This window comes from Myotis myotis, unplaced genomic scaffold, assembly GCF_014108235.1.
Source record: "Myotis myotis isolate mMyoMyo1 unplaced genomic scaffold, mMyoMyo1.p scaffold_m19_p_6, whole genome shotgun sequence".
Lineage (NCBI taxonomy): Eukaryota > Metazoa > Chordata > Mammalia > Chiroptera > Vespertilionidae > Myotis > Myotis myotis.
The window spans coordinates 86,489,209-86,557,541 of NW_023416368.1; the positions used below are offsets into that span (position 1 = coordinate 86,489,209).

The following is a 68,333-nucleotide window of genomic DNA, read 5'->3' on the forward strand; positions in this document are numbered from 1 at the left end:
CCATGGGGCTGCTCGGTCTTCCTGTCTTCCTCCTCCTCCAGGATCGGCACTGTGTGTCCTATGGGAGCTCTGCAGACCGTCCTGTATAGACAGGGGGATACCATGAGGGAGCTACAGGCCCCAGGACAGCAGTGGACGGGGGCGGGATTTGGGGGTAGCCAAGAATAGAGCTGCTCGAGCCATTGATCCCTGATGCTATCATCCTCATACCAGCCGCTCCAACCTTACCCTCTCAGATCTCCTCGTGAGAAAGGAATTGGGGGGGAGGGAGGACAGGGAATAGTATGGGGGAAGTCAGATAGAGCCTTAAGAGTACAGTGTCCAGTGGAAGAAGGTGGGGCCTCCAGGGAGGTGGCCTGGCATGAGGTGGGTATATGGAGGGACTCACTGAGGAGCCTGAGGAAGGAAACAGGGCTACACTGGATGGACGATGCCACCAACCTTAAGTTTCCTTAAAACTTTCAAGGTGATCCAGACCTCATATCTGCTGTAAAGGCCATTGCCGTCTGGGAGGTGTTTGCACCCCGTCCTTCTGGGGCCCTGCCTCCTATCCCTCTGTCTCGTCCTTACAGGTCAAGGGGGAAAGAAAGGCAGCCACCGCCCCCCACCAGCCAAGTGTAACCCAGCAGTCCCTTTGGTGGTGGCTCGTCCGGAAGATCCCTACACCCCAGGGTGAGTGGATCCCTTTGGGGGTGGGGGTGGTCCAGAGATTGGACAGAAAACTGATGACTTAAGAAAAAGTGCCAACCTTTGAAATAATAGTAACAGTATAATGATGATGATGATGATGATGATGATGATGACTGTGTTCTCTAGAGCCCCTCTGAGCATCACGGTCCACTTTCTCTGATCACTTGTGGTGGAGAGCCTGTGCAGAGAGGCTAGGTGACCTACCCGGTGTCACACAGCGGAAGGAGGAAGCTGACCCCGGTTGGCAAGGCCTGACTCCCTACCAGATCTTCACCACCAGGTTTCTGTGGCCTCAGTCTCTGGAGACAGCCCTTAGGGAGCCACTCTTTGCCCTTCCTTTTCCTGAATGGACAAGGCAGCTCAGGGCGGGGCCCATGGATACGGCAGGGGGCTCCTGGACCTCAGCAACTTTGAGGGGACTCTGTGCTTATGACCGAGGTGGTTTCCTGCCTTCCTGTCACCCCCAGGTTCTCACCGCCTCCTCCAGAGCAGGGACTGAGGGCCCGGTGGACTGCCCAGTGGAGAGAACCAGGGGGTGCCAGGTGCAGCTCCTTCCCATCCCTCCTTCGCCTCATTTCCTCCGTGTATCTTCTGCAGGAATCAGTTGTATTTATTTATTTATTTATTTACAACTTATCTTTATAGTTGAAAGTATTACGAATGTCCCCCTTTCCTCCCCATTGACCACCCCTCACCCACCCTGTATTTATTTATTTATGTATAATCCTCACCTGAGGATATTTTTTTCATTGCTTTTCAAAGAGAGTGGAAGGGCGGAAGGGAAGGAGGGAGGGAGCATGTCTCACTCACACAATGGGAGGGAATGCGCTCCCAATGCCCGCCCCCACCCCACACCCCACCCCAGGTTCCAGTCCTTCAGCCCCACCTTCACCAAGGAATCCTGGCCTTGGAATCCCAGCCTCAGGACCTGGCCCCGGGATCACATTGTCTTTCAGGAGATGCTGAAAGAGAGAAAGAGGGAAACATTGATGTGAGAGAGACACATGGACTGGTTGCCTCTGCAGTGCCCTGACCCAGGGCGGGGAGTGAACCCACAACGCAGGTACGTGCCCTTGACCAGGAATTGAACCTGAGACCCTTCAGTGTGCAGGGCCCACGCTCTAACCACTGACATACACAGGCCAGGGCTGTATTTATTTATTTATCAAGATCTTATCTCGCCCACTGGCCTGAAACCATAAGTTTGGTTTTTTTGTGTGCTTTTGTCACCACAGGATCCCCATTTCAGGGTATAAGCCTTGCATACAGAAGGTGCTCAATATATGCTGATAGAACAAAGGAAGCTTCTCCAAGTCTCTGAATTTGGAGACCCTAGGAATAAGCCCTCCAGGATGCTTGCCCCTGTTCCTCATCCTGCCCCAACAATTTCCAGGACCCTAGGGGGCTTAACCCTCCATGACTTTTGCTCTGCTCAGAGTCCCCCCACACACAGCCCTGCTGGTGTGACCCCTACCCCCACTCCCTGACTTGCCCCACCCTGTTTGTCTCTTCCCTCTAACCCCGCTGGTCTCCCAAATGCCCTTGGTCCTACCTCAGGGCCTATGCCCTTGAAGTGGGCTTTGCCAGGTGCACCCTTCTCCCAGCTCGTCCAGTGCAGCTCCTGGGCCCATTTGAATGCTCCCCTTCTGAGAGGCTTCTCCTGATCACCCCAGTTAAAGTCTCCCCATCCCTTTTCCCAATACTTTTATCTAGAATTCTTATTGGTTCTTAATTTGGAGAGGATTGTTCCCCTCTTCTAGAACTTCAGCTCCAAGATGGGCAGGTTTGTATCTATCTCAGACTAGATGTCCCCAGCACCAGTCAGAGAAGGGGCTTGGTGGATATGTGAGTAAATGAATGAGTGAGTGAATACCTTTCCCACTCTTCCATCCCACCCTACTCACAGGGGACCAGCATCCAGCCTCACCTCTGTCCAGATAGCCATCAGTTAGACCTAGGATAGGGCTGAGATTTCTGTGGATGCACAGCTGGGAGCTTTGGGGGGTAGCCAGGACATCCCTGCTCAGGCGGCTCCCTCTGGGTCCCTCAGCTCCTATGAGGTTCTCCCAGCTCTCCTGTACCTACATCCTGGAGGAGAGGCTTCCTATTCAGCCACCAGCCTCTCCCTTGCCCCGTCTGTAGGCCATTTCCTGGGGGAATGGGTCCTGGGACACCCAGCCATACTCCAGTCCCTCCTGGCCAACCATGGGCTGAGAGGTTCTGTCTGGAATGGAGACCCAAGTGGACCCCACCTATTGCCCTACCACCATCCATCCCCCCAACTCCTGTCTACCACCAGCCTTGTCTTTGAGAGGTGAGGTCCAAGCAGGCAGCAGGCAGACTTGGGCAGGAGGTGATCAGTCACCAGGTTGACCATCCTAAGTTCAGCCCCTTGAAGGGAGTCCCTGATCCCTCAGCACAGGTGAGCTCAAAGGAGAAAAAGGGTTTTTCCAGGGGAGGCCTCTGGTGGGGGTGGAGGTGGCTGGTGCTTTTGTAAGTTTCTGGATGGTTACGTGTTGGACTTGAATTTAGAAAGTGTCAGATGTTGCACGGCCCTTGCAGCAGCCTGTGTATCCAGGGTCAGCCTGTGGGCATGATATGAATGCTTGTTGTGGGGCAGGGACCCGTATGTGGGCCGGGACGATGAATGTGGTGCAGGGATGTGTGCCAGACCCCAAGGGAGGTGTGGTTGGCTTCATCAGTAGTTTAGAGAGTCCCCGGCAGCCCAGGCGGGGGAAGAGCCAGTGCAAAGGCCTGGAGGTGGGAACAGCTGAGGGGAGATGGGAGACCTGGTGGGAGTGGTGGGTAAATGGGGGGATGCAGGAGGGATGTTGCGCGCAGGGAATGACCCCTTTAGAGTCACCACACCCCCATTCCCGGTGCCCTGTGGACATGGCAGGGGATGGGTGCTCCCCAAGCCTCCCCTTCTCCACCATCACAGCACCGGGCACTGCCACCTGGAAGGACACAACCAGGCCTCCCTTGGGGTGTCCCCATCCGGCTGGAACGAAGAACAGCTCTCGGGAGGAGGGGACAGGAGTCACCAGCCCGAGGCTGTCACTTGTCCCTGCTCAGCCTCCCTGCCCTTACCCACCCATGGGACCACCCCTGCCCAAGCTGTCGGGTCCACTCATTCATTCATTCCATACAGCTATTTTCTGGGCCTCAGAGGAAACAAAACAGGTCCTGACCAGGTACAAAGCTGAGGCCAGGAAGAAAACAGGTGTGGGGCTGGGGAGCAGCTGGAGGAGCTGCTGTGTCAAAGAGTCATTTTAGGGGTGGGGACAGGTGTCCAGTCGCTTTGCAAAGTTGTCCCGGAGCACAGAGGTTGAGGGGTAGCTGGAGTTTGGGGGACCTGATTTTGGGAAGGGGTGGCTAGGAGTTCCTGAGGACTGTCAGCGCCGGTGTAGTCGTTTGGCTGAGGTCCCCTCTGTCGCGCGATGCAAGAGGGCGAGTTTGAGGAGCCGCGGAGCGCTGGGGGGTGGAGGGGAGACCGAGCACCCGGAATAAGGGATCTTTAAATGTAGGCGGGGCTTGCGGGGTCGCTGGGGGCGGGGCCAATAGGGCTTAGCCAATTGGCTGCACCGCCCGCGTCGCGCCGCCCCCTCCTCTCCCGGCCCCGGCGGGCGCTCACCGCCCCCCGGCCCCGCCGGTGCACCGGGCGGCGGGGGATGCTCCCGCTGTCGCCGCCGCCGCCACCGCCTCCCCCCGCCCCGCCGCCGTCGGGCCCACCGTCCCGCCGCCGCTGCCCGGCCCCGCCGAGACCCCGGCCCCGGCCCCGGCCCCGTCCTGTGGGTCCTTGTCCGCGCGGGACCCTGTCTCCTCCAGCCTCGTCCGCCCGCCTGAGCCGAGCCCCGCAGGTATGGGGTAGGGTGGGCAGGGCTGCCGGGGAGGGAGGCACGTCCGGGAGGGCGACGCGGTTTGGGGCTGGGGACACGGGGAAGGGCATGTGTGTCTGTGCACTGCCAGGTTGAGCGACGAGTCTCGGACCCCCATCCCGGATGGGGCGGGTGCTGGGTTCTCTTTGGGGGGAGAGTCTCCGAACTCCATAGGTACGGTGGGGGGTGTTCTCAGGCTGGAGGCAGTGATCCGAGACTGACTTGGGAACGGGAGCAAGGAGACCCTCGATGCTGGCCCTGGATCCGGCAGGCAGGGGTCAGCAAGCCCAGCTCACCTTGGACAGAGGTTGGGGCACCCCGCACAGGGCACTGCCCGCTCTCCTGGAGGGTGGCCCATAGATGTGAGCGCTGATGGAGATGGAGCAGTGTGGAGGGCGCTGGGGGAGGCAGCCTGGGGAGGGCAGGGCAGGCTAATTACACCCTGCTGGCTGCTGGCAGGTCCCTGATGGTGGTGATGGGGGGAATGCCTGAGGGACCGGGCAGCCAGCCAGCACCTCACTGCACCGGTGCTGGGCAGTCCATGGGGAGGGAGAGCGAGTGAATCCTGTCCACCCTACAGAGTTAGGGCCCCAGGGTGCTGGGATGGGAGGAGGGGTCCCGGGGTCCGTCCCCACCCTCCACAGGGACACACAACCCACAACTTGTCCACACATCCCAGAAGGTTCCACCATGTGCTGCTCTGGCCGTGGCTTCTGGAGACAGTGTGGTGGGCATTTTGCCTCACGGGGGCTCTGCCTTGGGCACCTCCGGGTCCATCTGTGAAGGACCGAGCTTGGTGCTGAGCAGCACTGTGGCAGGGGAATTCATGGCCACATGCTAAGAGTTTCCACATGAGACCTGGCCTCCCACCCTGATGGGTGGACACCAAGATGTGGCTTCACCGAAGAGGCAGCTGAGGAGGTGACTTCACCCCGGCTGGGATGCTGGGGGGTCCCTCGGCAGCTACTGCAACCAGCCTGTCATTTGTAAAAAGGCTCACTGGAGTGTCTTTGGGGTCTGTTGGGTTTCTTTGTCTTCCTTTTCCGGTTGCCTGCCCACCTTCTTCAGTCCCACAAAAGCCCTCCTGAGGGCCCCGGTCCCACTGGCTCACAAGGTTCCCACGGTGTCTTCTGGGATGGCGTGGAAGGGAGCTCTGCTCACCCTCCGACCCTGGCCTTCAGCGAATGGAGGGCTCAAGCCCCAGATGCATTTGACAGTTTGGGCCATTCCAGGACCCTGCAAAACCGAATGCAACCCATAGGGTGTTACTCACCATTTAGGGGCGCTCCTTGGAGAACTTGAGAGACTTCACTAAAAAAAACAACACAGCCTTTAATGGATACCCCAACCTTGCCCAGGGTCTCAGAGGGGCTCGTGGGTCTTTGGGAATCCCTGAGGGTCCTAGGGACCCCAGCTTTAGGTCCAGGTTGCAGTGGGGGTGCGGGAGGTCTACCTGGGAAGGGGAGGGGCCTCTTGTCCCCAGGTCCCTCTGGTCCCACGCAGCCTTTAGAAAAGGACTGCTCTCCTCCTGTGGGTGCTCAGGCAAACCACTTTGTCGTTCTGTTTTCTCGGAGGTCACGGTAGGGCACGGGCACCCATCAAACCTGTGCCCTGAGCTTTGGGGGCCCTCAAGGATAGGGCCGGGCTGGCTCCCTCTCCAGATGGTAGCTCATCAAGAGGGAGTCAGGCAGATCTAGCCACCCACCACCCTCCCTCCCCGCAGTTGGCATTTAGTTCCTGCCCTTCCTGGCTGTGTGACCTTGGGCAGGGTACTGAAACTCTCTGAGCCTTGTCTCCTGTCTATAAAATGGGGTCAGGGATACCACCTGCCTTGCCGAGTGGCGATGGCGATTAAATGTGATCATTCTGATAAAGGGCTCAGCCCTCAGTAGGCACCAGGGGCATGTCAACATGATGGGATGCCTCCACCCTCTACTCGCATGGAGCCCACTCGCCCACTCTCACGCTGCCCAGGGCACCTTAGGACTCAGCTGTCAGGCCACGGGCAGCATGGCCGACTAACAGCTGAATTTGGCCTGTGTATTGGGTGGCTGAGTCACATCCCCAAATTGCATCTTCATTGGTGCATTTCCGAAGGTCGTCTGCGGGCCCCCGCCCCCTCCTGGTCCTGTCTGCCAGGCCACCCAACTCTCCTGCCTGTGCCCCCAGAACCCCCAGCAAGGATTTGCGCTTTCAGGAAGAATGGTGAGAGGGATGCCTGGGGTTTCCTATTCTCCCAGGCAAGGGCAGGGTCTGGGGCTGCTGTGCTGACAAGCTCCCAGACCCGCCTAGCAGCCAAAAGCCCGTAGGGTGGCAGGCAGGAGGAGCGTAGCACCCCAGTGTTTGTGAGACACACACAGAGAGATCAGGGCCAAGGTCAGCCTATGAACTATGAAATGCAAAGCTTGCAGAAGGCCAGGCTTATAAACTGTGATATATCGGGCCCACGTGAGAGGCCAGGCCTTATAAATTGCGGAGTGTCCGGCCAAAGGTGGCCACAGCCCGGTTGATGTGATGGGTGGTAGTGGTGAGGGAGGAACATGTTCTAAGACCCATGAGGTCACTCGCCGTGGAAGGAATGTTTCTTGCACTTCTGTGTGCTGGTACCAGCATCTGGGGACACCCAGTGAGCAGGACATACCCAGTCTGGGGGCACCGGACAAGGACACAGTGGCCCTGTGATGCTTGGGCTCTGGTGAAGGTCGCCTCTGCCCTGCCCAGCAGCATGGCTTATCTTGGCGAGTCCTGACATGACAGTTTCTGCACCTGTCACCCCCGGAGCATGGTTTCAGGGCCCGGGAGATGTCCTGTCTGTGCCCACAGTCCCTCTCCCAGTCCCCCAGTGCATGCTGGCTTAGCCTTTTCAAAGGGGACCACACTTGGCACACGGCTGCCAGGCTTGTTGGGAGAATTTCAACCAGGCAGCGTGGTCCAGAATCTGCCCTTAAGGAGATAGTCCCATCACAGCATAGTGCCTCAGTTTCCCCATCTATAAAACTGGCCAAATCCCGGGACCCCCTTCTTGGGGATATTTCGAAGATTTAAGAGAAAATTTGTGTGAAATACAGAGACTAGTATGTAATAGATCGGGGGTGGGGAATGTCCGGGGTAGGGAACAGCCTTATACACTGTGAAGTGCTGGGCCTGCAGGAGACCAGCCCATATAAACTGTGCAGATGGTTAAGGAACATCGGCCGGGTGACAGCAGGGGGCGTGCAAGGTTTAGAGAGTCGGCTGGGGTGGGTCTGCCAAGTCAGAACCCAGCAGACAGGATTGTCGAGGTCCCTGCTGTTGCACATGGCACCCACAATACTGCCCTATGCTGCGGCAGTATCTGACGATGTTGTGCAAGCAACTGCTCCTCAGCCTGGCGGGGAAACTGAGGCTGGCCCAGGGTCACAGGGCCAGGCTGAGCATGTCCCGCAGGCCCTATAGATTCAATTCTGGGATCTTCGAGTTAAGTCCCAGATCGCCATGTTGGTCCTGGAATCTGTTTGGAGACCACTGACCTCCCTCCACCCAGGCAGGAGGGAGCTGGGGGTCTCTATCTGGCCCCAGCCTCAGTCCCTAATGTTACCCTACCATATCCTGTATCTGCCTACATGTGTTAAGGCTTTGGAACAGCTTGAGGGGAGGAACTGGCGGCTCAGCAAAGTGAGGTTAAATTGTCCAAGAGCCTGAAGGTCAGTGGGAGACTAGCCCCGGTTGGAATCGCCTCCCGACTGTGCCCCTGCATGACCGCTGCTCCTCCCAGGAAAACTGCCAGTTCAACCCCAGGGCATACAGAAGTGTTTCCTGGGAATTGGCTGTGTGCTAGGCATTGTCAAGGTACTTGGAGACCCAGAAAGTCAGTGGGCAAAGGTCAGATAGAGGGTTTTCCAGGTGGAGGGCACAGCACATTTTAAGGCCTGAGGCAGGGCCAAGCTGGTTGGGATAGGTGAGAGGGAGGCCAGTGTTTCTGGAAGAGGGTGATTCTGGGGAGACTGAGAAGGGTGAATGGTGTGGAACTCGGACCCCAGAGGGCCTCCTGGCCACGGTGGGGAGTTTGGTTTTTACGCAATGACACTGGGGAGCCACGGGCGGGTTTGAGGGTTCTAGCAGGGGAGGGAAATAGGTTGACTTGGATGTTTCTAGAAAGGCAAACCCATGTGTCAGCTGCTCTGAGTTCATGGCCTCCCGGGTCTCAGAGTGGAGTGGCAGCAGTGGTCCCGGCCCTCTGATCAGCTGGCATGACCATGTCCCTCACGCCCCTGCAGGTCAGCGTGGGAGCCCAGCCGCTGAGCCATGCCGGGCCCCAGGCAGCCTGCCGTGAGTCCAGCCCCGGCACCCACATAGTCATGAACAACCACAGCCACAATGGCTGTGGGGGGCGGCCGCTGGGAGGCGGACTGGGGGCCCTGACCCGAGACCCTCCGGACGCCGAGGCCAGCTGCCCCCTGCAGCCCCCACATAGTTCAGGCCTCCAAGTCGTGGTGGCCAAGAACGAGCTGGGCGGGCTCTCACCCGGCAGCCCCCGAGGGCATCCCCAGGACCAGGAGGAGGAGGAAGACGATGAGGAGGATGAGGTGGTTGGGCAGAGGGGCTCCAAGAGGCCCCCCAGCGTGGGCCACCGCCTGGGCCACCGGCGGGTGCTCTTCGAGAAGCGGAAGCGCCTTAGTGACTACGCCCTCATCTTTGGCATGTTTGGCATCGTTGTCATGGTGACAGAGACGGAGCTGTCCTGGGGGGTCTACACGAAGGTAGGCATGGCCCTTGCCCCTGGCACCTCAGGGAAACCCTACCCAGCACCCCACAGAGGCCCTGCCGGGCACACCTGGCTCCCTGTCATCCCTGGGGAATGGAATCAGGGCACATCGGCCCCAGGAGAGGGGGGGGGGTACAGGGGATCCTGGAGATGGGAGATGGGGGGCTCCTGGGGATCCTGCTGTGCCCACTTCCTGGGGTGGTAGGGAGACCGCAGATGGGGGCGGAGACTCCAGTCCATTCCCCTGCTTGCACCAAGGGCCATACCCTGGCTCAAGGTGGGGTAGGGTTGTCCCCCAGGATATGCCTGGGCTGGGGGAGCTCCAGACAAGGCCTGGGTGGAGAGCAGGGAAAGAGCGTCCCCCTGCCCCCCAGCAGTTGGGGCCAGGTTATGAGCCTAGCTGTGGGCCCCTGAGTGCTGCCTGCGAGTGTGTGAGGACAGAGAGAGATCAGGCTGTCTGCCTGTAAACTGTGAAATGCTGTGCCTGTGCGAGAACAGGCCTGATAAACTCTGAAGTGCTATGTCCGTATGAGGCTAGGCCTTATAACCCGTGACGTACTGAGCCTACAGGAGGCCAGGCCTTACACATTCGGAAGTCCTATACCCACATGAAGCCAGGCCTTACAAACTGTAAAGCACTGACCCATCTTACTTTAAGCCCAGGCCTAAGAGTAAGGGCAGGAGTGTCACCTTCCGAGTGAAGTGCCCAGGTATGAGGGTCAGAGGGCTGCCCCGCCCCCTCAGCATGGTCCTGCTATCTGCTCTCTCTCTGCCCAGGAGTCCCTGTACTCATTTGCACTCAAATGCCTCATCAGCCTCTCCACAGTCATCCTGCTGGGTCTGGTTATCCTCTACCATGCCCGGGAAATCCAGGTCAGTGCCCAGCTGGGCTGGGGTACCCCTCTCCCTCCACACCAGCCACCTGGAAGCCCCGCCCCCTAAACATAAGAGGACGGGTAGCTTCCTCATAGAAAAGGATCTCTGTGAAGACACACCCTTTCGGCCACTAAAGTTTCCTGAACGTGTGTCTGCGTTTTAATTTGTATTGATTATTTGAGAAAGGGTCCGTCAGAGCGCAGGGTGGGGGGGTGGGGGGTGAGCTAGGGCCTGGCACACACGGCCCATGTGGAGCCCTGGGGTCTTCCGAGGGCTGACAGTGGTGGAAACCAGTGTTATTAGCACCAGACTCCTTTTGTGTTCAATAGGACCCCACATTTAGAAGACTTATCCCAGGCCAGGGGGTTTGTTCTTCTGTTGGGGGATTAATCAAAACCAGGCCAGGCTTGAGTCTAGCTCAGGGCATGCCAGGCAGGCGTGCCCACAGAGGTGCCAGGTCCCAGGGACACCAAAGGTTGTCAGATCTGGCTCCTCACCTCTGGCCTCTGACCCCTGACAGTCTGGCAGGAAGTGGGCGGAGGAAAATTCTACCTGGGTCGCACCCATGTGTAGATGTCTGTGAAGACACCAGGTCGGGCACACGGGAAGGGCCCTGGATGTGGCTGAGGGCAGCAGAGAAGGGGCAGTGAGAACCGAGCTGAAAGGAAGCAGTTCTGAGGGTACAGCCATTGGGAACAACAGTCTGGCAGCTCCTCAAACAGTTACTCACAGAGTTAGTTACCAAATGATCCAGCAAATCCACTCCTAGGTATAGATCCAAGAGAAACAAAAACATCCATGCAAAAACTTGCACACAGATGTGCATAACAGCCCTCTTCACAATAGCCAGAAAGTGGAAAGAAGTCAGATTTCTGTTAACAGGCTTATGGATAAGCCAAATGTGGTCTATTCATACAGTGGAGTTGCTATTCATTGTATTATTATTTTGTTGTTGTTAATCCTCACCTAAGGATATTTTCCCATTGATTTTTTAGAGAGAGTGCAGGGGAGGGGAGAGACAGAGGGAACCATCAGAGTGACAGAGACACATTGATTGGTTGCCTCCCTCATGAGCCCTGACCAGGGCCAGGAATCAAGCCTGCAACTGAGGTACATGCCCTTGACTGGAATCGAACCTGAACCCTTTAGTCCACAGGCCGACGCTCTATCCACTGAGCCAAACCGTCCAGGGCTCATTGTATTATTCATATATTTATATATTATTCATTTATTTACTATTCAACCTAAAAAGAAAGAAGGACGTTTGCACAGCTGAGTGGCTTCAACAAACAGAAGTTTATTTTCTCACAGTTCTGGAGGCCGCAAGTCCAAGATCAGGTGCTGGCAGGACTGGGTCCTGGTGAGACCTCTCTCCTTGACTTGCAGGCAGCCACTTTCTCACTGTGTCCTCACATGGCTTTCCCCTGTGCACATGTATTCCTGGTGTCTCTTCCTCTTCTTCTTCTTTTATGTTTTAATTCTTACCTGAAGATATGATTTTTTATTGATTTTTAGAGAGAGAGGAAGGGAGAGAGCGAGAGAAAAACAGCCATCTAAGTGAGAGAGAAACATCGATTGGTTGCCTCTCGCACACATCCTGACCGAGGCTTGAACCCGCAACCATCTGGTGTACGGGACGACACTCCAAACAGCTGAGCCACCCGGCCAGGGCTCTTCCTCTTCTTAAAAGGACACAGTCCTATAGTATTATGACCTCATGACCTCATTTAACCTTAATCACCTCTTTAAAGGCCCTGTCTCCAAATACAGTCCCGTTGAGAGTTAAGGCTTCAGCATATGAATTTTGAGGGGACACGATTCAGCCCATAGCAATCCACCCTCTGGTCCATCCCCCAAATTCATGTCCTTCTCCCATGCAAAATGCATTTCATTCCATCCCAATAGCCCCCAAAGCCTTAAGCCATTGCAGCATCAAGTCCAAAGTCTCATTTAAATGTCATCTAAGTGAGATCCGGGTGAGGTTAAGGTGAGCTGCTTCTCCAGCAGTGACTCAGACACGAGCTGGCACAGGCATCGGACAGACATTCCTCTTCCAAAAGGGAGGATCCAAAAGAAGCAAAGGGCATGGGTTCTGATCAAGCCTCAGAGCTCGCCAGGCAGATTCCAGGAGAGCTGAGGGCTCCGCCTTCCAGACCCACTGGGGTGGCAGCGTGGCCCCTGGGCCCTGGGGAGGCCTTTGTGTCTGGCTTCTGCCCCTCAGCCTGATGTTTTCGAGGGCCACCCGCACCGTGGGGTGTGCCAGCGTCCATTCCTCCTTCTGGCTGAGCAGCACTCCTTCCTGTGAATGGACACACTGTGTTCATCCTCTGGTCCTTGGATGGACACTGGGCTGTTTCCGCTTCGGCGGTGTCAGCAGTGCGGCTGTGGCTGCCCACGTACAAGCATTTGTTCCGTCTGCTTTCATTTCTCTTGCGGATCCCGCCTAGGACTGGGGCTGCTGGGTCATGGTCATTCCGTGTTTAACTTTTTGTGGGCCACCGGCCCCATGTTTAGTGCGAAGAGTGGCCAACCCCGGGATGTAAGGAGTTTTGCCGAGGAGGTGTGTCCTGCTAAAAGTCGAGTGGGAGGGATTTCATCGCGGGTCTCGCTGGGGGGCCTGGGTGTGTGTCTGAGACCCGCCGCTGCCTGTCCGCCCTCCGCAGCTGTTCATGGTGGACAACGGGGCGGACGACTGGCGCATCGCCATGACGTGCGAGCGCGTCCTCCTCATCTCCCTGGAGCTGGCCGTGTGTGCCATCCACCCGGTGCCCGGCCACTACCGCTTCACCTGGACGGCGCGGCTGGCCTTCACGTACGCGCCCGCGGCGGCCGAGGCGGACGTGGACGTGCTGCTGTCGGTGCCCATGTTCCTGCGCCTCTACCTGCTGGGCCGCGTCATGCTGCTGCACAGCAAGATCTTCACGGACGCCTCGTCCCGCAGCATCGGGGCGCTCAACAAGATCACCTTCAACACGCGCTTCGTCATGAAGACGCTCATGACCATCTGCCCCGGCACCGTGCTGCTCGTCTTCAGCATCTCCTCCTGGATCATCGCTGCCTGGACCGTGCGCGTCTGCGAGAGGTGTGTCCTGACCCCCAGCCCCTAACCCGGTGAGCCCCAGGCCCACCCATGACTTCAGTGGCTCAGAGCTCCCTCAGCCGTCGCTTCTGTCCCCCTGATCCCAGTGAGCCCCAGGCCCACCCATGATCTCGGGTGCCCAGGGCTTCCCTAGCAATCACTCCTGACTCTGACCTGGACGCTGATGACCCCAGGCCCTCCATGACTTCCGTGACCCAAGGCTCCTCCCGCCAGCTCTTTCATCCCCTTGATCTCCCCTCCCCGCCTCTTCCAGTTCCTGGCCTCAGTGACTGTCCATAACCCTGGGACTCCAGCCTTGTGTCCCCAACCACCCCTGACGCACACCCCTCTGCGGCCCCAGCGCCCTTCCTCCCACTTTCCTCCAGGGGGACTCATGCTCCTCTTTCTCCCAGCCCCTCTACTCTGCGGGCAGCTGGCCTCTGACCTCTGGCCCAGGCAGTGGAGGCAGCAGGCACAGGGATGCCCGCCATCTGCCTGTCTCCACCCCAGTGTAACTTGCTCTCCTTCTCCCCTCTGCCTGCCCCGCTGGACTGTAGGGGAAACATGTGAGTCCCAGCTTTGGCCAAGCTGTGTGCGCAGAGCTGCTGCCACCATGCTGCCCGTGAGGAATTTAAGATTAGCTGCCGAGAGGGGAGGGCATGGGGAGGGGAGGCAGGGTGGCCAGGCTGGCAGGAGCCCGCGGGGGTGGGGAGAGTCCATCCCTGGAGGGCGGGGGGTGGGGGCTCGAGGCAGAGGGGCAGGTAGGATTGAGTCAGGCTCAGGACAGTGGACAGTGGGAGGCAGGCCATTCTCAGCTTCTGTCCACTTGGGGTCCTTGGGGGCTTTGTCCAAGGTGAGGGGAGGAAGAAGGGCTGAGCTCTAGCATCTTGTTTGGGCAGCTGACCCAGGGATCTGAGTCTGGGGTGAAGGAAAACTGGCCCAGCCTTTAGGACCCCTACTTGGGTTTTGTTCTCAACCCAAGTTACAGATGGGGAAACTGAGGCTCTCAGGGGCAAAGGGACATTTCTAAGAGCCTGTTTCTGGTTGTCTCCCAACCCCCAGGATTCAGGGAGGGAGGGGCTCTGCTGGGCCTCTCAGGGCGGAGGGACACCTTGTCCAGGAGGGGTCTCCTGCCTCGTGCCTGGTTGCGGAAGGCTCTGGAGGGGCCTGTTAGGTGGTGCTATGATTGGGCTTCCTGGGGGAGGGGTCCCTGGGCTGGACTTGCCCCCCAGGACCTCAGTCCTCAGTCTTCAAGCCCCCCTCCTTGTCATAAAGGCTTACCATTTGGGGGTCACACGGGGCCTCCTTGGACCCCTGATAGCCCCCAATGTCAGTTCCCACAGCCTGTTCCCCACCCTTCAGGGCAGGCTCAGGATCAAGGTCTGGGGAATGAGAGAGGGGCGTCCCTCCTCAGGCATCCCTGAGGTCCAGGCTGGATCATTTCAGGGGTGCCCAGGTGGGGGTGGGGAAGGGGCAGGGTGGGGGGCAGCCAATCCTAAACTCTGAGCCCAGATTGCCGCTTGAAACCCCCTCGCCTGCCTCCCTCTGCCCCGCAGCTCTGCCCCGCCCCCCCTCCCCTCCCGCATGCCCCCTCCCTGGTCCTGGGGCTTCTGCAGCACCCACCATGGCTGGAGAGCCCCCCTCCTGCCTCCTGAGTTGGGGGTGCTGGTGCCCCCAGAGTTGGAGGTTGAGGCAGCTTGGGGTTCAGGTACCTCAGTGAAAGAGGGGGGTCAGTTTCTGTCCCCTGCACCCGGCAAGCAGCATGGGAGCCCCCCAGTGGGGCGGAGACTCCCAAACACCAGACCTGCTGTGATGGCCTCCATCCCTCCCGCTCCCACTGGGGTTTCCCTTCCATCTCCTCCCCACCTTGAACCCCGGGCCCAGCCCCTGCCCACCGCAGTGAGGGGCCCACCTCCTCTGTGCCACCATGGTTGGTCTCTTACCTTGAACCCTTTCCGTGGAGGTCTTTGCCCGCTGGCGGGGGTTTCAGGTGGCCTGAGGCCTGCTGAGGAGGGGGTTAGTTGGAAAGGGCTCCCCAAGCTGAAGGGGCCTTGCAGGCTGGGGGCTGGCCTAGAGCAGAACCTTGAGCTGCCCCCTGACCCAGAGAACCAGCCCCTCGGCCCCCAGCCTGGGCTGACACAGGTGGAACCTGTCCATAGTCTGTGTGGCCAGGGTCCCAGGCCAGGCTGTGATGGGGACAAAGCAGTGTGCTTTGCAAGGCCTTGGGGCCTGTGCCCCGCTTCCCTCCCCCCCCCACACATATCAAAAGTTTAGCCCCAGGCCTCTCCCCAGGGCTAAGTATGTTGTCCCCTCTCTCCTTACCCCCAGATCAACCCAGGACTGGGGTTGGGGTGACTGGTGCTGCCCTCCACATATCCCTCTTCACCCAAGTCCTGGAGCATGATTCTTCAACCCCCGTCTCCCCGACAGACCCCTCCCTCAGGGCCTGGCTGGCTAGGGAACTTCTTCCTGGTGTCTGATGTGAATCCTCACCTCCACTCCCTGCCGCTTCTGGTGCCCATGGCCACCCGTGTCCGCGCCTGTCTGTATGTCTGTCTATGGGAAAGGTATCCGGTGGACATGCGTGGACACATGTGGACGTACCCTCGCCTGGACCCTCTGCTCCGTGACCAGGGCTGGAGCAGCAGCTTTGGGGTTGGCGAAAGGGAGCCCGGGAGGAGGATTTGGGTGCCCTCTGTCCCGGAAGCACCCCCCCCAACCACGCCTTTATCATGGGAGCCCTCGGAGTGACTGGCTCCCTGATTCAAGGCGCTGCCCAGCGGGTGTGATGACGGAGGAGGGACCAGTGCGGGCTGACCAGCCCTCCCTACTCTCCCCAGGTACCACGATAAACAGGAAGTGACCAGCAACTTCCTGGGGGCCATGTGGCTCATCTCCATCACCTTCCTCTCCATTGGCTACGGAGACATGGTGCCACACACGTACTGCGGGAAAGGCGTGTGCCTGCTCACCGGCATCATGGTAAGGCCGGGCCCTTGGACATCCCTCCCCCCTCCCCCGACAGGGAGGTCACCGTCACAAGCTGTACCGCACAGACAGGCGTTTGTTCTTGCAGAAACATGACGCCATCCCCACCACCATTTCCTGTCCTCCTGCAGGAGGAAGGGCCGCCACAGAGGCTCCGCACAGCCCCCTTCTCCGAACACTCTGTCCCCGCTGCCACCAGCTCTTGAAACCTGAAGCCCAGTTGCTCTGTTCCCCTTCACTTCTCACTCCCTCCTGTCTGGATGCCGCCGCTGGGGGTCGGCGTCCTCCTGCCTCCCCACCAGGCCGCCCTCCTGGCCGAGCTGAGCGGCCCCTCCTGTGAAACGGCAGCGTGCACTTTGCTTATGTTATTTTGTGACAGTGGAAGTGGGGGGAGTAAAGCTCAGCCAATCCCTCCCCCTCTCCCAGCAAATGAACTTTCCAAACAAACAAACAAAACACTCAGATAAATGAGTTTAAATCCAGAAAACCCTCAGTGAAATGGAAAAGCCGTGTTCTCTTCTCTGGGATGCGGCTCCTTCCAGAAAACCAGTTTCATGTCCAGCCTATAGCTGACTCCCAGCCCTCGCCCCCAGTGCACGCGCGCGCGCGCACACACACACACACACACATGCACACACACACATACACACACGCGCGCGCGCACACGCGCACACACACACATATACACACACACATATACACATACACATATACACACACACGCACGCACACACACACACGCGGTCATGCTTGGGTCCCTTTTAGCTACTCTGTTAGCTCTCTCCTGTTCCATCTGTGCCCAGCGCGCCCCCTCCCGGTCACTGCTCACACACTCATCCCGGCCACTGTCTCACCAACCACGTGCTTCCCTGTTCTTGAACTTCAAGGTCTCCCAGCGGGGCTGCCTCTGAGCCCAGCTCTTTTGCTCAGTGTGGCCGCTGTGCTGTTGTGCAGAGCGGTCATCTGTTCTCTTTCCTTGCCGTGTAGTCCGCCACGTGCAGGTCCCCAGCCTGTTGCTTTGCCCCTAATCATAGGGCTTTTCCTGAGAACAGGCTCATGGGTCCTCCCAACGCCCTTGCCCTGATCAGGAACCCTCATCAGGGTTTCCTTGGCGGTACCTTGGTGCCCACCTCACCAAGCTGGGCATGGTGGCCAACCAGGAGAGTTTGACTGTGTCCCTGGCCCTTGTCCACTCCTCCCCATAAGTGTTTCCTCCCACCCCTGAGAAAAACTGAACTAGTGCCAGCCACATCCCCAGCCCCAGCCCTCAGGGCCCAAGCCCGGGTTTCTCCCTCCTCCACCCTGTACTCAGCAGCCGCAGGAGGAAGCAGCTGGCTGGTGAAGCACCAGGGACAGCCTCCAGCGCAGGCAGAGAACCAACTTCTGGCTCCATCTCCAGCCCCTGCCACCTACTTCCTGGTCACTTCTGAGGCTGATGACACCTCCTGAGTGTCCAAGGCTCCCTGGACCCCACTTCTCAGTGGCAGAACCTCCCGCTCCCCCACTTCCTTCCTCCTGTGTTGCCTTTTGCTGCTCCTCCCTTACCTACCCTTCCCTCCTCCTTGGCGCCTCACTCCTGCCCCCCGTCCCTCCCAGCAGCCCCCAGTGACCTCCTTTTCAGGCTGGGCTGCCACTGAGGGCATCCTGGGGAAAGTGGTGGCACCCACCAGGGAACCCACATGAGGAGGTATCCTTCCCCACTTCCCGCCTGCTGGGACCTGTGCATTGCCTCTTCCCTTCTGCAGATGCCCCACTGTGGGCAGCTGGCTGGCCCTCCCCTGACACGTCCCTTCTCGCTGTCAGCTGACCCTCGTTACCGATCAATAACCTGTTAGCCCAGTCTCTGTCCCCAATACCCAGACCCAAAGCCCTGACAGATTCTAAATCCTCCCACTTCCACGGTCATCGGCCCCAAACTTGCCTGCTGATCTTGCTGTTCCTCATCCCTTTCTTATCTCGGAGCCTCAGTTTCCCCCTCTGCCCAACGGAGATACGAATGGAGTTGTTGGGATAAAATGAGCTGATCCGTGGGACACGCTCCCCTGACATTTGACGGATAAAGCACATGGGGTCGGGCGTCAGTGAACTCTGTGCCAACACTGCAGGCGGGAAGGGCAAAGTCAAAGGTGGGATCAGGACAGGCTTCCTGGAGGAGGGAGCGTGTCCTGCTTTGGCCTGGGAGCCACATAAAGCAGGATGCTGATGTGCTCCCACCCTCCTCACGCAGGGGGCGGGCTGCACAGCGCTCGTGGTGGCGGTGGTGGCCCGGAAGCTGGAGCTCACCAAGGCAGAGAAACACGTGCACAACTTCATGATGGACACACAGCTCACCAAGCGGGTAAGGGTGCCAGCCCCTCACGGCCGCCTCTGCTGACCATCAAGGGCAGACCCTCCCCGCCTTCTGCCCATTGCAGGCTCACCCATGTGCCCACAGGTCACCACCCTGCCCTGTGCTGCCCACACCGCACTGGGCTCTGCCGTGTGTGAGAACGCCCGTGAGCTGTGCACAGACGTGGTGAAGGCCACAGGCGTCCACCTGTGTGCCCAGTCACAGCCCCGCCGCGGGCCAGGCAGTGAGAGGCAGGAACGATGGGACCAAGCAGCCAAGTGCAACTTACCAGCTGACCTTGGGAGGTTGACCTCACCGTGCCTCGGTTTCCCCAGTGTGAAATGGGGAACTGCTCTTTCTCTGGCCCCAGGTGAAAAATGCCGCTGCTAACGTTCTCAGGGAGACGTGGCTCATCTACAAACACACCAGGCTGGTGAAGAAGCCAGACTACGCCCGGGTTCGGAAACACCAGCGTAAGTTCCTCCAAGCCATCCATCAGTAAGTCCAGCACCTTTCCCACTCACGTTTCTGTGTCCGCCTGGGGCGGAGGCAGCGTGACACCCCCACGGGAAGAGGCCGAGGGCCAGGCCAGACAGCCCAGCCCTCCTATGCTAGGTGGTCAGTTGATTGGGGCCAGCAGCTTCTGTTGGATGGGGTAGTGGGGATGGCCAGAGGGAGATATATGATGGGCCCAGCATTCGTCCAGGGAAATCACCTTTGATAAGGCATGCAGTCCATCCAACATAAATGGCAAGAAGCACATTTTATTCCCTGGGATAGCCCAAATGATTGTACCCCTTAGACACTGAAGCAATGTCCCCTTTTGCTTTGGCTGGCAGGAAGCTCAGAATCTGTGGCCTGATCTATAAGCTCGTGTGGAATAATTAGAAATTACTTAATTTCCTCTTTTGTCCCTTTGTCCTGAGAATTACTTATTCAAGTAGTTCTCATCCTTGGCTGCTCGTTCGAGTCACTCAGCTGGCTTTTAAAAATCCTACAGGCCACACCCAACACCATTACACCACAGTCTGGGATTAGCCTGGGCTTAAGCTTAAATTCCTCAGGTGAGTCAGATGTGCCGCCAGAGTTGGCAGCTTTTCCTGTAACGGGCCGGATAGTAAACATTCCCCGCGCCGTGGGCCAGGTCGTCTGTCTCTGCTTGGCTCTGCTGTGGTGACAGGAAGGCAGTGGAGATGAGTGGGTGTGTCTGTGCGCCAGGTTGTTTTCCAAACAGGCATCCGCCAGGTTTGGCTCACAGGACATGAAATCTCACAGGATATGAAATGCCAGTTACTGTCCACTAAAAATATCATATGAGCTGCATGTATAATTTCACATTTCTTAGTAGCCACATTTTTTTTAAAAAGCAAAAGGAAGCAAGTAAAATAAAATTAATATATTTATTTAGTGTATCCAAATTATTATTATTTTAACATATGATTAAGATTTAAAAAATCATTGAGATACTTTATAAAGTTTTTTGTACTAAATCTTCAAAGTCCATTGCATATCTTACACTTACAGCTTGTTTTTATTCGGACTAACCACATTTCAAGGGCCACATATAGGGTGCATGAGACAGCACCCTGTCCAGAATTTACACAGCTCCGAATTCTGTGGGGTTGAGTCACGTGGCACCCGATTTAAAAGAGTAAAAACACGTTCTTAGGCACTTTTCAGAATGAGTCTCTCTGAAGAGAGTTCCCGAGTCTCAGATCACGAGAAAACCCATTCACAAGTGGCTTCTCCTCGGTGCCCGAGAGGGCTCCTGCCCCCAGAACTCACAGGCCAGACTCAGGGGCTGATGACTTAGAGTGAGGTGAACAGAGTGAGGGTCTGAGCTAGTGCAGCAGGAAGGCAACCGACTCAGCCATAACCAAGAGGCCGCCCAGGGGACACCAGTGTGAGTGGTGGGGTGGGGAGGTGGATAGAGCAGGGAGCCCAGGTGCGGCTGGGGCAGCCCAGAGCCGGGGCGTCCAGAGGTAAAGGAGAATGACCACTTACCAGGGAGAGGCCAGGCCATGGGAGAAGAGGCTCACCAGCTGGGCTTTAATGGTTTAATTCTGTTCAATCATGTTTACCTCTTTTTTAGAAACAGCTTTATTGGGGTACAATTGACATAGTCAACTGCACATACTTAAAGTGTACAGTTCGATGAGTGTTAACATGTATTCACACCCATGAAACTATCATCACAGTGAAGATAATGAACAGATCCATCCCCCCAAAAGTTTCCTTATGCTGCTTACCATCCTTGTCTTTTAACTGGAGAGTTTAGTTCCTTTACATGTATTGTGTTTGCTGTTATAACTGGGTTGCTTCCTAATGATAATGATCCCCACTCCCCAGGACTTCGGGAGGTCTAAATGAGACGATTCGCAGAAATGCCTGGCAGGGTCCCCAGCACAGAGCAACCTCTTGGTAGCACATAGCGTCCACCTCGCCCCCAGCCCCTGCTCTCTGCCTCTGCTTCCACCACCATCTGAACACCCGGGAGAGGAGCTGGTATCCATTGTCTTCACTGTGACCAGGTGTTAGTCCTGCCTCCTCACAAGACTTTGAGACCCTGGAGGACAGGGACCTCCCCTTGCTGACTCTCCCATAGTTGTTAGCTGACCACTGGTTCCCAATCCGGTCTCTCCCACCGAACAGTGGGGCCTGGACAGGTGACTACACTACTCCAAGTACCTTATGTGTAAAGCGGAGATGATGGTGATGTGCCTCTTTCCCAGGAGGGTGATACCGATCGAACGCAGTCCGGTGACCGGATGGCTCACCTGGGCCTGACTGCCACACAATGTTTTCTAAATATAGGAACTGGAATTGTTGTTACTTCCACCCTCGATCTGGTCGTTTTGTCATTCCACAAGCATTTCCTGCACCAGCCGGAGTGGGGGACAGTAGATGTGGCCCCGCCCTGGATCTTGCCCTATGGGATGTTCCAGAAAGTTCTTTGGGGAAAGCAGGAGTATGAGAACTGAGGAGAGCCAGGTCTGGGGAGAAGGCACCTGCTCTGTGAATGATCTGTGACCATCTCTTCTCGGGCAGGACTGTTGCCCTCACCTTTAGACCCTCTGCACCCCCACCCCCCACCAAAACCAGTAGCCCCGTAAGAACAGATGATGAAGTCAAGCAAGTGTGCACTAGGGCCTGAGGGTGGATAAGACCTGAGCCGGAAGCTGAGGGGCAGGCTGCACACCAGGGAGTGCCCACAGCTTGAGGAAGGCAAGGCGGTGGGCACGAGCACGCGCCAGGGAAACGGGGTCTGCTCTGCACACGTGAGGCAGCCGGGCACGTCCTTGAGCTGGAGAGGCCCCCGAAGGGAGCGCTGTGTGCAAAGCCAGAGGAAAGGAAGAGGTGGTCTCGGACGAGACAGAGTGGGGAGTGTGCGTGTCTCCGTGGCTGTAATAAGTGGGTGGTTTGAAGCGGCAGAATTTATGATCACTGTCCCGAAGGCCAGAAGACCAAAATCCAGGTGTCAGCAGGGCCCTGTTCCCTCTGAAGGTGCCAGGGAGGATCTGTTCCAGGGCTCTCTCCTGGCTTCTGGCAGCGTCCGGCGCTCTGAGCTGACAGAGGCATCGCTCCAGTGGTCATTGTCATGAGCTGTTCTTCCTGCGTCTTCATACTGTCCTCCATCTGTGCGTGTCTGTGTACAGACTCCGCCTTTTGTATAAAGACACCAATCATTGGGTTAGGGTTCCCCCCAGTGACTTATCTTCACCTGGTGAAACCAGGTCACATACTGAGGTCCTAGGGGTTAGGATTTCAATATATCTTTTGTGGGGAACACCATTCAACCCATATGACAGAAAGGTTATAGAGAAGCCAAGAATGACTCCCCAGGGAAGGCACGTCAGGGCTCCTCGGCAGCCTTCTGGGGCCGTCTGTATTCACCTCCGTTTCTCCAGGCTGATGGCTGGGTCTGGGGGGCCCGGCAGTATTCAGCATGGTGGGCCCTGAGGGGCCTCCCCATGAGTCCATTGCATGTGGGCACACGGGCTGAGTTTGAACCAGTGAAGAAGAGAGTCTTACCTGGAACCATTTTCCTGGCCAGTTTAACTACAGAGGCATGGAGAGGAAGGGCGAGGACACACAGGCCCATGCCCCACGCCTCGGGCAGCTATTGGAGTCCAGGGGCATAGAGGCTGACCAGATCCTGCCAGGGTGTTACCAGCCATTGGCCTTGCCACTATGAGCCTCAGTTTCCCCCTTAGGAAACATCATGGGTATAGTTTCCTGGACTAAAAGCCACCTCTAGGGCCAGGTGCCTGGCACCGGTTGGCAGACGGCAGAGTTGCAGAGCGAGGGCAGCTGCATTTGTCCTGGCCGGGGCTGGGTGGATACTGCTCGGGGGAGGGGGCAGAGGACAGGTGCATCTCTGGGGGGCTGGCACTGCCCTCTCAGAAGCTGAGCCCCTCTGCAGAGCAAGGGCAACAGCCCCTCGGGTCCAGGGGTCAGCATGTGGGAGGATGGCAGCATTGGGCATGAGCTGCCCAGCAAGTGCTGAGATTAAAATTGCCCTGTGATTTCTCTCTGCTCCACCGGGTCCTGCCAGAGCTCAGAAGTAAGTCTCTCCCTGAGGGTCAGGGGTGCATGGTGGTCATGGGTCAGGGTGCATCCCGGGGCAGCTCCTGGAGGCGGCCAGGGCTTGTGTCCACCCTGCAGACCAGTGCAGGCTTTACCGAGACATCCTGCCTCGGGCCCTGTGGACATAGCCAGACAGTAGTCACTTGAGTGGTGGCTGAGCTGCCTCCCAGGCCCTGCTGCCCCCTACATGTGGGGAGGGAGTGGGCTGCAGGGGGCCAGGCCCCAACCCCCACCTCATCTCCCCACTGCATGTCCCACAGGGCAACCCTGGGTGGGGCAAGTGCATGAAGGACTCCCCCATCCCCCCGACAAATGCATCCTCCACACAACCCCACTTACCCACCTGTCCCCAGGCTCCGGAGTGTGAAGATTGAGCAGGGAAAGCTGAACGACCAGGCCAACACACTCGCAGAGCTGGCCAAGGTGAGCAAGGTGGGGCCAGGTGGGATGGCTCCCTGGGCCGGTCCGGGCTGGTTGGGTCTCTGGGGAGAAAAGGGGGCATTTCCGTAAAGGACAGGGCACAGCTCCTGCCGAGGGAGGGACAGCACCGGGGTTCTCAGGGCAGGCAGGTGACACCGGCAAGGGATGCAGGGCAGCAAGAGCCACCAGGGAACACCAGCCCTGTCTGCAAGGGTCCATCGTGACCAGAGGCTCTGACTGTGAGAGGAACTCCGGGAATCTACATCTGTAAAAGCTACTTTTCACATTGGCAGTAGTTTCATTTTTTAAAAATATACTTTTATTGATTTCAGAAAGGAAGGGAGAGGGAGAGAGATAGAAACATCAATGATGAGAGAGAATCATGGATCGGCTGCCTCCTGCATGCCCCCTACTGGGATCGAGCCCGCAACCTGGGCATGTGCCCTGACTGGGAATCAGACTGTGACCTCCTGGTTCATAGGTTGATGCTCAACCACTGAGCCAAGCCGGCAGGGCTAGTGTTATTATTTTTTTTAATTAATGTATAAGAAAATAGTATATATGGGCAAAATTGATGATGTGGTACTTTTGCTGCGGATATAAATTCAACTAATAGCACCAACAGGAAGCTCAACGCCTTTTAGGAAATTAAAGTTGATTCCACAAGCTCAGTAAGATCAGTTTGCGTCATAAATGGATCTATTTGTTGGTTCAAACATCAAGTCCTACCCTCCTCCTGCTTTTCTCTTAGAATGTGTTCACACGATTCAGAACTTGCTCCTGACGATGCTGCATACTTCATAAATAGTTCATGTGTGAGCTTAGCCTATTGGTCCCACTCCCTAGTCAATTATCAGTTAGGGGTTACTTTAATGTTATCTTTAGAAGATGTTAAGTCCTATTCTATTTCACTTCTTATGCCCAGCTCATTGTGGACTCGCTCTCTTCCTCATTTCAAGAGATTGCAAAGTAATTTAATATTAACCTACATAAAATGAACTTGGAAGGGAACATTACAGAGGAAAAAAATTCTAGAACCCTGAAGAAATAGCTCAGCCCTGCTGGCGTGGCTCAGCGAGTGGTTGAGCGTGGACCTATGAGCAGGAGGTCACGGTTGCATTCCCATCAGGCACATGACCGATGGCAAGCTTGATCCCCAGCAGGGGATGTGCAGGAGGCAGCAGATCGATGATTCTCATCATTGGTGTTTCTGCCTCTCTCTCCCTCTCCTTCCTCGCTCTGAAATCAATAAAAACATGTTTTAAAAATAAATAAATCAATTGCTAGCAGAAACTAGAACATAACCCTAAGAGAATATAAAAATCATTGGCCAACTAATTTGATGTCATATGAGATTATAGCTATAAATATAAAATGCCTTGGAAAAACTCAGATACTAGGAATTATAATTTGAATTATCCATATTACACTTCTTTAGCACAAATTATTGGAATTTTAATTTTTAAATTATATAAACCTTGTAATCATGGTGGTATACTCTCAAAATACATTGTACAAAAGCTTCTTTGAATTCAGTCTTTAATTAGATTGGATTATATGGGTTTCTAATTTTTTTTAATTAAACAAGGTTAAAATGTTTTCCAATCAAATTTTTCTGCTTTCCTTTCCAAGGTTGCTAATTTAATTGGTATTTCTCTGGCAAAAATAAAATATATAGGGTGGCCCATAAAAATGTGTACACACTTTACAGCTAATAGCTCAACGGTGTTTCTTTCTTTTCAGATTTAACCCATTGGAATTAATTATTCAAAGTGTGTATACATTTTTGGGGACATCCTGTATATCCTAAATTTAAAACAATTTTGTTTAAATCTCAGAGAGGGCCAAAATGAACCACCCCAGTGTTGGATGCCTCCAGATATTACCGTCTGACCCTGGGGACTGTGGTTCCTGAGGCAGGCTGGGGTGAAGGTCAGGGGCCCTAGGAGGGGCTCCGAGGGAGGGGTTTGTCCTCCCCCAGGCGGTCAGCCTGCTGGGAACAGAACAAAGGGTGGAGGGTACGGAGGAGGGCAAAGGTGTGGAGTGGCTGGGAGAGTCTGCAGGTGTGTAATCGGTGCCTCATCCTATTTCTCTCCGGCGGAGCGAGGGGTTGGGGGTGCTTTCCCCCCTCGGCCGGACCTGCCCCTGCAGTCCTCCCCTCCAAAGCCTAGGAGGGGCGGAGGACTCCGGTTCCCGCCTGCGGGTCTGGTCACCGGGAGCTGGGGTGAGAGACGCAGGGCGATGTTGTAGCGCCACCTGGTGGCGAGAGTGGATCCTTCTGAACAGGAGCACTGGCCGGTGCTGGCTGCCCTGTGGGGAGCAGTAAAGGTGGTGGGGACACCTGTTGCCCATCACACAGCGATTATGGCTGTCGTGTTCCTGGGTCTGGGATTGGGTTAGACCCTCTGGATCCTCACCTCCCTCCAGACCCCTGTGCAACCCCTCATCTAATGTCTGTGTTATGTGGCAGTTCAATCCCTCAGGGCAGCTCTGGTCACATCCACCCTCCCCAGTACAGCCCTTGGCCTTTCCCAGGCCTGCTGGCCCCAGCTTGTCATTTAACTTGTCTGTCCCTCACCTATTCTCCCACCATTTCCTGGGATCTAGCAGGAGACCTGCAGGGCTGGGGATGTCCTCACAGTTGTAACTGTCTATGTGTGTGTCTGTCACTCCCTGTCTCACTCAGCCTCTTCTCTCCCACCTCTGTCTCTCACAGACGCAGAATGCCATGTACGACCTCATGTCCGAGCTGCACGCCCAGCACGAGGACCTTGAGGCCCGCCTGGCTGCCCTCGAAAGCCGCCTGGATGCGCTGGGCACCTCCCTGCAGGCCTTGCCTAGCCTCATCACCCAAGCCATACACCCACTTCCTCCACCCCTGCCTCCCCAGCCTGGCGCCCCAGACCAGGCAGCCCAGAGCTCCCCCTGCCGGTGGCCACCCGTGGCCCCTTCAGACTGCGGGTGATGGCCATGCCCACCACCGGACCCCACAATCTTGGCCATTGTGTGGCCGCCACCTCCACACCATCCAGGAAGGCCGGTCTAGTTGTGCCTCTTGGAGTATAAGGAGCCAGAGCTGAATTGGGCTGAGTGGCCAGGGGCCCGTCCCACCCAGACTGTCTGGACAGGGGTGGCTGCTGCCTGCTTCTCCCTGATTGGAGCTTAGGGAGCCCAGGGCTTCCTCTGGTTCCCTGGCCCCTAACTCTCCCCAGGCCCCCGGTGGGCTCAGAACAGCAGGGAGAGGGGTCCTTGCCAGTTCTTAATAAAGCAGGACCCATCCAGTGGCCGCCTGTTGTGTGTAGCTGGGGGACACTCGTAGTCACAATATGGGAGGTGGACACCTGGTCTGGGGTCCCAGAATGGATATGGGAGTTAAGGTGAGCCAATCTCCATCATATCCTAGCCTGGTAGCCTCCTGAGCCCGAGCCTGAGGACAGCTGCACCAATCCCCCCTGGCACTGGTAGAGGGGACTGCAGAGGATGTGGCCCCGCCCCCACAGGAGGCATTGGAGAGTCAGGCATCCTTCCCTCTGACCAGCTGGCTTTGCTGGAGCACCCACTGTGGGCCAGGTGCCAAGGAAGCACAGTCCAATAAGGGAGTTGACACGGGTGAGGAGGGCTATTCGGTCTTCATTGGACATGTATTGAGCACCTGCTGTATTCAGGGAATGTGAGATAAATGATCACACTGACTCTTTACCAGAACCTGACCAGGGTGGGATAGGGAAACCAAGCTGCCTGGAGCTACAAAGTGAGGAGTGGTGAGCCAGGGCTCACACTTGGGGACCCACTGGCCACCATGAAGAACCCAGACTTGGGGGAGGACACTTCGTGGGGAGGGGGGGGCTGGTGTGAGTTGGGGAAGGTGTGGTGCAATTGTGGGGTTAAAGTGGCCCATTTGGGGTGGGTGGGAAGGGAAGGTTCTGGACAGAAGTAGAATCAGAACGATCCCTCCAGGCCTTGGGCTCAGGGTGCTGGGGTCAGGCAGGGGGCAGCAGGCACTAGGCAGATGCTGGGCCCTGAAGGGGGTAGAGAGGGAAACCTTGGCCCCTGCAGAGGCTAATCTGGGCCCAGCAGACAGCCCAGGCCCTGGCAGCCTCTGATAAGGCATTGGCACCTGGCTGGGGGAGATAGGTTGGGTGCAAGAGAGAAGGGTGTGGAGAGGTGCCAGTGGGCTGCTGTCAGACCTGGGTTCGAGTGGTGACTGCCGTCCCTGGGTACCTCTGGCAGTGGCTGCCCCTCTGGGGGCCTCTGTTTCCTTATCTGTGAAATCCAGTGAGGAGAAAAGGGTGCCCACCCTTGGGTGCAGCCAGTCTGATGGAGGAGCCACAGTAGACACCTGGCAGTCACAAACACAGAGATCAGAGCCATAAAGAAGTAAACACGGCCAGAGCATGACTAGGGGACTGGGAGGTGGATCTGGGGAGGGCGTTCCTAGTAACAGAACAGCCCGTGCAAAGGCCAAGAGGCAAGACGTGAGCTTGGTGTGTGGGGGGAACAACCAGTAGGTGACAGGGGCGAGAGGAGGTGACAGGGGGCTGGGGCAGCACCCAGGGCCAAAGGTGCCAGGTGGGGGACCTGTGAGACCACAAGGCACAGCTCGGGGGCTGCCCCACACATCCAGCCACATCCGCCCCCGCCCCGCCCGCCTCTGACTCATCAGCGCCCACCCTGCAAAAACCGGGCCCGCCCCGCGCGGGGGGGGGGAGCAAAGTCAACAACGCGGGCACACGGGCAGCACGTCCCGGCGGGCCCCGGTGCGTCACGGGCGCGGGCGGGGAGAACCAGGAAGTCAGCCCGGGGCCCGTGGCAACTGCACAAGTTGGCAGAAGCGGGAGAAAGCGCGCGGGCGCCCGGGGCGGCAGGGACCAGGCTGAGACCCGGAAGACCCGCGGTGCACCTCGTGGCCGCGCGCCCCGGCCGTGCCCCTCGCCAGGTGCGCTGTCCCCGCTGCGCGCCCAGGCCCTCGCCATGCGCCTCTGGGGCGTCCGCAGGTTCGCGCTGGAGCTGGAGCGGGGCGGCGCTTACCGTGGCGGGGAGCTGCTGTGCGGCCGGGTGCTGCTGGAGGCGGCGGCGCCGCTGCGGGTGCGAGCGCTCGAGGTGGCCGCTCGCGGCGGGGCGACCACGCACTGGCTCCAGGGCCGAAGCGTGGGCATCAACGCGGTTTCCAGCGACTTCACGGCCGTCGAGACATACCTGCGGCGGCGGCAGCTGCTGCTCCGAGGTGAGCCGCTCACCCTCCCACTCCATAGCCAGGATCCCCTCAGCACCCTCTCCCCAGTGTCTCCACTCTCCCACTGGGACATTCACCCACCGACCCCCTCCAAAACCCTCTTTGCTGCCCTCCTTCCTCTTCTCTCCCTCCCCCCGCCCAGTGTCTGGGCACCCACCTTCCAGAGCACAGACGCCCTCGATTTAGAGGCTGTGGTGTGTGGTGGGGGCCTCTGTCTGGGGGAATACCTGGCTGGGGCAAGGAGATCCTTCTCTCTGCACCCCAGGACCCCTGTTAGCCCCAAGCCTGGGATCCCTGATTCCAACGAAGGCCACTGTGTCACTCAGCCAGTGCCCCCTCCCAAAGTTTAGCCCACAGTGTTTGCTGGGGCGAGTTCTTCCCTGGGTTGGAGTTCTGGTGGCTTTGCAGGTGAGGGGAAGGAGACTTGGGGTGAGGTCAGATTAGGCTGGGAGTCTCACCCTGGCAAACCTCAGCCCCCCTCTCTCAGGCCCAATGGCCGGCCAGGAGCAGAACAGGGGCCACAGAAAGGGCTTTGGGGGGCATGGGCCTCTTTGGGTGACCCTTCCATCCCCTCCCTATACCCATCTGTAAAATATGCAGGGCAGGAGGCAGCTCAGACCTGGCCTTGCGGCCTGGTCCAACAGCCCCCAGGTTTGGGGGACTCTGGCCTGACCGGCGGTGGAAACTGAGGCTAGCAGGCGTGGGGTGTGGCCGGAAGGGGCCCCAGAGGAACTTCCTTTCTCCTGCAGCTCAAGCCAAATTGGGGCTGCTCTCACCCTACAGTCCCCTTGGTCACACTCACAGGTGGCTTCTTCAAGACACTGGAGAGGTGAAGCTTTCCTCATCTGCTGTCTGACCCTGCCCATCTCTGGGTGGGTGGGTGAATGTCCCACCTATAAAATGGACTGAGGGAAATGCTTGCTCACTATGAGCCTTCCTGTCCTGCCTGAGTCACCTCATCCTCCACCTCTTCCTGGCTTATGGTCCCCTGTCCTCTCTTGGCTCCACTTGGCCGTGACAGAAGGTTCCAACCCCTTCTTTCAGCCCCAGAGCCTCCTCCTCTAAGCAGACCCCAGACTGATCACTGAGGGGACAGCCTCTGCCCCACCCTTTGGGCCTGCTCTCACCACTATCGCGGGCTGACCCCGTCTGGTTACGGCCGTCTCCCACTGGGGGTGCGGGGGCCTTTGGGGTGCGGAGGCCTTTGGCGGGGGGGGGGGGGGGGGGCGTCCCAGCGTGGCCTGAGCCAGACTCAAAGGCATGGCCGAGGTAGGCATGGCTTCGGGCGGCAGCGCATCTCGCTGCCAGGAGAGGGCGCAGGTCCCCCGTAGATCGCGAGAAGGCAACTCGCGGCTTAAGAACTCCTACGGATGATTCTTCTCTCGGGAAACTGAGGCCCAGAGAAGGGTCATCCCCGCCCCGAGGTAACCTCGCAGCCCTGGACCCAGGGGTGCCTGGAGCTCCCCCTGCACTCGGCTCTGTCTGAGAGGGGACCAGGGCTGGAGGTGCCCAAAGCGGGCACAAGGGCTAGGCCTAAAAGTCTAGAAGGCATTTGCCCGGGGCTGGAATTGGGAAAAGAAATGTCGGCTGGGGCTTAAGTGCTTTGGCGCAACCGAGTGGCGGTGCGTTGGTGACCCGGGAACAAGGCTCTGGGAAGGGTCCAGGAGGGGCAACACTGGTTCGTGCACAGCCCTCTGAGAGGGGGGCTTCTTTTCTTCCGGCACTGCGCACGTGGGAACGCGGGCTCCAAGAGGTTGTCACCTGTTCGGGGTCATCCAGCTGAGCGGGGTTTGAATCAGAAGAGGAGGGTAGCAGGCACGGGGGGGTGGGGGGCGGGGGGGAAGGCCCCACCGACTTCCTCATCCCTCCCCATTGCACAGAGGGGGAAACTGAGGCCCGGGTGACCTAGGCTCTCAGCGCCCCGATCGGCGCCAGGCCATTGCACACCCCTCCAGCTCTGGCTGGACATGTCCCGGTCAGATCTACAAATAGTGGCGAGTTGATGATTAAGCCAAAGGACCGAATGGTCTTTCTGAGTGACCTCAGACCCAGGCCCCGCTTCCTGGCCTCAGTTTCCCCTCTCTACCCCCGGGATCCGCGAGAGGCCGAATCTGGTGTCCAGTGCTTCCGTTTCACCCCGGTGTCCACGAGGGTGGAGGGCTAGCGGACTGGGAGCCTGGGAGTTTGTTATTTTGCTCCACGCCCGGGCGGAGCCACGCCCCTCGCCGCGCCATTGGCGGCTCCATTCCGGGGCGGGGCAGGAGTCTCGCCCCCGCCCCGCCCTGCCATATAAGGGCGGCGCCAGCGAGGAACCCCCGGCTGGCTCAGTAAGTGCTCCCGCGCGGGCCGGGTGGGGTCGCGTCCTGAAGCTGTGGCCTCTGCACCTCGCTCCGCCGCGTCAGGGGTTCGAGGCCAGGGCCCACGTGCCTGCCTAGGGTTTGCATCCCCGGCGCGATGCTGTTCGACAAGGTGAAGGCATTCGTGGTGCAGCTGGACAACGCGAGCGCGGGCGCCGATCCCGTGTTCAGCGGCGGCCAGGCCGTAGCCGGCCGGGTGCTGCTGGAGCTGGCGGGCCCGGCGCGCGTGGGCGCCCTGAGGCTGCGCGCACGGGGCCGCGCTCGCGTGCACTGGAGCGAGTCACGCAGCTCCGGCTCCAGCACCGCGTACACGCAGAGTTACAGCGAGCGTGTGGAGGTCCTGAGCCACCGTGCCACGCTTCTCGGGCCAGGTACAATTAGGGACCCCCGCGTGGCGCAAGTGCTCGCGCCCTGCGAACCCCTCAGCCCCTGAGCCACCCCCTCTTGCTCCTACCTGCAGATACTGGAGAGACAACCACGTTGCCTGCTGGGCGCCACGAGTTCCCATTCAGCTTCCAGCTGCCTCCGTAAGTCATCTGGGGTGCCGGATTGGGGGGGAGTACCCCTCAGGTTTGGGGCTCCACTGCTTCGTATCTGGGGACCTATGAGCCCCAAGACTGTCTCCGCTGGGAAGCCCTCAGGAGTGTCTCTATGTCTCTCAAGCTTAAGTCCTTGGGAATCTGCAACCTGCTAGTCTCTGGATGGCCTCCCCCTGAAGCCCCTTCCTTCCACCCCAGGACACTGGTGACCTCATTCGAGGGCAAGCACGGCAGTGTCCGTTACTGCATCAAGGCCACCCTGCACCGGCCCTGGGTCCCGGCCCGCCGGGCAAAGAAGGTGTTTACTGTGATCGAGCCTGTGGACATCAACACCCCTACCCTGCTGGTGTGTGGCTGGCCGCCCCTGGGGAGGTGGGATGGTAGCCCAGAGGCTGGGCTGCCCAGTGACTCCAACTGGCTCCTCACCCCCTTCACAAACTGTCACGAAGTGCGGGTCACAGCTGGGTCCTGGCTGGGAGGGAAGCAGGCAAGGGAGTGTCTGTTGAGTCAGTGCCGCCGGTGCAAATGCCAGCTGCACCGATCTGCCTTGTGGCTCAGAGCGAGTGTCTCACCCTCTCTGTGAAATAGGGCACAGCCAGGGCACAAAATAATAATGGCTTGCTGAGCACTAATTGCATACTTGCTTGCTCGTTTCAATTTTAGGGTCATGAGCTGGGTCATGTTCCTAGATCCATTTCACAGATATTTCCTAGATTGTGGAAAAGAGACCAGGCAACTGGGCCCGGACTCAGGTCTTCCCTCCACTGGGGGTAGTGTGGAAGCCCCACACGGTGGCCCATTTATGTCTTTTTCCTCCGCCCCGTCAGGCCCCCCAAGCAGGAGCCCGGGAGAAGCTCGCCCGATCCTGGTACAGTAACCGCGGCCTCGTCTCCCTCTCGGCCAAGATCGACCGCAAGGGCTACACACCAGGTAGCAGGCGGCAGCAGCCCGACTGGGAGGAGGGCCAGTGTCTGGGCTGCAGGTGGGGAAACTGAGGCCCTGCCGCTTCCCATAACAGGTGAGGTGATCCCTGTGTTCGCTGAGATTGACAACAGCTCCACGCGCCCGGTGCTGCCGCGAGCAGTTGTGGTCCAGACACAGACCTTCATGGCGCGAGGCGCCCGCAAGCAGAAGCACGCGGTGGTGGCCAGTCTCTCGGGCGAGCCCGTGGGCCCAGGGCGGCGGGTGCTGTGGCAGGGCCGGGCGCTTCGGATCCCCCCGGTGGGGCCCTCCATCCTGCACTGCCGGGTGCTGCATGTGGACTACGCCCTCAAGGTGAGTGTCATAGGAGGTGGTGGTGGTGGGGGTTGCATCTGCTCTGTCCCCAGGTAGGGTCCCCCAAGGCTGGAGCTGGGACCCCTGAGTACAGGCAGGGCCTCCTTCTGCAGACGGCAGGTGCGAGAGGCTGCCTGGGCACCCTCCATTGCGGCTCCTTCCTCCAGGTCTGCGTGGACATTCCGGGCACATCGAAGCTGCTCCTGGAGCTGCCGCTGGTCATCGGCACTGTCCCCCTGCACCCTTTTGGCAGCCGCTCGTCCAGCGTGGGCAGCCATGCCAGCTTCCTGCTAGCCTGGGGGCTGGGGGCCCTGCCAGAGCAGCCTGAGGGTGAGTGCCCATCCTGGTGTCCCCCGGGGAGGGGTAGAGGTGCCAGGCCAACATGCTCTTCCCAACGTGAATGCCCCATCTGAATAGCACACAGTAATGATCACATTGACAACCACGGACGCCCCACGAATCCCCGGTCGAGGACACACAACCCCAGAACTGGCACAAGCAGGCTCCTGGCCACTGTCCTCAATTCCAGGGCTCCCTGCCCACCACCACCCTCACCCCCTTGCTCTCATTTCCAGCCCCTCCAGAGTACTCAGAGGTGGTGGCAGGTGACGTGGCAGCCGGGGGCCAGAGCCCCTTTCCTCTACCTCAGGACTCCGACATGAGCCTCGAAGGCCCCTTCTTCGCCTACATCCAGGAGTTCCGCTACCGCCCGCCACCCCTGTACTCTGAGGTGAGCTGGGGGATCCAGGAAGCCCCCACACCTTTCCGGGCCCTGGGAGCCGAGAGGGAGGTGGGAGACACAGGGCCTGAACCAGCCTTGAGCCCAGTCTGCTCTAGGGGTTGGAGACGGTCAGGGCAGGGCGGGGTGTTTCTCTGGTGCCCCCTGAGGCTTGATGGGTTTGTTTTCCTCAGGAGGATCCAAACCCCCCCTCTGAAGCCATGAGGCCACGCAGCATGACCTGCTGAGTGGGAGTGGACACCTCAGGGATGAGGTTGCACATGAGCTTCCAGCCTCCGTGGACATGGGGAGTGGCTGGCCCAGGAGAGACCCGCCTGACTGTGGTTGAAGTTTGGGAAATCAAGTCTTGGAATGGGGCAGGGCTGTTCACACAGGACAGAGGAAGAGCCAGCCTGGCATCTGACTGAGCTGGTCCTTGTACGGCATCAAATGGCTGGTGCAGGATCCGAGTGACTGTTCAAGCTGTCTGTGCTGGCCTGTGGACAGGGCTGGGCTCCCCAGGAGCCTCCAGTCTGGGAGAGACACAGCCGGGCACAGATACTTCCAGTCTAGTGGGACCAGAGGAAGGCCTGAGAGAGTCCAGGGAGAAATCAGGGAAGGCTTCCTGGAGGAAAGGGCATTTTAGCCGAAGCTTTGGCATATGAATAAGCTCAGGAGACAGGCAAGCAAGAGAGAGAAGTCAGACAAGGTCAAAGCCGAGTGAAGTTTCGAATCAGGCCCTGGGACAGAGGTCAGCCTGGGGTGACACAGCAGGGCCAGTGTGCTTCTGGAGACCCCTGTGTCCAGAGGGACAAAGCAGGAGGGAGTGGCTAAATAAGCCCCCAACTGCAGAATCCTGGCCCCGGCTGGGGCAGAGTCCCGGCCTGTGTCTCAGCATTCCTAAGCCTTAAATTGTTCTCTTTTGTACAATTATTTTTTTAAATAAAAGTGTTGGAAGGAAGAGACGAGGCTTGTTGGTTTCTCTTCCCCCAGCTGCTGAGGAAGCTGGGGTAGCCTTGACTACCGTCCTGATCGGATTCCAGGCCAAAGAGCGTTGAGGGGCCCATTGCCCAGAAGGGGAAACTGAGGCCCAGGGACACACAGGGAGGCTGAGCTCAGGTTGGAGCCAGACCCCCACAGCCCTCACCTCTCCCCTGGTGCGGTCCCAGGTGCTAGCAACGTGAACAGTGAAGGACAGGAAGCTTCTGTTCTCAGCAAATGGAGAGGAAGAGGCTGGGCTGGATGGGGTTCTGGGCTGCAGGAGGTCCTGACTCTCTGAGTCTGGGCTTTTTTCTTTCTTTCTTTTTTGAGATACAATTCTCATATCATAAAATGGACCATTTAAAAAATATTTTTATTGATTTCAGAGAAGAGGAAGGGAGAAGGAGAGAGAGAGAGAAACATCAATGAGGCAAGAGAATCATTGATCAGCTGCCTCCTGCACGCCAACTGGGCAACTGGGGATTGAGCCCGCAACCCAGGCATGTGCCCTGGACTGGAATCGAATCTGGGACCCTTCACTCCACTGAGCCAAACCAGGACATAAAATGAACCATTTTAGAGTAAACAATTCTTTAGTGTTTAGCGTATTCACAATATTGTGCAACCATCACCTCTATCTAGTTCTAGAACATTTCATCACCCCAGGTTGAGACCCCATCCCCTCTCCTACCCCCCGGCAACCACTAATCTGCTTTCTGTCTATACGTTTCCTGTTCTGGACATTTTATATCAGTGGGATCGCACACTGTGTGACCTCTGTGTCCGGCCTCTCTCCCTCAGCATGTTTTTGAGGTTCACCCACATTGTAGCGTGTCATTGCTTCACTCCTCATGGCTGAGCAATACTCCACGGTGTGTTCATTCGCCAGTTGATGGACATTTGAGTCATTTCCACGTTTGGCGCGTGTGACTAGGGCTTATGTGGACCAATGTGCACAGGGTTTGTTTGAACACTCACAAGGCGTTCGAAGGCAGCCCGCGTGGTGGGAGGTGGTCATTCTCCTGGGGTTGCAGGTGGGGAAAGTGAGTCCAAGGGAGTGAGGTGACTTGCCCAGGGTCCCCCATTAAGGGACTGAGGGAACCGCCACTCAAAACAGCCCCTGGAGCTTAGGAGGCCACACCCCACTTGCTCCTCCCGCAGAGCCAGCAGCTCAGGCTCTGCCTCAGATTCTGAGGTCCTGCCCCTTGGGCCAGGGCCCAGTTAAAGCCCTGGTCTGATCCTAGACTGTCCACCAGCCACCAGCCAGCCTAAGGGCCTAAGGCCGTGGAAATTAACTGGCCACTCGGGATGGTCATTGGTGGGGCTGAGGGGCAGGGATGGGTACATGGGGGTGGGGCGTGGGAACCTAGGGACAACACTGGGAGAGCTGGGTTGAACTTTTGCTGTGTGACTGTGGTCAGGGCACTTGCTTCTGAGCCTCAGTTTCTCCATCTGAGGCTCTGGGACACCTCCCCTCACAGCCCCCATCACCTCCTTCCTTGACCTGATTTGGGGTCTGATTTCCAGCGGCTCCTACTCCCGGGGTCCCCCCAGCAGCATCTGCTCTGGGCAGCGGGCCTGGCACCAATCTCGGAGGGTGCCAGACCTGAATGTCCTGAGACTGGGGCCGGGGGAGATCTTTCCACAGCAGAGGCGCCCAGACCCCAGAGTGGCAGCCTCTAGAGCAGTGGTTCTCAACCTTCCTAATGCCGCGGCCCTTTAATACAGTTCCTCATGTTGTGGTGACTCCCAATTTCATTGTTACAAACTGGACATAATTAAAGCGTAGTGATTAATCACAAAAACAATATGTAATTATGTATGTGTTTTCCGATGGTCTTAGGCGACCCCTATGAAAGGGGCGTTCGACACCCAAAGGGGTCGCGACCCACAGGTTGAGAACGGCTGCGCTAGAGGATGAGTTCCCTGTTGCCCAGGGAGTGCATGACGCAAGATCCCAGTTCCCAAACTGAGACGAGTCCCAGGTGTTTATTGCAACAGCAGATGTGGGTGCAGTTCTAAAAAAGGTTCTCCCAGCAGGCTCGGGAGGGCAAGTCACCCGTGTCCCCAGGAGTCCTGCATCTGCAGCTATGGGGAACCTGATCCTTAGAGGAGATGGATTTTCTGTTTCAGATCATTGATAACCAGGATGCAGCTGGCTCAGGCAGTCCAGAATCCAGGGAACTCCCTGAACACAGGGAGCGGCCCTTAGGGCATAGAGGAGGGTGGCCAAATCTTCTCCTAAAATATAATCCCACCTCTCCCCAGGCTCCTAAGACCTCCCACCTCTCTCCTCCCAGCTCCTTTTGCATCCCTGGCTGCTACTCCAACACCCGAAGCTGGTTCCCACCCCAGGGCCTTTGCACAGGTTCCTTCTGCTGCAGGCTCTTCCTTATGGCTGGCTCCTCTTTATACCCAGCCTCATCTTTTCAGGGACATGCCAACCTCTTGGCTGGTGTGGCCACACAGCCCCCCATCATTCCCTACCCCTGTTGCCTTCATAGCCCTCATCACTCTCTGAAATTCCTATTTAGATATTCACTTATTGGTCTGAACCTCAGAGGGCAGGGCTGGGTTGGATCTGTGTCCCTGGCTCCAGGACACGGCAGGCCTTGCTGACTGAGTGCCTGGAGGGGACTCCTTCCCTACTCTGGTGTAAACAGAGTTGCTGGTGGAGGTGGGGGTGTCACAGCCTTGCACTGGTTCCCAGGACCCCCAACTCAGACCTGGCACCCGTTCAGAGTCTGTCTTTGGCTCTCAGTGCTATCTCAGTCTCTGGCTCTGTCTCTTGCTCACTGTCTCTCTGTCTCTCTCAGTCTCTGACTCTCACTCTCTGTCTCTCTTGTCTCTGTGTCCCCCTACCTCTGTCCCTCACCCTCTCTGTCTCTCTCACTATCTCTCTAGCTCACCATCTCTCTCACGGTCACCATCGCTCTGTCTCTGTCGGTCTCTGACCCTTTCGCCATCTCTGTCCCCTGCTGTGGCCGGGCCAGGCCCAGGGCCCGGGGTGACAGGCAGGCAGAGCTTCCACGGCTTGTTTTCCACCCTCGCTGGCAGGGGGCCCAGCAGGCTGCTGTTCAGGAATCCTCCCGCCACCCTGCTCCAGCCACCAGACGCAGCCACCACTGGCCTGTCCTCCGCCACATTCTGTCCTGAACAGGCTGTGCTGAGGGTAGACAGGAGGGGGGACAATTTCCTGCTGGGCTCCAGTTACAGGACAGCCTGTCCTGGTGGCCCTGCTTCCCACCCAGGGATGCTCCCTGCTGCCTCCCCTCCCAGCTGTGGGCTTAGATCTTCCTGGATTGGGCCCCTCTGCCAGCTCATCCCCACCTCAGGGCCTTTGCTCAGCCCCACCTGTTGTGCCTTTTACCTGGAGCTTCCTCTCCCCAGATCTGCCCCGGACCTTCTCTCCTGCAGGCCTCAGGCCACACACCACCTCCTCAGCACACTCCTGGTGTCTAGGCCAGAGCACCCTGGGGTCCCCTACCCTGGCCTGGTGCGTTTTGCTTCCTGATCTTTTCCCTTCCCCAGGGTTACATAGCTGCAGAGTTGTTTGTTGTGGTGGTTTCTGTTGCCCCGGAGCCCTGCTATGTCCTTGCTCCAGGCACACAGAGTAGGTGTTCAGTGAATAGTTCAGAATTGATGTCACTTCCTCCCAAAGCTCAGCTCTGCTGAAGCTGCCCAGGCTCACTCGCTCACTCCCCATCCCCCTCAGCCTGCCTGACGGCGCACCCCTGCCTCTCCCTGCAGCCCCCTGCTGCTCCCTGCAGCCCCCTGCTGCTCCCTCCCCCACCCCCCTGCTGCTCCCTGCAGCCCCCTGCTGCTCCCTCCCCCACCCCCCTGCTGCTCCCTGCAGCCCCCTGCTGCTCCCTGCACCCCCATGCTGCCCCCTGCAGCCCCCTGCTGCTCCCTCCCCCACCCCCCTGCTGCCCCCTGCAGCCCCCTGCTGCTCCCTGCACCCCCATGCTGCCCCCTGCAGCCCTCTGCTGCTCCCTGCACCCCTGCACTGTTCCCTGCACCCAGTCTCCCTGCCCTCCAGCCTTTGCCCAGGGAATCCTCCACGAGATGCACCTTTTCCAGCAAGGGGCTGGGTCTCTGTCACTCAGGCCCCCAGGGCTCGCACACAGGACGGCCCTAATGCACACGCACGTGCAGAAGCACACACAAGCACGTGCACACGTAGACACTTGGAAACGGGCCAGTGAACAGGCACCAAGAATGCTAACATCTGTCCAAACAGGTACAACAGTAATGACCAGGCTCAGCCCAGCGCTGGGCGCCCGCAGCCCGGCTGAGGGCCTGAGGGTGTTCACATGCTGAGTCCCCACTCCAGTGGCCGTGGCCGTGGCCTCCTGGTATGGGGGAACAGGACGTGGATTGAATCTATGCCGGGTGCACGCAGACTTGTCTGCGCGGTCTCTGCCCTCCCTTTCCCTGGCCTGGAGTCTTCACCACTTTATGTTTCATGTCCAAGGAAGTCCAGGAAAGTCCCCACACAGCCTCAGGCTGGGCACGGGCCCAGGAGAATGGGTGACTCAGCAGGTGGCCATGGGTGCCTGCCACCCTGGGCAGCTGCCTGGGAGACTCACAGAGAAGAACAATGAAGGATGCGGGCCATAGGGTAAACAGGGCCCAGCCCCCAACAGCGGGTGGAGGAGGGGAGGACCCCTCTGTGCTCCAACACCTCAGCCCTGACGAGCTTGATTCACAGGTGGGGAAACTGAGGCACAGAGAACAGGTGATTTGCCCAAGGCCCACCAGCCAGGGTGGGGCAGGCAGGAACCTCCGAGTCTTGAGGGCATCTGCTCTCCCTGCCTGGCCTCAGTGAGCAAAAGGAGCCAAGTCCAGAGTGGACATGTGATCAAATCTGGCCAAATAGAGCCTTTTGTCACCACAGACGCGGGAATTGGTTCAGGGATGGGCATGTGACCCTGGGAGTACGAGGGCTCCCTGGAGGTGAGGATGGGCCTGGAGGTGAGGATGGGCCATCTTGCCACCATAGCAAGGACAGCGGGACAGAATCCCAAGGACATTGCGGTGGAATCCACAGATAACTCCAGCCCCATGGAGTCAGTGGAGTCATAGGGAAGGATGGGGACTGGTAGGTGCTGGGGCGGCTTCCGAGAGAGGAGGACATTGGAGTTGGGGCTTTGATGGATGAAGAGGAGTTCACCAGGGAGCTAGGCATGCTAGAGCCGATGGGCTGGAATACCGAGAGGGCAGGGCGTAGCAGCCCTGTTTGTTTATGCTCCTGGGCTGGTATTCCCCCACCGCAGCCCCGGAGTGTGTGACTGGTCTGTTTTGTTTGCAGCTGACGTTGGGTTAATGTTTGTGACGTAGGTGGCCCTTCTTTGGGGGTCAGATGGGTGAGATGGGCTGGGGGTGGTGAATACGGGGAGGGTGCATCCACCAGCAGGAAGGCCTGCAGCTGCTTGGAGCCTGGGAGCCACAGGACAGGCAGGAGGATGATTCCCTGTTTGTAAACCCTGACCCCAGGCCGGCAGGAGCTCCAGAGGAAGGAAGGTTAGAGCTCAGCGTCTGGACTCTGGGCTCCACCCCTTTCTTCCTGTGTGACCCTGGGCTAGTGGCAACACCCCTCTGAGCCCTAGTTTCCTCATCTGGAACCTGATCTCACTGTAGGACGGGGTCAATAGGGGTCAATAGTGGGCAGGAGAGGAGATAAGGTCTGTGGGGCTGGATGGGGGTGCTGAGACAGTGGGCCGGGCCCGGGCCGGGGGTGGGGGGAGGGATGGGGGGGGCCTCCAGGACATTCCATCAGCAGTTCTCAGCCTCTTTGAAAACAGGAAGCTAGCTCTCGAGGGAGCCCCCAGCAGCGCTTCCTGAGCTTCCTCATGATGTGGCAAGGGGGGGGAGGGGGGTGTCAGGCGGCCTGGAAAGAGGTAGTGCTAACAGGGTCCCCCCCTGTGTTTGTGTGTCGGCCTTGCCGGTGGAGCCATCCAGAGGTGTGTGCACATGTGTTATATGGACCTCACATGTGTGTTTACCATCTCGGCCGCCGTGGGAAGCAGACGTGCGTTGCTCTGTGCATGGCCAGTCTGGGTTTTGTGTTGGCAGGAGTGTCTGTCAGCAGTGGGTAGTGGTGTGTGCCGGCCACTACCGGCCTGTGCTGGCCTGGGTTGGTTTGTACTGCCCGGTGCTGGCAGATGGGAGCCCCCCCAGGTCTCTTTATCCCCAGGTCCACCCTGCTTCAGCTGCCAATGGTCACTCTAGATTCCATCTTTTCCCTGCTCCAAACCCACCATGGCTCCTCTTGGTCCCCAAGGCTCTGCATGGCCCCATCTCCTTTCCTTCCATTTGCCCATCTACCATTGCTTACCGGCCTCCAGCCCACTTGCCCCCTTGCTGTCCCTTGAAGCTCCCAAATAGGTTCTTGCCTCAGGGCATTTGCACCTGCTATGCCCACTGGCCAGGCTGCTCCTCCCCTCTCCCCTCCCCTTCTCTCCATCTCTCAGGCCTCAGAATAATGGCCTTGCATGACTCACCCCCTCATGATTCTCAACCGCCCCTGCCCCACCCCCCGTCTGGACCACAGGCCCCAGCTTTGACTCCGTCTGCATCCTAAGATGGGTGGAGCCTCCGTTTATTCTTCTGTAAACCGGGACCAATCTTGGTGTGGCCTCACTTGCCCAGAGTCACCCAGAAAGTGGAAAAGCCTGGATTCAAACCTGGGCTGGTCTGATCTCAGAGCCTTGACCTTGTCCAAGTGGGAGAAACACTGTGGGTCAGGGACGGTCTGGGGTCCCTCAGCCATGGAGGCCAGATGAGGCCAAACTGGAGCCTCCTACACGTTCCTGGATGCCTTTTATCTTGCTGGCAAACTTCTATTCATCCTTCAAAACCTCACCTCTAATACCCCCCTTTCTCTGACCCAGTCCTGACCCCAGGGGCTGAGGGCATCTGTGTCTGGCTGCCAGGGCTGAGGCCTCTCAGGAGTCCAACAACACCCAGCCAGAAACATGAGACCATGTTTTCCACGCGCAGACTTTCTGGACCTGGCCCCGGTGCCCCTGCCAGGCTTAACCCCAGGCGGTGCCTCCTGCTGGCGTATCACCCGCCGGCCCTGCCAAGCTCTGTGGTTGAGAAGGGCAGGCAAGACAGTCCACTTGACCCAGAGGCCCGTGTGTTTGGGGGAACTTTCCTGCTCAGGCCAGTGGCCCTTCTGGCCTCGGCTCACGCCAGCCCCACACCAGGCTGGTTCACCGGTGGAACGGACCAGACATATTCTAAGGCCCAGGCAGTGCCATGGAAGCTTTTTGCTGGTGTCTCAGTGCCCCAACCCAGGGCAGCCCCAGGGACTGTGAAACGAGGCTCAGACCCCTTATACACCCTCCGCAGCCCCCACAGCCGCCATCACAACAGGTTCAGTCCTACCTCAGGGCCTTTGCACATGCTGTTCCTTCTGCCCAGACAGCCCTTCCTTCACTCCCCACAAGCCCTCACCTTCTCCTGTTTCAGGTCCAAGTCCAAACGTCCCCTCCTCAGAGGCCCGTCAGCCTCCCCGACCAAAGCTGCCCCAGTTTCTCTGTCAGCTCCTCCCTGGGCTTCTAGAATTCATAACTAGAATAGATTGCTGGGTCCACTGCTGCCCTCTGCCTCCCTCTGTAAAGGGTGCCCTGAGGGCAGAGCCACAGTGAGAGCGCAATGAACGCACCACAACAAATGAGATGGCAAGAACCTAGAGCATGTCCCCCAAGGGAGGGGATCCCTGCCTCACCCCTGGCCCCCAAATCCTTGCTGCCTCCCTCCCCCGGAGCCTGCTTGGTGTTTGGGGTAGTGGTGGGGGAACAGGCGGCCCCACGCGTTGTCCGGGCACCGGCCTCTCCCATGAAACCCTCCCCTCACAGTCTGGAGCCCTGTTCCCCGCAGACTCAGGCCAAGAGAGGCCCCTATTCTGGCCCCTCCCCCGCCGCATGGATGGACGTCCAAGGTCACAGGTCCCGTCCCCGTGTTCATGCTCTGCTCCCACCCCAGACGGAGCTCCCCATCTCCCTTGGGAGAAGGTCCAGCTCTTGAGCTCAGAGTCCCTGGTCCTGCCCTAGAGGCGGGAGCCGTCCTTTCTCCTGGGCCTGATTGACTCCCGTCAGAGGCCGAACCTTCACTGCACCGTGCAGGTCAGCATGTCGGGCTGGATGTGACTCTTGCCATGTCCAGGGACTCGCTGTCTGCACCGTGTATGACACCAGGGACCACTGACCCCTAACAGGACCCTGAACGCAGTACGGGGGCCCGGGGCTGCCCAGGAACTTAGAACAGGAATCAGCAGCTTTTTCTATAAATCGCCAGATGAGTAGCACTTGAGGCTTTGCTGGCCGTGCTGTCTCTGACTGCAACTATTCCACTCTGCCCGCTCGCAAGCAGCCCTGAACAACACCCAAGTGAGGGGCCATGGCTGGATTTCAATAAAGCTTTATTTGTGGCCCTGGCTGGCTTTACTCAAGGGTTAGAGCAGTGGTTCTCAACCTTCCTAATGCCGCGACCCTGTCATACAGTTCCTCATGTTGTGGTGACCCCCAACCATAACATTATTTTCATTGCTACTTCATAACTGTAATTTTGCTGCTGTGATGAATCGTCATGTAAATATCTGATATGCAGGATGTATTTTCATGGTTACAAATTGAACATAATTAAAGCATAGTGATTTATCACAAAAACAATATGTAATTATATATGTGTTTTCCGATGGTCTTAGGCGAACCCTGTTTGACCCCCAAAGGGGTCGTGACCCACAGGTTGAGAACCGCTGGGTTAGAGCGTCGGTCCGAGGACCGAAAGGTCGCAGGTTTGATTCCGGGTCAAGGGCACATACCTCAGTTGCAGGTTCAATTCCTGGCCCCCAGTTGGGGCGAGAGCAGGAGGCAACCAATCGATGTGTCTCTCTCTCCTCCCCCCACCCCCTTTCACTCTCGTGGGGGGAAAAAATATCTTCACTCCTGGGGTGAGAATTTTTTTAAAAATAATTTTTAAAAAACTTTACTTGTGGACGCTGAGCTTTGAATGTCATATGGTTTTGATATCTCACAATACATTGTCTTTTGGTCTGAAATGGTGTGAACGCCATTTCTGGGTCATGAGCGGAGCTGTAGTTGGCCAGCCCCTGGGTGAGGTATCAAAGTATCAAGACTCATTGTTAGGAAGAATCGGAGAATCGGAAGGCTGTTAGAAGACCTTCCAGGTCACCAGCTGGGAAATATTAGGGCAGGTTGATGACTCAAAGGGCCCGTGGACAAGTAGCAGGTCTCTGGACCGATGTTTATTTTTAGTATCAGAACGAAGCAAGCATTGACTGCTGAGGGGGGGGTGGTGGTCAGGGCCTGGACTGGAGTCTGACCAGCCCCCGGCCCTGCACCTCACCAACCAGGCAGGGCGCTGCCGCCCGTTCTCCGAGTGCTGTTTACCGAGTATCCAGTGACAGGGACGGGTGGCAGGGTATCGAGTCACAGGGCAGTCACACCTAGACTTGGGCACTGTGACAACAGCTCTAGACCAGCTGTTTACAGTGACAGGAGACCAGCTATTTGCAGGGGACCGGCCGCCCTGTGTCAGGCGCCAGAGTCCAGACGGTCCAGGGAATGGGCTCCTGGTTTCCCAGAGGCGCTGGTCCTGGAGCCCCGCTCCTGCAGCGGCCGCCAGCGCCAGAGTGAGCATGAGGGGGGGCTCCGGCCCAGGCAGAGGGCGCTTCTGCTCACTCAGGAACCTCAGGCCGGTCTCGGGCTCCTTGGAGGCAGAAATCGAATGCTAAAGGCGTTGGGTGCCATGGTCTGGCTTCTCGCCTCCCTCTCTTCACCCCTGGCTGAGCCCCCCGGGGCACAGCACTTACCCCCCTGGGCTTCCGCTCCCTGATCTGTGAAATGGGCAGCATGACCATCAGGGCTGCCAGATGAAATACAGGCGACTCAGTGAACTTTGAATTTCAGGTAAACAATAAAAAAAACTGTTTTAGTGTATTTCATGCAACATTTGGGATATACTTATACGTTTAAAACGGTTGGCCTGGCCGGCGTGGTCCAGTGGTTGAGCATCGACCTAGGAACCTGGAGGTCACAGTTCGATTCCCGGCACATGTCCGGGTTGCAGGCTCGATCCCCAGTGAGGGGCATGCAGGAGGCAGCCGACCCATGATTCTCTCTCATCATTGATGTTTCTATCTCTCTGTCCCTCTCCCTTCCTCTCTGGAATGAATTAAAAAAATTTTAATAAATAAATAAAATAAAATGTATTGGTTGTTTATGTGAAATTTAAAGTCAACTGAGGCCTAGATGCTTATTTGCTAATTCTGAGCCCCATCCCCTCCCCACCCCTCACCCCCCTATCTCCCCAACCCCCCGCCTAGGCTGAAGCCCCCAAAGGAAGTTATGAAGACCCTGAGGGGACCCCAGCCCAGGCTCTGAGAAAGTACCTGATGTCTCGTAGGCCTGGGGTCCATCATCCCTGCCTTTCCCAACATGGGAAAGCCGGGCCCAAGCAAGGTCTGGTGATTGGCCCCTAAATGCATCATCTGTCTCCGGTGAGCAGCAGCACGGCTGGTGTGACAGGAACGACGCCCTGACTCAGGAATTCCACGGGAACATCAGCAGGAGCCTCTGGCCACAGGGGTCCCGCCCCGCAGGAGGCAGGGGCCTGCTTCCTTCCTTCACAGCATGTGCCCAGGGCCCCAGCCCAGCCTGCTCAGTAAAGAGCGGTTGAGTTAGTGAAAGGTGGGAATCAATAGTTATTGAATTCAATGATCGATCCTACCTCTCTTTATTGAATACTTACTGTGCGTCAGGCACCTCCACCCTGCCCGCCACGGCTCCCCACCAACAGGGGAGCGGCCTATTAATCCAGTCATCACCATAAACACAAAGTTATAACTCGGACAAGCCCTGCCAAAGGGAACTAGCCCCCTGTTCCCAGTGCTGGGACCCCTGCATGTGGCCCAGGAGGGCTTTCCGGTGGAGGTGACATCTGACAGAGGCATGGGAGAGGAGATTTGTAAGTATAAACAGGAGGCAGCAAGTGTCAGACAGAGGGTGCTGGGGTGGGAGGGAACAGGATGCTTTCAGGGGCTGTCCTGGTGCCACCCCCAGCTCCCTTTGACAGTTTGTAGGCTCCAGCAGACAGCCGGCAAGGCTAAGTTTGAGTGGCCAGGGTTGCCCGGCCAGTCGGACGGGAAGAAGTGTTCTCGGTCGCCCACAGGACAAAAGACAAAAGCCCCAGCACATCCTCAGCCCAGGCGGGGGCGAGATAAACAGCGCCTGGCACCACCCGGGCCCTGGAATTTCCCAAGTCGCCTGCCCGCCCAGTGCTCCCTCCAACCCATGTTGCCATGGCCACCTGGGGCGGGGGCACAGAGCAGAAGGCATGGGATGTGGCCATAGGCTGCTGGGCGGGGCCAGGAGGCAAAGAGAAGAGCTTTGGGATGCCCCCCTGGAAACGCAAACCAGGGCTGAGATGGCCCAGGAGCCACCACTTACTGATGGCCACTAGTCCCCGTGAACGCCCAGCCGGGACCTGCTGCTGGAGGAGATCTCACTCAACAGCTACCAAAGCCCCCCCAGGCTCGTTCCGTAAGCATCTCGGGGAAACGGAGGCGCAGGAGGGTGAGCTGCTGGCCGAGAGCTTGTGGTGACCCGGGATGTGGCGGGTCTTAGTTCAAAATCCCGAGGGCTGAGTGACATGTCTGTCCTTCAGTTCTGGATGCTACTGTGTCTCTTCACATAGCAACAGGGCAGAGGCGCTGCGTGCGTGCGTGCGTCCCTATTGTTAGGACACTGATTCCATCATGGGGCTCCACCCTCATGACTCCATTGCCTCCCAGGGGCCCCGCCTCTAATCACCATCACATCAGGTCAGGGTTTCAGGTTGTGAAATCTGGGGGGACACATTTAGTCTGTAACAACACCCATCTTTCTTTCACTTCTGAGGTGAGAAGACGGAGGAGGCACAGAGCCCCAGGCCAGGATGGGGGTCCATTGAACCTGCCTGTCCATTTGTCTCTAACCTCGGTAACACTGGCCCCAAAATGGTGGCACTTCGGCCACCTGCAGAGGGAAATGGGCTGACCTGCCGCCAGGCCCCCGGGGGACTGTGGCAGGAGGAGTCCCAGCTCCCTGCCCCTGGAATCTGTCACTCGCTGCATTCATCACTGGATGCTGGGGGCGAGGGAGGGGATTGGCTGCACAGGGGCCACAGTGGAACCTTCTGGACAATGGGAACCTTATATCTGGGTTAACAGTTCCAGGACTGGATGCAAGCACATCCAAATGTACTCTGTTTCATGCGAGTTATACTCTGGCCGACCAGATCTTTAAAGTTCTAGGACAGCCATTTGCAATCTTTTTCATCTCATGGTTCACATAGACGAACTACTAAAATTCTGCCCACCCCCTGACCGGTTTGGCTCAGTGGATAGAGCATCGGCCTGTGGACTGAAGGATCCCAGGTTTGATTCCGGTCAAGGGCATGTACCTTGATTGCGGGCACATCCCCAGTAGGGGGTGTGCAGGAGGCAGCTGATCGCAGTTTCTCTCTCATCGATGTTTCTAACTCTCTATCCCTCTCCCTTCCTCTCTGTAAAAAATAAAATATCTTAAAGTTCTGCGCACACACAAAAATACATTTCTTGCTGATCTGACAACATGATAGGTATAATTTTGGTTCATTCACACCAGATGGCTATTGTCATTTTTTACTTGACAATCTAAGGGGAAAGAGGTCAGTGCCCCTGACTAAAGAGTCGGATTGCATGTTTTAGAAATTCTTGCAGCATGCCCGGCCGGTGTGGCTCCGTGGTTGGGCATTGACCTATGAACCAAGAAGTCCCAGGTTTGATTCCCGGTCGGGGCACATGCCCGGGTTTCGGGTTTGATGCCCCATAGGGAGTGTACAGGAGGCAGCCAATGAGAAACATCGATGTTTCTATCCTTCCCCTTCCTCTCTCTCTAAAGTCAATAAAAACATAATAAAAAACCTATGCGGCACACTAGTGTGCCACGGCACACTGGTTGAAAATCACTGTTCTAGGGTATTTTATTTTGAGACTCTGGGGAAAAGGCAACATAAGAGCAAAATCTAAGTGCTGCGTATGTGCTCTCCTGTTTTGGAAACTCCTGCTTTTGACTGCAGCCCTGGAAGGATGAAAAGGGATACACACTCTATTCGCTAATGGCCAGGCTGCCTGTAACGCTCTTTTTCTCATTTCAAAAGAAAACACATCAGGCCTCGGCCAGGTGGCTCACTTGGTTGGAGCGTCATCCCGTACACCAAAAGGCTGTGGGTTCCATTCCCGATCAGGGCACATATCGGGGTTACAGGTTCGATCCCCGGTCGGGGCACATATGTGAGGCAACGGATCAATGCTTCTCTCTCACATCAATGTTTCTCTCTCTCTCTCTCAAAACAACAACAACAACAATAAAAACATATCCTTGGGTGAGGATTCAAAAATAAAAAGATAAAAAAGTAAAAAAATAAAACACATCTGTATTTTAAATTGTGTAAATATTAATATACTGTGTGTGAAATGGTATATAAATAAAGAAAAAAGGTGAAACAGTCCATTTGGAAGTGGAGGTATTATAGCTGGCCCGGATGGGCACACAGGCGCTGCCTCAGTTTCCCTATCTGTATGTGGCGTGACAACCCCTGCTGTGGCCTGAGGTGGGGACCCGGTGTTGCCGTAGCTGCTGTCGGGCTGAGATGAATAAACCCTGAGCTGGTTTGGTATCTTTTTTTTTTTTTTAATTTTATTTTTTACAGAGAGGAAGGGAGAGGGATAGAGAGTTAGAAACATCGATGAGAGAGAAACATCGATCAGCCGCCTCCTGCACACTCCCCTACTGGGGATGATGTGCCTGCAACCAAGGTACATGCCCTTGACCGGAATTGAACCTGGGACCCTGGAGTCCACAGGCCGACGCTCTACCACTGAGCCAAACCGGTCAGGGCAGGTTTGGTATCTTTTGCCTCTCGGCTGTGTCCTTGCTTTACGCTGAGGTGCGTCATCGTGCAAACGCTTGGGCTGTTACTTTTCAGGCCCGGAGAGGGTCTGCTGGGGCCACCCGGTGCGGCAGCGGCGCTGTCCCAGCCCCGGTCTGGGGCACGGCTGCCTGGGCACGTTCAATTCTGGGGCTGCTATTCCAGAACAATCTTGGGGGTGGTGAGGAACCCACACCAGTGTCTTGACACCCTGGAGTCCCTGGTCACCAACGTTGGACTCGGGTGACCAATGGGGGAGCTTATGGCTCAGCAAGGGGACCTGGAACACCCCCTAGGGGCTCATCGGCACGGCCGCTGGGGGGCAGGATGAACAGTCGGACGAGGAGGCTGGGCCTCAACTGCAAGTGCAGCCCATCAACCATTCACTGGAGGTTCAACATGGCTCATCCCACTGGGACTGGAGGCCTGGGGGTAGGTGCGGAAGTCGGGGGGAGATCAGACAGGGACCCCAATCTACCTGTGAGACAGACAGTGGGAGACAGGGGCAGACACTGAGGGAGAGAAATAGGAGACAGACAGAGACAGTAGAAGGATAGAAACAGCACAAAGGGAGACAGACACAGAGAGACGGTCAGAGAGAGAGAGAGAGAGACAGGGAGACAGTAGGAGAAATAAAGAGACACAGAGAAGCAGAAAAAATTCCCGGGCCCCAAATCTGGCCCATGGACTCCTCCCTGGCCCCCTTCAGACGGGGGCCTCTCTGGCATACAGGCGGGGAAACTGAGGCCCAGACAGCCAACCTGCAGCTGCCAAGGCTGGGACACCAGTGGGACCCCGAGGACGGAGAGGAAGAGGCGGGACCCTGGAGGCTGGGCCTGGGTGCTGAGGAGTGACAGAGAGCCGTTTCCTGTGGGCTGCAGGGGTGGCAGGGGTTTGCAGCTGCCTTGTCCTGTGAGAAGCATCTCGGCTCTCAGTTGACCTTGGGATTAGCAGGGACCGAATAAGGTCAAGGGGAGAGGGTGTCATGGAACCGAGGTCAGCGTCCCCTGGGTCCTGTGAGTGGGGGACAGCCCACGGGTCACTGGGTGTTCTCGGCTGCAGGGCACACTTGAAAACATCCGTGATGCCCGCTCTTTTAAAATGACCTCTGGGCACCTGGGGCTGACCTCCTGGGGAATTCTGCTCCCGGCTTCCCCATGCCATTGTGAGAACACGCTGTCCACACCCACACCCCTGCTGGCACCGAGGCGGGAACAGGGACTGGCCCCTTCTCAGCCCTGGGAGGGGCACCTGCCGTCCACAGAGTGACCGCCTCCAGGAACTGCCTCCCGGGGGACGCTGAGGGGAGCGGGGCCCGCGGAGGGAGAAGTGGCGGCCTGGGGTTTTAGGGCAACTGCGGCTTCACTCCATTCCCTGAGCCTGGGGGACTGGCACTGGCCTTGCCATTGAGTTCCCGGTGCAAACGGGCTGAAACCCAAGTGATCAGACCTGAAGAAACCCGTCATCTCACCAGGAAACATCACTGAACCACAGGGTCCATCAGAAGCAGGAACAGGAGGGCAGGTAAGCCAGGAGCTTACAATGAACTCGACACACAGGCCAAGCCAGGCAGGGGAGACGCCAGCTGTGGGTCCATCCAAAACCTCTGAACAAACCTTGGCTGGAGCAAGGAACACGGTGGGGAAAGAATGACCTGGTGAGACAGAAGCTGGGGTGGAGGCTCCCCCCTCAGGACAATATCTAAAAGGAACCGAATAAGGTCAAGGGGAGAGGGTGTCATGGAACCGAGGTCAGCGTCCCCTGGGTCCTGTGAGTTGGGGACTGCCCACGGGTGTGGCTCAGTTGGTTGAGCATTGTACCATTTCCCCTCGGGAAAGAGGCAGAAATGAGGCCAGTGGTGCGCTCAGCCCTTCAGGGAAACAGACACAGCTTTCAGAGCTACGTACTCAGGACGCAATGGAGGTGGCGGGTTTACCATATTCATGGACAGGGGGGTGGAGGAGGCTCCACGATACTGATCCTCCCCATCTGACGTCTTAACACAAGAAGGTGTTGCTTTTCCCCTGCAACTTGATAAGATGATTCCAGAATTTACCTGGGGAAACAGGGTGGTGTGGCTGGTCCTGCCAGTACGGGACCCATTACAAAGCCTGCAATTGAGTCAGAGGGACTTGGCACCAGACCAATGGGTTGGAATTCAATGTCTACAGACACTGGATGCAGGTAAGGAATTTGCTCCAAGACAGAGAGGGTCTGACCCGGCAGTGGGGAAGGGAGATGATCTCATAAAAGGATCTGGGGGTGAGAGTCCACTTTGAAAACAATTAAATTGGATCCTATGTCACATCGTACACAAAACTCCATTTCAAGTGGGTAAAGGGGTTATGTGCAAAAATATAATAAAATAAAGCTTGAGCCCTGACTGGTTTGGCTCAGTGGATAGAGCGTCGGCCCTCACACTGAAGGGTCCCGAGTTTGATTCTGGTCAGGGGCATGTACCTTGGTTGTGGGTTCGACCCCCAATGGGGGCATACAGGAGGCAGCTCATCGGTGTTTCTGACTCTTTATCCCTCTTCCTTCCTCTCTGTAAAATATCAATAAAAATATCTTAAAAAATAAAATAAATAAAGCTTGAATGTCTTGGTAGAAAATGTAGGCAATCTAAGGATCAGAAAACAAGACCCCAAGCAAGAGCCAACAGGCATAATCTATATAAAAAAAACTAGAGGCCCAGTGCACAAATTCCATCAGGCTGGCAGCAGCAGAGAGGGGACTTGTGCAGTTGGCCGGCCAGAGGGAGGGGCCGCAGGGCCGCAGTGCATGTCATAGCAACTGGTTGTTCTGGTCGTTCTGGTCGTTCTGGTTGCTTGGCTTTTATATATAGACTAGAGTCCCGGTGCACAAAAATTTGTGCACTCGGTGGGGAGGGGGGTCCCTCAGCCCAACCTGTGCCCTCTCGCAGTCTGGGACACCTCAGGAGATAACAACCTGCTGGCTTAGGCCTGCTCCCGGGTGGCAGAGGGCAGGCCCAATCCCTAGGTGCAGCCCCTGGTAGGGCTCAGAGCAGGGCCAAATGGGGAGTTGGGGCGCCGCCCCCTGTCATGCACAGAGCAGGGCGGATCGGGAGGTTGCGATGCCACCCTCAGTCACGCTCAGGGTAGGGCCAATTGGGGGGTTGGGGCACCGCCCCCTGCCACACTCAAGGCAGGGTCGATGGGGAGGTTGCGGCGCCACCCCCTGTCACGCACAGAGCAGGGCCAATCAGGGGGTTGGGGCGCTGCCCCCTGTCACTCACAGAGCAGGGCCCATCAGGGGGGTTGGGGCTCCGTACCCTGTCAGGCACAGAGCAGGGCCCATCAGGGGTTTGAGGAGCTCCCCCCTGTCACTCACAGAATAGGGCCGATAGGGGAGTTGGGGTACCGCCCCCTGTCACACACAGAACAGGGCGGATCAGGGGGTTGGGGCACCGCACCCTGTCACACTCAGGGCAGGGCTGATGGGGAGGTCATAGCTCTACCCCGTCACACACAGAGCAGGGCCCATGGGGGGGGGAGGGGTTGGGGCACCGCCCTCTATCACTCACAGAGCAGGGCCGATGGGGAGGTTATGGCTCTACTCCGTCACACACAGAGCAGGGCCTGTTGGGGGGGGTTTGGGACGCCGCCCTCTATCACACACAGAGCAGGGCTGATCAGGGGGTTGGGGCGCCGCACCCTGTCACACACAGAGCCGCAGGGCGATCAGGGGGTTGGGGAGCTCCCCCCTATCAGGCACAGAGCAGGGCTGATCAGAGGGTTGGGGCGCCTTTCCCTGTCACAAACAGAGCAGGGCGGATAGGGAGGTTGTGGCCCCGCCCCCTGTCACACACAGAGCCGCAGGGCGATCAATGGGTTTGGGCCCTGCCCCCTGTCACGCTGATCCGGTGCTGGGAGGCATATTACCCTTTTACTATATAGGATAGAGGCCTGGTGCATGGGTGGGGGCCGGCTGGTTTGCCCTGAAGGGTGTCCTGGATCAGGGTGGGGGTCTCCACTGGGGTGCCTGGCCAGCCTGGATGAGGGGATGATGGCTGTTTGCAGCTGGTCACACCCCCTTCAGGGTGGGGGTCCCCACTGGGGTGCCTGGCCAGTCTGGGTGAGGAGCTGAGGGCTGTTTTCAGGCTGGTGGGTGACTGAAGCTCCCAACCGCTCCTTTTTTTCTTTTTTTTTTCTTTTTTATTCTGGGCCAGCTTTAGCTCTGAGGCTTGGCTCCAGCTCTGAGGCCTCGGCTACTGAAAGCAGGTATCTGGTTTGTTTGGGTTCTATAATTGAAACACTGTTTCAACTCCAACTCTGAGATCCCAGCTGGCTGAAAACAGGTTTCTGGAGTTTTGTTTAGCTTCTATATCTGTAACAATGTTTCAAACTGCAAGCTCAGAGGCTGGCAGCGGCAGGCGGAGAACGTTGGAGTCCTCCGTCACTGAAGCAAGCAAGCCTCATGTTCGCTTCAAGCTGCCTGGCTGCCGGCCACCATCTTGGCTGGCAGTTAATTTGCATATCGCCCTGATTAGCCAATGGGAAGGGTAGCGGACATATGGCTAATTACCATGTTTCTCTTTTATTAGATAGGATATTGGCTGGTGTGGCTCAGTTGGTTGAGCATTGTCCCATGCACCGAAAGGTCACCTGCTTGATTCCCAGCCAGGGCACGTGCCCGGGTTTGGGACTTGATCCCCAGGAGGGGGTGTGCAGGAGGCAGCTGATTAATGGTTCCCTCTCATGCATGTTTCTCTCTCTCCCTCTCTCTTCCTCTCTCTCTCTCTCTCTCTCTCAAATCAATAAAAACATATTTTTGCCCAGCCGGGAGGCAACCAGTTGATGTGTCGTTCTCACATTAATGCTTATCTCTAGCTGTCTCTCCCCCTCCCTTCCACTTTCTCTAAAAATCAATGGAAAAAAAATATTATTAGGTGAGGATTAACAAAAACAAACAAAAAAGGGCACCTTGAAGAAAATTAAAAGGCAAGTTACGAATTAAGGGAAGATACAAAAACAAACTAAAAAAAAACACACAAAAAAAAACAAAAACAAAAAAACAGGGAAAGATATTTGCAATATACTAGACTGACAGAGGAATAGTAGCAAATATGTATAAAGAGCTCCTCTAACTTATTGTGAAGAACCCAGAGAAGGAAACACGTGCAGCGAGATGTTTAGCACCAATTGGAAATAAGATGCAAATTGAAACACCAATTAGATGCATTTGATTGGCAAAAACTCCAAGATCCAACGACACCGTGTTTTTCAGGTCACAGGTTCACAAGAAACTCACACATGGCTGGGAAGGGTGGATGGTTCCTACACTTTGAAAAGCATCTGGAGTTTCTGAGCACGTTAGAGTCCACACCCACATCCCCCTCAAATGCCCAAAAGAGAAATGCCTGCCTCCCTCCTCTTGGCCAGAGCGTCTGGGTGTAGCCACTGCCCTCTCTGAGCTGGGGCGCCAGTGGGGGGGCAGGGGACATTATCTGGGATGGGAGGGACGGGGGGTGGGGTGTCCCAGGGGCTGCCAAAACAAAGGGCCACACACTGGGTGGCTCAAAACCACAAAAAGTTATTCTCCTCCAGCTCTGGAGGCCCGAAGTCCGAGGTCCAGGCGTGAACAGGGCTGGGTCCTTCCGGAGGCTCTGGGGCAGGGTCCACCCAGGCCTCTCTCTGGCTTCTGGGGAATTCCTAGCGTTTCTTGGCTTGTAGCAGCACCACCCCCATCTCTACTCCATCATCACCTGGCCTTCTCCTCTGTCTCAGGCCTCCCTTTCCTCTCTCCTGTCCTAAGGACATTTGTCGGTGGATGTAGGGCCCTAAATCCAGGATGCTCTCACCTCAGGATCTTTACCTGAATGACCTCTGCAAAGGCCCTATTTCCAAATAAGGTCACAGTCACAGGTTCCAGATGGACGTGTCTTTTGGAGGACACCACACAGCCCACTGCAGGGAGACCCTTGACCCTAGGACATCCTCTAATGCAGCGGTTCTCAACCTGTGGGTCGCGACCCCTTTGGCGGTCGAACGACCCTTTCACAGGGGTCGCCTAAGACCATCCTGCATATCAGATATTTACATGACGATCCATAGCAGTAGCAACATGACAGTTATGAAGTAGCAACGAAAATAATTTTATGGTTGGGTCACAACATGAGGAACCGTATTTAAAGGGCCAGAAGGTTGAGAACCCCTGCATGCATGGAGCATCCAGCAGCCTGAGGTTCAAAGGCCACATTCCTGATGCTACAATTCTTGTTCCCCTCCACGTCCCAAGGACCTGGCACACAGGTGGAGCAGTGACTTGAGTAGATCCAGGCTCCAGACAACTGGGTTTAAGTCCTAGCCCTTCAGGTCAGTGACTTGGCCTCTGTGTGTCTGTTTCCTGCCTGTGAAGTAGAGCTAATGATACCTGCCAGGGGAGGCGTGAATTGTGGCCCCTCAAAGATACGTCTACCCAGAACCTTAGAACATGAACTTAAAGGGCGACAGCAGATGTAATTAGTGACAGATCGTAAGAAAAGATCACCCTGGATTATAGTGATCCTAAATCCAGTGGCAGGTATTCTTCTAAGAGAGAGAAAAGGAGACAATGAGAGGCTGGAATTTGGAGACAGAGGCAGAGATTGGAGTGATGAGGCCACGAGCCAAGGGCTGCTGGCAGCCCCCAGAAACTGGGAGAGAGGCCTGGCACAGGCTTCCCCTCAGAGCCTCCAGAAGGATCCACCTTGATTCCAGACTTCTGGTCCCTCAACTGTTGTTTTAAACACCAGGTTACAGTCATTTGTTACAACAGCCTCAGGAAAACTCACTCATCTATCTATATATAAGTCCAGCGACTACAACAACAGAACGACCAGAATGACCAGTTGCTATGACACGCACTGTGGCAGCCAACTGGCTTGATCGGGGCCCTGATCGCCCACCCCAAACCTCCAGCGTCCCCTCCCCCGGCCAGCCCGGACCCTATCGGCCCCCCCCCACCCTGATTGGGGGTGGGTCCAGCCGGCCAACCTCCCATGTCCTCTCCCCCCCTACTGCCCCTGCCCAATCCGCCCCCATCTTGCACTGGGCCTCTAGTTAACTTATAAAACTAATGGGATGAGTAAATGAGGAAATACGTGGTACACAGCTTGGTACACTGTAGGTACTTAATATATGCTCACTAGGAGAATGAAATGTGCTAATTCCAGAAGAACAAGCATACCTCAGATTTTTAAAATTCTGAATTTAAAAAATGTGCTAATTCAGCAAAGCATGAAGTAAGCATCAGCTGTGGACCGAAGTGATCATGGCTGAGTGGGGACGAGGGCTCAGTGCACCTCCTGCCCCTGATCCTGACCACCCCTGGGTCCAGGTGCCCTCCCTGATTGGACAGCAGGCTCCTGGCCCAGTAAACCTCCCAGGGCTGCAGCAGGCAGTTGGAGCTGGATGTTATTTGCAAACCAAAACCAGAGCCTGTGGCTTTGGCCACCCACTTTTGAAACTGGCTGTGTTATTTCCTTCCTGTGAGAAAGTCCCCCAGTAAGGCTGCGTGGGGGAGGGACCCCAGTGCACAGGGTGAGAACGTGAGAGACACACGGCCCCGAGGTGGCAGAGGGGGTGGAGGAGGGCTGGCTCCACTCCCAGGGGACTTGAGGAGAGACAGCACCTGGCTATGAAGTAGAGTTGATAATACCTGATAAAAACTGTCTCAGTTTCCCCGTCTGCAACTGGGCCCATGGGAGAGGGGGGAGAAAATCACAGGCTGCAGCCGTAACCAGTTTGGCTCAGTGGATAGAGTGTCCGCCTGTGGACTGAAAGGTCCCAGGTTCGATTCCGGTCAAGGGCATGTACCTTGGTTGCGGGCACATCCCCAGTGGGAGGTGCACAGGAGGCGGCTGATCGATGTTTCTCTCTCATCGATGTTTCTAACTCTCTATCCCTCTCCCTTCCTCTCTGTAAAAAATCAATAAAATATATTAAAAAAAAGAAAAAAAAGAAAATCACAGGCTGCCGGTTGTGTCAGTGGCTTCACCTTTCTGAGCCTCAGTTTCTCCATCTGTGAACTGGTGGGAAACACATGCCACCAGATGGGCCACATGGGGTCGTGTCTTTCCTTTGAGACACGTATCAAACCTTATCACCCACCTTGAGACCTTGCCAGGGCGCCCTACTGCTCTTAAGGTGAAGACCAAAACCCCACGAGGTCCAGGCCTGTTGCCCCCCCCACATTCTCTCCCTCCACTGCCTCCTCAGGGCCTCAGTCCCAATGCCACCTCTTCCAGGCGGCCCTCAGTAGCTGCCCAGTCTGGAAAAACTCTCTTTCGGCCACGTCTGGCCATGTGTCCCATGTTATTCATACTGCCCCACTCCCTCCCTGCCCCAGACCATGACTCCCACAACAGCACGGACATATCTCAGTTGTCCCCAGTGTGTCTCCACCCCTCAGCCCAGGTAAACGACTCTTATTATCAGTGTGATTATTTTGAGTACATTGATTTGACACTGCTTAGAGCAAAATATAGATTCCTGGTGGCAGGAGAGGAAGAAAGGGCACTTGGGCGGGTATGACTTGAAGGAGGTGAGAGATGTATTTTGTGAAAATGGTCCCAGGCAGAGTCACAGCCTGTGCAAAGGCCCTGAGGCAGGAGAGTGCCTGTCTCAGAGGAGCTTCGGGGAGGCCTGAGTGGAGCAGTGGGAGGGGGAAGGAAGTAAGAGCAGCAAGACCAGCAGGACCTTGTAGTCAAGGGGAGGACTTTGGCTTTTGCCCTGATGGAGGTGGGAGCCATGGGGGGTTTGAAGAGGGGAAGGATGCGTCTGACTGCAGCGACCATGGAGAGATGAGTGTGGGGGTGAGAACAGAAGCGAGGAGACCAGGGAGGCCGTGCCTGCACTGGTCCCCAGGGTGATGATGGGGCTGAATCAGGTGACGAGAAGGGGTTGGATTTGGGGAAAATGTCACTGGTGGATGGGCAGGGATGGAGAAGAGAGTCAAGGACACCCGTTTGGTCCCAATTCATGGGAGGAACCCTGAGGCTCTGGTAGCAGCGGGATCGGGGTAACAGCACGGCCAAAAGGGGCAGGTGGCCAAAATAAGGGAGGGAGGCCCGGGGGCTCCTCTGAGTCATCAGGGCGGTCAGCTCCCTCCTGATGCTACCACCATCCTCTCTCTCTCTTTGATTTTATCTCTATAATTTAAATCCTTGTCAGAGCGAGGAGGCTCACCACTCACAGTTGACATCAGGCCTGACCTGGCTTCACACAGATCCCTTTACTTCCCCAGCAATCCAGAGACACAGGCTCCAAGTCTGTTTTACAGGTGGGGAAACTGAGGCTGAGGGAGGTGAAGCAGTCATCCAGGTCGACCGATGGCAGAGGGGCGTCGGAACCCCGGATCTCAGGCTCCCGAGCAGGTTCCTGACCGCACTGTGCCTGTGGGGACTCCGGTCATCCGACACCTCACCCTGGAATGCACTGCTCAAGTCCCAGCTTCCGATGGGGGCTGGGGTGGGAGCCCTGGTGGGCTAAGAACTCAGGTTTTGGATTCTATGACCTCACCTTTCTGCAGGTCACGCCTTTGCTTGCTCATTTGTTTATTCTTCCCCTGTCACTTTCGGGGCCTGCTTTGTGTGGGCTGATGCCCCAGCTTGGGAGGGTCCGGGCCTGATATAGTTTTGTAGAGTTAAGGCCAGGCCAGAGGGAGGTATCCAAAGCTGGGGGGCGGGAGGGGGGGGTCCTCAGGAGCCTGGAGAGCTTTCTCAAGAAGACACCCTCAGCCTGAGAAGCCTTGAGGTTCCCTCCCTGCCCCCCACCATGATGAAAGCCAGGGAAGGTGGGGACACTATGGGGTTTCCTGACCCTTGGCCCTGCCTCGAACCCCACCCTCTGGTCCCCACTCCGGGATGGCACCAGATAGCCATCAGTGCCACTGGGACACGGCCTGGGCCAGCTGCCAGACTGGCAGCTGGGAAACCAGCTCCAGGAGGTGGGGCGTCACCGCCCAGCCTGTCCCCTGGCGCATCTGTGCCGACTGCTCACGGGCAGGCCCAGAGGACACGAGGCTGCAAGGCAGCGGAGGGCCTGAGCCCGGAACTGAGCCCGGGGGGCCAGTGATGGTCTTCATGACATGGGCCTCAGTGTCCCATCTAAAAGCTGCAGGGGAGCCCTAGCCGGTTTGGCTCAGTGGATAGAACGTCGGCCTGTGCACTGAAAGGTTCCGGGTTCGTTCTGGTCGAGGGCACATACCTGTGTTGCCGGCTTGATCCCCTGTAGGGGCGTGCAGGAGGCAGCCAATCAATGATTCTCTCATCATTGATGTTTCTATCTCTCTCTCCCTCTCCCTTCCTCTCTGAAATATATATATATATATATATATATATATATATATATATATAGAGATAGAGAGAGAGAGAGAGAGAGAGAGAGAGAGAGAGAGAGAGATTAAAAATAAATAAATAAATGCAAGCTGCAGGGGAAAGACTTCCCCGAGTGGGAGGACTGGGTGTTGAGCTGCTGGGCTGCCAGGGTTAGGAAGAAATCCCATGTGGTTTGAGGACCCCGGGCTGCCTCCACTGGGGGGAGTGGGGGGAGATCAGAACCTGGGTCAGTGGCAGGAGGCCTGGGCCAAAGACACTGGCCACGCTGGGCCCGGAGCAGGGCTGAGGGAGAGACAGAGGCAGTCAGTGAGAAACAGGGACTGAGAGACAAAGAGATGGAGAGAGATGAGACAGAGACACACAGAGAGAGACTGGGAGAGACAGAGTAGAGACAAAAAGACAGGCCGTCAGTCAAGGGAGACACAGGCCGCCCGCCTAGAAAATCCGGGGGTGCAGGCCCAGCCCCGGGGTGGGGGGGGACCAGGGTGGGACGACTCCCCACCCCTGAACAAGGCGGCTCTCATATTCAGGAGGAAGGATGATATCAGCAACAGCCGCCCGTGTGGGCCCCGTGTCCTGGCTCCCTTCGCCGCCCCCGCCCTCAAGGAGGTCAAACACCCCCATTTCTCCCGCGGGGACCCCGAGGCCAGCTGCAGGCAGAGCGGGGATCTGCCCCAGAGCTGCCAGCATTCACCCACGGCTGTGGCCTGCACCCCCCGCCCCCCCAGAGGAGGGAGACCCGGAGCAGCCGCCCGCCCCGCCCTCCCGCCCGGCTCCGGGTGTTTGGGTTCAGCCGGAACCGCCCCGGGGGGGGGGGGTGGAGCGGGTTCAGCTGGAACCGCCCCGGGGGGGGGGTGGAGCGGGTTCAGCTGGAACCGCCCCGGGGGGGGCGGGTGGAGCGGGTTCAGCTGGAACCGCCCCGGGGGGGGGGGGGGTGGAGCGGGTTCAGCTGGAACCGCCCCGGGGGGGGGGGGGTGGAGCGGGTTCAGCTGGAACCGCCCCGAGGGGGGGGGGGTGGAGCGGGTTCAGCTGGAACCGCCCCGAGGGGGGGGGGGTGGAGCGGGTTCAGCTGGAACCGCCCGGGGGGGGGGGGGTGGAGCGGGTTCAGCTGGAACCGCCCGAGGGGGGGGGGGTGGAGCGGGTTCAGCTGGAACCGCCCCGGGGGGGGGGGTGGAGCGGGTTCAGCTGGAACCGCCCCGGGGGGGGGGTGGAGCGGGTTCAGCTGGAACCGCCCCGGGGGGGGGGTGGAGCGGGTTCAGCTGGAACCGCCGGGGGGGGGGGGTGGAGCGGGTTCAGCTGGAACCGCCCCGGGGGGGGGGGGAGCGGGTTCAGCTGGAACCGCCCGGGGGGGGGGGTGGAGCGGGTTCAGCTGGAACCGCCCCGGGGGGGGGGGGGGAGCGGGCGGTTCTCGCCGGCGGGTTGGCCGGGGCGGTCGGGAACCGAGCTGTTTCAGGCCCCGGCGGGGCCGCGACCTGCGTCCGTGACACGGGGACCGGGAGGTGCCGCCCCCGCGCCCCCGGCTTCGGTTTCTCCTCCTGGAAAGTGGGGCCCCGCGTGGGCGCGGCCTCCGCGTGTGGCCACCGACCAAGGGGCAGGTGCCCGGGCGCGGTTTCCCACGTCCCTGCCAAGGGCCTGCGTGCTCCGCTATGAAACATTGATGGAGGCTGCTTGGTGCTGCCCTGGGGGGCGGGGGCGAGGGGGGCAGGACAGAGCTGGAGCCGATGCCCCACCCCCGGCTCAGGTGCAGGGCCGCCGGAGGGAGGGCTGCGGGCCGGAGGACCGGACAGCCACGCGGCCTGCAGAGACCAGAGGGAAACACACCAGTTGGACGCCATCAAATTTACAACTTTTCTTCGACAAAGGACACTTTAGAGGATGAGAAGACGGCCCTCAGAATGGGAGGAAATGCTTGCAAAGCACATGTGCGATAAGGGATTCGTATCCAGAATAAAGAACTCTGATGACTCATTAATAAAAAGATAAAGAACCCGAAGAAAAATGAGTTTTTCAATCCAACCGCAGGGAGGACCCGCCTCGCGCCCCCGGGGAGGCTGGACTCGGGAAGTCCCTGGTGATGAGGGTGAGGAGAAGCGGTCCGGTCCGGGGCGTGGAAGGTGAGTGTGCAGCTGCTGCTCCCGGCGACAACCTGCTGGCTCCCCAGTAAGTGGGACATGGAGTCACCACAGGACCCCGCGGCTGCAGCCCCAGGAAGGGACCAACAGGAATGAGGACCGTTCTCACCAACACCCGTGCACAGTGTTCACAGCCGCTGGCCACGGCGCCAGGAGGTGGAAATGCCCCGGGGCCAGCGACAAATGGAGGATGAGTAAATGGTAACGCATCTACACGGTGGAGTGTTACTCAGCCACACAGGCAATGAAGCACCGACACGCCACAACATGCACGAACCGCAAAAACATCACGCCGAGGCCCTGGCCGGTGTGGCTCAGTTGGCTGAGCGTCGCCCCATACACCAAAAGGTTGCCGGTTTGGCTCCCGGTCAGGGGACATACCTGCGTTTGGGGTTCGATCCCCAGCTGGGGTGCCTGTGGGAAACATCGATGCTTCTCTCTCTCTCCCCCTCACCCTTCCTCTCTCAAATCAATAAAAACTTTTTAAAAATGCCACACAGGGTACGATCCTATTTGTAAAACGGTTAGAAAGGCAGATCCGTAAAGACAGGAAGCAGATTAGTAGTCAAGGGCCTGGGGGAGAGGGGTGGAAAGTGACTGCTCATGGTGAGGGGGTCTCCTTTGAGATGTTGGAATGTTCTGGTGTTGGAATGTTCTAGATAAAGGTGATGGTTGCACAACAGTGTGAAAGTACAGATGCTGCTGAACTGTTCCCTTTACAAGGAGGAGATGTACGGCATGTGAGTGTCTAGATCACACAAAGGGGGAGGGCCAGGCAGAGGCACCGCGGGGGGCAGGCATTGCTGGCGTCTGGGGGACGCAGGCCGGGAGTGCGAGAGGCCGGCCGGGGCTGATCTACCTCACCGTCTGCAGCCCATGGTCCCCAGAGGCCGCCAACACCCAGCCTCATCCTGGCTCCAGGGCAGAGGCAGAGACAACCCCTATTTGACCAAACCCAGAAGCCACAAGAGAGACAGAGGAGGGAAGTGTCTGGGGAGGTAAACTGAGGCAGCCTGTCTCCCCGATGGAGACAAGCTTCCTGACTCACCGTGGGAGCCATGGTGAAAGGGACAGTCGGCCCCGGACAGAGAGGTAGAGGGAGGAGGTGAGCGGGGGCAGGGCTCTGGCGTGGTCACCTCACCCATTTCACAGCCAGAACACCAAGGCCAGCAAAGCTGGGTCACCTGCTCCAGGCTGAACACAGCAGGAGGAATCGGGACTAGCCACAAATCCAGTCTCGAGTCCCTGCTCCAGGTCATTCCCATCCCCCACCCTCACTCCCCGCCTAAGAATAAACCCATGGAGCCCCCAGCCCAGGAGCTGTGACCTCTGTCTCCCCCTCACCCATTTCACAGCCACACCTGCCTCAGGGCCTTTGATCTTGCTGCTCTGGCCTCTCTTCACCCAGCACCATCTCTTTCAGGAAGCCCGTTCTTCATGTTGTTACTTATCGCTCTTCTAAGGTTGATTATAACTCTGTGTGATGATTAGATTAGCACCTGCCTTCCCACCCGACCAGGAGTCCCTCAGGGTGGGAACTGTGCAGAACAGGACTTGGTATACAGTAGGTGCTCAACACTGACTTCCTGAATCAATGAATGAATGCAGCTGTGAAATGAGGCCTGCCACAGTTTTGACTCTGGAGCTGCTGGAAGGAGCTGAAGAAGGATGAACACTCGAAGAGCCTAGGTTAATGAGTATACAGCAGGTGCTCAATAATAAACACTGGATCAGGGCTCTGCTAAGCAGGGTTGCCCAACCCATTAAGGTAGGGACCAGTGTTGTGGACTCCTTCCTATGATACAGAGGGCAAGCAGAGGCCCACACAGGGGTCTGTGGGTCTTTTCCTCACAGCAGAAACAGAGCTCAGGGTAGCTTCCGCGAAAAGGGAACCTGATGAAAAAAATCCTTGGGGGATGGGCTGCAGGCACGGCTAGATCCAGGGACTAGGGACCCATCTTTCTGTACCACTGTCCTCCTGCCCTTCTCTCTGAGGAAGGCTCAGCCTTTCCCCATGGAAGCAGGGAGTTCCTTTTCCCATTCACTTCAGCAGGCGTTGTAGGCAGTGCTCAATAAACATCTAATTCCTGCTCCTTGGACCCAGAGGGCTGTGCCTGGGGGTAGGTTTGTGGCCAAACTGGGCCCTGTGCTACTGGGTAGGCCCCAGACCGAGACTGCCCACAGGGAGGCTCCACTGTGGGGAGTGGGATGGAGGGTTCGAGACTTGAGGGGAGTCAGGTCACTCTGGTCTTTTTCATGAGGCTGCTGACCCAACACCCTTTCCTGTCTGAGCCACCTTCTCAGGATGGAGCCCAGCCCTAAGGAATGGGGGTGGGCAGGGGGGTCCCTCCAGTGAATGCATGCCTGGTGGAGGGCAGGCTTGTGCACAAGCTGGGAGGTGGCAAATCCAAGGAGGGAACAGTGAACAGCCACCGGAGCACAGGGGCTAAGGCCTCTGTGTCCCCCATCTAGATGCACAGATGGGAAACTGTGGCCCCTCACATGGGCAGAGCCTGGACCTCTTGCCTCTCAGTTTTGCCAGCTTCCTGGTGTTCCTCACCCACTGGCCTCATCTCCTTTTACCATAAAATTCAGTGGTTGGGAGTTTCCATATTTTAAAACGGAAAAGTCTGTTTTTGCAAACTCCGTGGGAGGTGGGAGGAGGAGGGGCAGACCGGGTCTGAGAGACACGCGTCGCTGCTGCCACCTGGTGGCCATGGTGGGAATGCGCGGGGTGCGCTTGGAGGAACCAGAAAAGATGAAGTGCATGTGGCATGAATGAATAAATACTTGAATTCTCGGGCTCCTGTTGGGATTTTGAACAGGAATTCAGGCTTCAGTCGTGGGTGGGGGGTGGCGGGGGAGAGAGAATCCCAAGAGCCCAACAGAAGGCTCATTTATTAAGGCTTAGACTCCCCCAACAGCTCTGAGGTCTATGTTATCTTCACTCCCCTCCTACAGGGGAGGAGACTGAGGTTAGAAAGGGGCCACCACCTCCCCCTTCTTTTCCCCTCACCTAGATCCTCTGAGCCTGGAGACCCAGCAGTGCAGGGCGGAGCGGAGTGGCCAGACTCCCCACCCAGTGCTCCTGGGACAGAACCCCCAGCCCAGGACCCTGGGATCCGCTTCGACCCCCCTGGGCCATGCTCCAGTCTAGTCCACCCCAACAGGCCAATGGCAGTGCCTGCCCCTGCCCCATAATGTCAAGCCCAGCCTGGTGCAGCCTCTTCTGTTTCACGGAGGTTTTTAGGGTTCCCCTCACAGGACATGTGGCAACAGGTGCTGGGCAGAGTGGGGAGAGGGGCGATGGTGGCAGAACCTGGAAGGGGGACGTGGGGTATGGGACACTTGGCTGGAGTTTGACTCAGTTGTTACGTCTGTAAAATGGTAAAATAGGACAGGATGTGCCCCAGGCATCATGCGAGTGTCTGAACAGAAAAGGCTGGGTATGCAATACGCATTTAATAACCACCTGCTGTGACTTTAATCGTCAGTCTTTCTGTCCTGTCCATAAGATGAGGTGGACATTCCCTTTTCCCCTTCAGGCCTCCAGGCCCGTATGTCGAAGACCGTCAGACCTGGGACTCTGCATGTGATCTCCCAGGAGCAGGGACGGTCCAGCCGCCCGGGCAGAGCTGCCCTCCAGACTGTGCTGCCCACTGGGCTCCAGAACCCCGGCCTCAGGGTGTCCTTGCCCCTGTCTCCTGTCCTCCAAGCACAGCTCTGCGTCTAGGGCTGGCTCAAGGGTGCCCCAGGGCAGCTCTGTCTGGCCCCGGAGCGGGCTGGGCGCGTGCAGGTCAGCCACCTCGCCTTTTCCGCACGGCATGGTCACCACCAGGGCCTCTTTCAGGAACTCTTCCTCCTCCTTCTGGAAGTCTGCCGGGCTGGTCCACTGCCACGCCTGGAGAGGGAGGACGGGGTGAGGCTGTGGGCGGGGCTCTATTTCCCCCCCACATAAGGGGTGGGCCAGGTCCCCGCTGCCTTCATCCTCTAAAACTTGAGGCCACTTTGAAGATCCATTGGAATGACCCCCACTTCTCTTTGGGAAATTGCGCCTGCTTTTCTCATAGTGGATGTGATTGGGCGGGTAACTCTGGCCCAGCCAATCAGAGCTGGGCTCATGGGTGGGGCATGTGAGCCATGCTGAGCCAATCAGTGATGGCCCTGAGAGTTTTGCTCCAGTCAATGGGGGAAGACTGACTGAGCCTGCCTGGGAAAGAAGTGTGTAGGGAGGACAGCAGCACGGAAAGATGAATCCATGGTTCCTGGATCCAGCCATGCCTGAAGCCCCCACCTTGGGATTTTTTTCCCCTTCAGATTCCCTTTTGGTCAAAGTCACTCTGAGTTGTTTCTGCCGTTAGGGAATGGCCCACAGGAGGTTTCTCTCTGGGCCTCTGCTTTCCCATCTGTATAATGGGGCAGGTTTTTGGAGTCCCTGACTTATGAGTTGGAGGAGAATAAAATGAGCTAATTCCTCATCAGAGCCCTTGCCCAGAGTATATAGACCCATAAACAGGACCGAGAATTACAAAAGGAGCCCTTACCAGCTTCCCCTGGCCGCCAGGAAACTCGACAGCGGTGCTGGCGCAGGGTGTGGGCAGGGGCGGGCACAGGTGTGGCAAGGCCCTGCAGAGACAGGGGAGCCGGTCAGAGGACAGTGCTTCTGCCTATTCTCCTGTTTTGTTGTTCTGACTTGTATTTTTCATCTTCATTATGTTACAAAGGCAGTGAGGACGTGGACTGGGGAGGGCAGGGCAGGAGTCTGACAGGCCCCGGGGCGCAACCTGGCCCTGCCCCCGCTGCTGCCGGCCCTGACCATCGGCACCTCAGCTTCCTCATCTGTAAAGTGAGCGCAAATCTCTACTTGGAGTGAGTGGTTGTTACTGCTACTGTTACTGTTACTGCTACTGTTACTGCCACTGCCACTGCCACTGCCACTACTAGTGCCACTGCCACTGCCACTGCCACTGCCACTGCCACTGTTACTGCTACTGCTACTGCTACTGTTACTGCTACTGTTACTGCTACTGCTACTGTTACTGCCACTGCTACTGCTACTGTTACTGCTACTGTTACTGCTACTGCTACTGCTACTGCTACTGCTACTGTTACTGCCACTGCTACTGCCACTGCCACTGCTACTGCCACTGCCACTGCCACTGCTACTGCCACTGCCACTGCCACTGTTACTGCTACTGTTACTGCTACTGTTACTGCTACTGCTACTGTTACTGCCACTGCTACTGCTACTGTTACTGCTACTGTTACTGCTACTGCTACTGCTACTGCTACTGCTACTGTTACTGCCACTGCTACTGCTACTGCCACTGCCACTGCCACTGCCACTGCCACTGCTACTGCCACTGCCACTGCCACTGCTACTGCTACTGTTACTGCCACTGCCACTGTTACTGCTACTGCCACTGCTACTGCCACTGCCACTGCCACTGCTACTGCTACTGTTACTGCCACTGCCACTGTTACTGCTACTGCTACTGCTACTGTTACTGCCACTGCTACTGCTACTGCCACTGCCACTGCCACTGCCACTGCTACTGCCACTGCCACTTCCACTGCTACTGCTACTGCCACTGCCACTGCCACTGTTACTGCTACTGCCACTGTTACTGCTACTGTTACTGCCACTGTTACTGCTACTGCTACTGTTACTGCTACTGCCACTGCCACTGCCACTGTTACTGCTACTGCTACTGCCACTGCCACTGTTACTGCTACTGTTACTGCCACTGTTACTGCTACTGCTACTGCCACTGCCACTGTTACTGCTACTGCCACTGCCACTGTTACTGCTACTGTTACTGCCACTGTTACTGCTACTGCTACTGTTACTGCTACTGCCACTGCCACTGCCACTGTTACTGCTACTGCCACTGTTACTGCTACTGCTACTGCCACTGCCACTGTTACTGCTACTGTTACTGCTACTGCTACTGCCACTGCCACTGCCACTGTTACTGCCACTGCCACTGTTACTGCTACTGTTACTGCTACTGTTATTGCTACTGCTACTGCTACTGCTACTGCTACTGCCACTGCCACTGTTACTGCTACTGCCACTGCCACTACTACTGTTACTGTTACTGCTACTGCTACTGTTACTGCTACTGCTACTGTTACTGTTACTGCAACTGCTACTGTTACTGCCACTGCCACTGCTACTGTTACTGCTACTGCTACTGTTACTTTTACTGCTACTGCTACTGTTACTGCTACTTCTACTGCTACTGCTACTGTTACTGCTACTGCCACTGCCACTACTACTGTTACTGTTAATGCTACTGTTACTGTTACTGCTACTGCTACTGTTACTGCTACTGCTACTGCTACTGCTACTGTTACTGCTACTGCCACTGCCACTACTACTGTTACTGTTAATGCTACTGTTACTGTTAATGCTACTGCCACTGTTACTGCTACTGCCACTGCCACTACTACTGTTACTGTTAATGCTACTGTTACTGTTAATGCTACTGCCACTGCCACTACTACTGTTACTGTTACTGCTACTGTTACTGCCACTGTTACTGCTACTGCTACTGCCACTGCCACTGTTACTGCTACTGCCACTGCCACTGTTACTGCTACTGTTACTGCCACTGTTACTGCTACTGCTACTGTTACTGCTACTGCCACTGCCACTGCCACTGTTACTGCTACTGCCACTGTTACTGCTACTGCTACTGCCACTGCCACTGTTACTGCTACTGTTACTGCTACTGCTACTGCCACTGCCACTGCCACTGTTACTGCCACTGCCACTGTTACTGCTACTGTTACTGCTACTGTTATTGCTACTGCTACTGCTACTGCTACTGCCACTGCCACTGTTACTGCTACTGCCACTGCCACTACTACTGTTACTGTTACTGCTACTGCTACTGTTACTGCTACTGCTACTGTTACTGTTACTGCAACTGCTACTGTTACTGCCACTGCCACTGCTACTGTTACTGCTACTGCTACTGTTACTTTTACTGCTACTGCTACTGTTACTGCTACTTCTACTGCTACTGCTACTGTTACTGCTACTGCCACTGCCACTACTACTGTTACTGTTAATGCTACTGTTACTGTTACTGCTACTGCTACTGTTACTGCTACTTCTACTGCTACTGCTACTGTTACTGCTACTGCCACTGCCACTACTACTGTTACTGTTAATGCTAC

General features: G+C 57.2%; 3 protein-coding genes and 1 long non-coding RNA gene across 12 annotated transcripts in view; 2 read left to right on the plus strand and 2 right to left on the minus strand.

The window, feature by feature from the left end:
- The first annotated feature begins 7,828 nt into the window (after window positions 1-7,828).
- On the plus strand, window positions 7,829-27,414 carry KCNN1 (potassium calcium-activated channel subfamily N member 1). 4 transcript variants are annotated; one of them, XR_004968197.1, is made up of 9 exons: window positions 7,829-9,307; window positions 10,090-10,185; window positions 12,852-13,270; window positions 16,108-16,249; window positions 18,483-18,593; window positions 18,955-19,057; window positions 23,140-23,148; window positions 23,525-23,594; window positions 26,308-26,441. XR_004968197.1 is itself a non-coding variant. In XM_036312988.1 (9 exons), the coding sequence occupies exons 1-9, from the start codon at window positions 8,798-8,800 to the stop codon at window positions 26,554-26,556; spliced, it is 1,734 nt and encodes a 577-aa protein (XP_036168881.1). In that variant the 5' UTR covers window positions 7,829-8,797; the 3' UTR covers window positions 26,557-27,414. The 4 variants fall into 4 exon arrangements, 2 of the variants coding, with proteins under 2 accessions (XP_036168881.1, XP_036168883.1); XM_036312988.1 differs by having other exon boundaries at window positions 18,955-19,082; window positions 26,308-27,414; XR_004968198.1 differs by lacking the exon at window positions 23,140-23,148.
- On the minus strand, window positions 19,971-30,025 carry LOC118658073. 2 transcript variants are annotated; one of them, XR_004968200.1, is made up of 3 exons: window positions 29,627-30,025; window positions 23,515-23,653; window positions 19,971-22,247 (listed from the first exon to the last, which is right to left on the minus strand). It is a non-coding gene; the product is annotated as an uncharacterized LOC118658073 (long non-coding RNA). The 2 variants fall into 2 exon arrangements; XR_004968199.1 differs by lacking the exon at window positions 29,627-30,025 and adding an exon at window positions 27,779-28,247.
- On the plus strand, window positions 28,410-34,676 carry ARRDC2 (arrestin domain containing 2). 4 transcript variants are annotated; one of them, XM_036312992.1, is made up of 8 exons: window positions 28,410-28,815; window positions 31,642-31,708; window positions 31,919-32,066; window positions 32,548-32,650; window positions 32,739-32,995; window positions 33,109-33,325; window positions 33,571-33,725; window positions 33,908-34,676. In XM_036312992.1, the coding sequence occupies exons 1-8, from the start codon at window positions 28,563-28,565 to the stop codon at window positions 33,959-33,961; spliced, it is 1,254 nt and encodes a 417-aa protein (XP_036168885.1). In that variant the 5' UTR covers window positions 28,410-28,562; the 3' UTR covers window positions 33,962-34,676. The 4 variants fall into 4 exon arrangements, with proteins under 4 accessions (XP_036168885.1, XP_036168887.1, XP_036168884.1 ...); XM_036312994.1 differs by having other exon boundaries at window positions 28,420-28,815; window positions 33,163-33,325; XM_036312991.1 differs by lacking the exon at window positions 28,410-28,815 and adding an exon at window positions 31,126-31,552.
- A 29,839-nt stretch (window positions 34,677-64,515) lies between these two features.
- IL12RB1 (interleukin 12 receptor subunit beta 1) overlaps window positions 64,516-68,333 on the minus strand; it is a 23,358-nt gene continuing 19,540 nt past the window's right edge. Inside the window, exons 15-16 of one of the 2 annotated variants that reach the window (XM_036315206.1) lie at window positions 65,690-65,771; window positions 64,516-65,046 (exon numbers count right to left, since the gene is read on the minus strand). In XM_036315206.1, the coding sequence (XP_036171099.1) occupies window positions 64,687-65,046; window positions 65,690-65,771 (442 nt within the window). In that variant the 3' untranslated portion in view covers window positions 64,516-64,686. The remainder of the gene's footprint in view (window positions 65,047-65,689; window positions 65,772-68,333) is intronic. The other variant, XM_036315207.1, reaches the window with a different exon arrangement.

Excerpts from the sequence above, each read along its gene's own strand:
- ARRDC2 (XM_036312991.1), top strand. The coding sequence starts at position 31,279 with ATGCTGTTCGACAAGGTGAAGGCATTCGTGGTGCAGCTGGACAACGCG. Across the intron at positions 31,553-31,641 it reads TGCCACGCTTCTCGGGCCAG|ATACTGGAGAGACAACCACG; the intron begins GTACAATTAGGG and ends TCCTACCTGCAG. Across the intron at positions 31,709-31,918 it reads TTCAGCTTCCAGCTGCCTCC|GACACTGGTGACCTCATTCG; the intron begins GTAAGTCATCTG and ends CTTCCACCCCAG.
- KCNN1 (XM_036312988.1), top strand. The coding sequence starts at position 8,798 with ATGACCATGTCCCTCACGCCCCTGCAGGTCAGCGTGGGAGCCCAGCCG. Across the intron at positions 9,308-10,089 it reads CCTGGGGGGTCTACACGAAG|GAGTCCCTGTACTCATTTGC; the intron begins GTAGGCATGGCC and ends CTCTCTGCCCAG. Across the intron at positions 13,271-16,107 it reads ACCGTGCGCGTCTGCGAGAG|GTACCACGATAAACAGGAAG; the intron begins GTGTGTCCTGAC and ends TACTCTCCCCAG.